General features: G+C 43.1%; 3 protein-coding genes and 1 non-coding gene across 6 annotated transcripts in view; 3 read left to right on the forward strand and 1 right to left on the reverse strand.

Annotated features, from left to right (window-relative positions):
* Positions 1-7,564: 7,564 nt before the first annotated feature.
* On the reverse strand, positions 7,565-16,422 carry LOC136491704 (uncharacterized). Its single transcript, XM_066487962.1, has 2 exons — positions 16,090-16,422; positions 7,565-7,735 (listed from the first exon to the last, which is right to left on the reverse strand). The coding sequence occupies exons 1-2, from the start codon at positions 16,420-16,422 to the stop codon at positions 7,565-7,567; spliced, it is 504 nt and encodes a 167-aa protein (XP_066344059.1).
* LOC136495096 (small nucleolar RNA R71) lies at positions 10,301-10,407 on the forward strand. Its single transcript, XR_010768878.1, has one exon. It is a non-coding gene; the product is annotated as a small nucleolar RNA R71 (small nucleolar RNA).
* A 430-nt stretch (positions 16,423-16,852) lies between the features above and the next one.
* On the forward strand, positions 16,853-36,902 carry LOC136494275 (probable L-type lectin-domain containing receptor kinase S.5). Of its 2 annotated transcripts, XR_010768548.1 has the most exons (3): positions 16,853-18,153; positions 35,490-36,682; positions 36,770-36,902. XR_010768548.1 is itself a non-coding variant. In XM_066490444.1 (2 exons), exons 1-2 carry the CDS (start codon positions 16,887-16,889, stop codon positions 36,344-36,346), a joined length of 2,124 nt encoding a protein of 707 aa, XP_066346541.1. In that variant the 5' UTR covers positions 16,853-16,886; the 3' UTR covers positions 36,347-36,745. The 2 variants fall into 2 exon arrangements, 1 of the variants encoding a protein (XP_066346541.1); XM_066490444.1 differs by lacking the exon at positions 36,770-36,902 and having other exon boundaries at positions 35,490-36,745.
* Positions 36,903-64,699: 27,797 nt separating this feature from the next.
* LOC136493053 (nucleotide pyrophosphatase/phosphodiesterase-like) overlaps positions 64,700-72,089 on the forward strand; it is a 9,122-nt gene continuing 1,732 nt past the window's right edge. Inside the window, exons 1-7 of one of the 2 annotated variants that reach the window (XM_066489083.1) lie at positions 64,700-64,875; positions 70,824-70,915; positions 71,034-71,100; positions 71,183-71,302; positions 71,400-71,492; positions 71,600-71,729; positions 72,013-72,089. The exon at positions 72,013-72,089 is cut by the window's right edge and continues 5 nt beyond it. In XM_066489083.1, the coding sequence (XP_066345180.1) occupies positions 64,708-64,875; positions 70,824-70,915; positions 71,034-71,100; positions 71,183-71,302; positions 71,400-71,492; positions 71,600-71,729; positions 72,013-72,089 (747 nt within the window). In that variant the 5' untranslated portion in view covers positions 64,700-64,707. The remainder of the gene's footprint in view (positions 64,876-70,823; positions 70,916-71,033; positions 71,101-71,182; positions 71,303-71,399; positions 71,493-71,599; positions 71,730-72,012) is intronic. The other variant, XM_066489084.1, reaches the window with a different exon arrangement.

Below are 72,089 nucleotides of genomic sequence, written 5' to 3' on the forward strand. Positions count from 1 at the left end.
ACCAATAGTACCCATGAGACTATGGATGCTGCTGCTGGAGGTGCATTCCTATCACTCACACTCCCAACTACAACAGCTCTCATGGAGAAGATGACCTCCAACTAAGGCTAGAATGAAGAATGAGTTCAGACCCACAAGAGAGGTGGAGGTATGCATCAACTCAAAGAGGTAGACATGCTGTCTGCCAAGATGGACCTGCTAATGAAGAAGCTCAAAGACCAAGATAATGAGAAGAAAGAAGTCATGCACATTCATGATTCCCGCATGACATGTGAAGAGTGTGGAAACACAACAACAACTACTATCTTCCTCAACAAAATCAAGGATGGAATCAGCAACAGAGACTGAACTACCAAAGTAACTACCAAGGTAACCCTCAAGGTAACAATTATAATAACTTCAATCAACCAACCTTGAGAGAATTAATTGCTAGCCAATCTAGACTCATGGAAGGATTATCTAAGAAGGTAGCTACCAATGATAAAATTCAAGAAAATATAAGTAATGGAATGGATAGCTTTGCTTCTGCCATTAAGAACCAACATAGCTTTAATAAAATGATAGAATCACAAATAGCTCAGCTGGCGGCTGCTGTTCCTTCGTCCGATAAAGGTAAGATTTCGAGGCAACCAGAAGATCTAGAAACTACAAATCTTGTCGATATTCATAATGCAGCTTACTACTACACGGAGCCATCGATGGGAAGGTGGATAGATTAGTCACTATCTAACAAGAAAGGTGATCCTGGGAGACCTATCATCCCCATCACCATTGGACCTCACATCTTCTAGGAAGCTATCTTTGACTTTGGAGCGAGTGTCAACATCATGCCTAAGGTAATTTGTGAGAAGATTTTAGGAGATCCTTTATTGTACACAAATATGCATTTGTAGCTTGCAGATCAGTCACTCTACTACCCCAAGGGAGTTCTTGAAGATGCTATCATATGAGTGGGACTATCATATGTTCCCATAGACTTTGTGGTTTTGAAAACAGGTGGAGATGAAAGGGCACTCATCATCTTGCGCCGACCTTTCCTAAGCACCACAAAGGCCATCATCTATGTGGACAATCCAAAGATTTGCTTCATAATCAAGGACAAGAAAGAGAAGTTTTCTTTTAAGAATCGTATCCTGCAATCTCCTAGACATCCACAGATGCCGTACCCGTTCGAAGACACAACAATGACTAAGAAGAAGAACAACAAAACAAGAAGGAAGAACAAGGTTAGGCAGCCACAAGATGAATCAGTCAACATGATCAAATTAGAGTACAACCACCTCCTTGCTTCACCATTCCTTGCCAAGAAGAATGATCCTGGTGTACCGACGATCGAGTGTACCATTGGACAAAGAATCTTCTACAAGACCTTCTGCGACATTGGATTAGGTGTCAACATAATGTTCAAGGTAACATATGAATATTTATTTGGTAACGAACCCTTGTACCCTACATATATGCAGTTGTGGATGGCAGACCAATCAATTCGATTCCCAAAAGGAATAGCAAAGGACGTTATGGTATGAATACACGACCACTTTGCCCCTGCCAACTTCATGGTTTTGGACGTGGGAGAAGAAGAAGATGATACACCCATCATCCTAGGAAGACCATTCCTCAACACCACCAATACAATCATCTGCGTTGGATCTGGACAAGTCCACTTCTAATTCCCTAGAGAAAATGTACGTTGTTATTTCAATAGTTATACTACTTATGAGCAGCCGAAGAAGAACCACTCTAGGAGGAGATGTCGATCATCCCAACATCAAGGGAACCAACCCGTGTGGAATGAATGGGAGGAAGATGAACAACCTGAAGAATTTGTGAAAAAAGGAACCTACACTGCCTAAGTCAAGCCCATCGGCCAAGTAGGTGTGGAAGGAGAAGGTGACATCATCAGAATCACAAGAGATGCAACCATCAGCGTCTCCATCACCGAGATTAGATGATGCACCTGAAGAATAAATAAGACTCGAGTAAAGTCCTATCCGGAGGACTTAAAAATCTAAACCCTCGCCGTGAGGTAATATTGGTAGTTATCCATATTTATTTTCAGTATTGCATGAATTGTTCTTACTTTAGCATATGTACTTTTCTACATTAGCATTGCATTAGTTAAAAATATATGCATACATCTAGTTATATTTCATATAAAGAAAAATAAAAAGTTTTATTACTACAGATCATCATCGCATAAGAAAAGAAAATAAAAATATTATTGCATCCTTAAGCCCCATGTGAATAATTTTTATGGTGTAACAAGCCCAAGGAATATTCATCGTGGTGGCATAAAAATAAAATATATATACTATGCCTACATATTTTCTTTCTGGCATATAAAAAATATAGAAAATCTAAAAATATTAGAAAGACATCCTGTTAAAATTCTGCCACTAGAAAATCTATCTAAACCCACAAGAACAAATCTCTGAATGGCTAACCGCTAACCCCTTATCTTAATTGAGCCACAAGTTTGTTCTTGTTGGAGTATTTGGCAGGATGATTCACATGATCAAGAGCAAGTTTACTCGGTTGTCTTCATCTCACTCTACTCATGGATGAGAAGGACATACACCGACAAACCCGCTCTAAGAAAGATCAATCAACATCTAACAATCGACCACGACAACATCTAGCTTGGGGGAGGAGCATCCCCTGTGTATCTAGCTAAGTATTTCCTTCCTTTAGTTTTACTATTAGCAAGTTTTCTTTATATTAGCTAAAGAAATAAAAAGATGCATAACAAAATAAAAATTTATCTTAGCCAGTTATATATATTATAAGGTGTGATCTTAAAACTTGAAAACAAAATAAAAAGTGTGTTTAGTTTTCTTTCTAGTTTGATTTTTCTTTAAAAAAAGAAAAGAGCTAAATAAATAAAAGGACTCTGAAGATAATCTCTTACAATGGAAATGAAGAATAGTTGCTCTTTTCAAGTACCTAGTTTTCAACCTTGAATTCTCCCGAGTTTTGGATAAGACTATTTTGATATAAGAATTTACTCTGAACTTGAATCTCATGGGTAGCATATGCTTGATCTAAGTCTAGGTAATTGACAGATATGATATGAGAAGGTTTGAGCTGTTGTTTATCTTGTTCCAAGTGATACTAGAGTTCCAGACATTTATCTTTTGAAAAATATAAAAATGCTTCATGATGAGTTCCTTGTATGACAAAGCTTGAATTCCTACCAGAGCCATAAATGACATTTAGATTAGGAAAACTTCCACTCATATATGCTGCTTGCTTTTACATTTAGTTTAGTCAAGCTTTGTTGACCCTTATGAGATGTTTGTCATGCTCTTAGAATCAAGATTACGTACACACCACCCACATATGCACTACTCCTACTCTGGGGGTAGGCACAAAAACATGCCATTCCATTTAGATCCACCCAAAAAAATATTTTACTCCTATACTAAGAGTAAACACCAAAAATATACCCTATAAGATATCCCCCAAATAAATGCTCCAAAGTTCTTGTTGCTATCTCTCAAAAAGATTTTGTTGTAGAAAAAGAAGCATGTGGCTATGGAAAAGTTATTAAAAAAAGAAAGAGTATTGAAAAAATTAGTGTCCAAGATATCTAAAACAATGGGTACTCAGATGTCCGCCTGAAAAAAAGAGAAGAAAGAAAGAGAAGAATAAGATAGCCCATGTTTACTTGCAAGGTTATGTTTCCAAATTCCAGAAAAGAGATAAGTTTTTAAGGAGCAAAGTAGAATTAGGTTAGCCACCATATATATACCATACATTCACACACATGCACATATTGATTTGATTGTATGACTCAACACTCTTTGGATCCGAGGTTTGACTTTACAATATATGTAGTGTAAGTATGCTCTTTTATGTTTTTCCACTCCTATGAGCTCCATATAAGCTTTAGTTGTAGGAAGAGAAAGGCATAACATCACAATTGCCTTTGGTAAGGATCCACAAATACCACATATATTGAGAGACTTGAGAGTGTTATACAAAGGAAGCTCTAAGTTTTATTTTTTAAAAATATATAAAAAAAACTCTAGAATAATGGTGGAACAAAGAACTTGAGACATAGTGCTTGACTTGATCATTCTGTCTTTTGATTGCTCAAGACCTAAGTGAAGGCTAAGAAGCCCCATGGTTGAATGTAATATGGGTGAGTTTGAAAGTCAGATCGGTTTATTCTAATCTGGAGGATAATTCTTGTTTGAACGCATGTGTACTTTTGAGGAGTGAAAGCATTGAAGCAACTCCTGATCCTTTTTTTTGCTAAGTTTAATTTTGCTAAGGGACTAGCAAAGGTTAAGCTTGGGGGAGCTTGTTGATGGTAGTAAACAACCGTTATAAACCATCAAAGAAACATGAATAAGGGCATAAATATGATCACCAACAAAGGTCTAGGGGTTTATACTAATGAATTCCACGAGTTATGGTGAATCTGTATTTTCTATAGGGTTTAACCAGGGTTTAACCAGAAAATTATCAAGGTGGACCTACATGACAGATTTAATTGCACTTATCCATCGTGAAATGGACACTAGAAGGTTCTAGAGGACACCACACCGAGGTAGAGACGCAGAGGCTGCCAGGTGGGGCCGACCGACCCCACCTATAAGCCGCCTGGCCCCTAGGCCCACCTATTAGTCTTCGCATTGCAATGTTGGTTCTCCACCGCCTCCTAGGTTGCATCTACGCCATTCCTTAAGTCAGTTTGATCCAAGGGCTCACGTTTGATGCTCTGGGCTATATATACCAGCCCCTGCCACCCCCCTTGAGGCATCAAGTCATTTGAGAAGATAGAATCCCTAATCATCCTTAGAGCTCCATCAATTTTAGGGCATAGTTAGTTAGGCTAGGTCTAGAGGAAGGCAAGCAGGCTTCGCTTGGATTCCCGATCGTGTCAAGAGTATGGTTTGGTATAATCCTTGTACACCCTCTCTTTTGTATCTCCATTATTTTTATATGCTTGCTACAATTGTTATGACAATTTTAGTATTTATCTTATTCAAGTTCTTTGTTATAATGTTCATCATCTTCTTTGATTAAATACTTAGTATAGCTAGTTTATCATTATGTTTATGCATTAGTTCGCAAAGCGCTCGCTCCAAAGTACATGGGGTGAGTGGTCGACATTGTGTAAGCGTGGTGCTTATACGTTGTTTTCCTATGGATACACCCTATATTCTGGGCCATGTGGTAGATCGCGGATGTGACACTCCCGTTGAGTCCTTTGTAGTCCACTCCCTAATATAGGTAGCACGTAGGATGTGGTTACAAAGGAAGGGCAAGCTCTATTCTTAATCTATCTTAGTAATATCCCTTATGTGTAGATATAAAGATGATCTTAGCTATGATTACTAGGTGTAATTGCACTAATCAATGTATGCTTTGACTTGTAATTAAGAATGACTTAGGAATTATTCCTCCAATATTCTACCTGACCATGCTAATGCCATAGAAAGGAGTACTCTAAGTGATTTATCATCATCATTGATCAATACTTATCATATATCTTATCCTATGACTTACCCCTGTTATGAGTTGAATATTGGCTATGGTTTACTTCTCCATCAATGGTATAAGTTATCAATACTTGTCCATGCTAGACCTTCCCTATGGTAAAATATAAATAACGATACCTAGAATATTCTCGGGTGAAGTGCTACAATGGTATAATTATCTGTGCGCTTGCAGATTCCTTTTCATTCATATATGTTTATATTCTTTCTAGTCACATAAAATGATAAAGGAACTACTTAGTATCATTCTAGTAGTGATGCTAGGCAGTACCAACAAGCATCTCTGGCTCCATCACTAGGGATGACAACCTAGTAAAGTAATGTTAGGAGATATAGGTAATTAATAGGTGGCTACTAAAACAAGTGACAAGTTAATAAATACCAACAAGCACACACTAATATATATAGAAGATAAAGACAAATTTTTATTTTTGTTTTCTTAGTTTTGCTTTTTTTTAATAATACAAATTTGAAAATTAAATAAACTAAAGAAAATAATAAAATACCAGAAAGAAAACTTACCTGAAGTAATGGGGGCTCCTCCCCCAAGCTGGGTATTGCTACGGTCTCTTAGAAAGGTGGGTCAATGTGGATACCCTGGAACAAGTATCACCAATTGTCGATGTCCTACTCCTGGTGCTGCTGGATGGCGGCAAAGCATTGTCCTGCTTCTTCTTGCCACTGGGAATGTTGGTGTAGGGTGTTCTAGATCTCATGCTAGCTCTCCTCAATGGTTGTGAGCCTGGTGTCGAAGCAAGCATGTTTCATCTGCTGCTCATGGTAACCCATGGGCGGCAGATGGTGGCCCATGTCATGATCATGATAGCCCATGGGGTGGTCATGGAAGCCACGAGCAAAGAAGGACATATGTCCTCCCTGGTAGCCACTGGAGACCTCCTCATATGGTTGTTGCTAATAGTAGTTGAAGTTGTCATTCTGCCATTGCGCACTTGAGCCCTGATGCTAGGAACTCTTCGAATGATGCGGAGAAGGCTGCTCCCACCTAGCATGTTCAGGTTGGTGCATATGGGAAGATCTCGGCTTGTCCTAGCCTGCATGCACAGGATGGTGCACCTAGGAAGGTCCTGCTTGATCAAATCCCGTGTAGCTGGTGAAGGCAGGACATCTAGAATGGGGTCGTCTCCACGGTACCGAGACTGTGGGTTGTGAGTGATCCTCACTGAGGCACTCCTACGAGATGCTTCCTCCTTTCTCTGCAAATCAAAGATAAACGAATCCACTGCATATAGACCGAGGTTCTGATCTGGTAACAGGATCTCGGTTGTATAATCCACATACATCATGACAAGTTTTCCATCCTTACCCTTTTTTAACATATGGGCATGGTTAAAATAGTCATAATCAATAAGCCAGCGGGGAATGTCAATGTAATTAATAGAAGCATTTTCTAGCAAACCCAAATTTTTAGCTATGCGGGTGACCAAAGAAGTGCACCCAACATCTCCCTTAAGACCAGGTATTTCTGACCATTGTGTCATCATGAATTTTATGGGTGAGACCTTTTTTTCTTTTGATCATGGCATAAAGCAGTTTTAGTTCATCATTCCTAACTATGCGGAAATCACTTCTAGGAAAAAGAGAAAATCCTAGCCATTTGTGCATGAATCGGAAAGTAGGATGGTGAATTTCATTGGTGCGAGGGCGGTAGCAAACAATTTCTTTTGAAATCTCCCTCCAGAACTTATTCCTATCAAAGTCTTGTATAGCGGAGTCTACATAAATTATGCACTGAGAGTGAAATCCAAAAAGTTCACTAAATTTTTCTAGGGAATAGAAAATTCTTTCCTAAAAAGTCTAAATGAGGCTTCCAAATCGGTGTGTTGCAGAGTGCACAAAAATTCAGTAGTCAAAAGCTTACACCTCGGCTCATCAATTTCCCAAGCATCCTCCCATCCTACAGTCTTAAAAATAGGTTCGAATTCAACGGTCATACCTGTGGCTTGTAGTAGGGTTGGATCATAGGCAAGAGTGAGGACGAAATCCCGGGTCTTCAGCTTCTTGTAGATGTTCATCTCACTATCTCCGCGGAGCTTGAGCTACTTCTCTTGTAGAAGAATGTTCCTCTCCATGGGGGCTGATCGGGACAGCGCTCCAACAGCAGGAGACGGAGGATCGACCTCCTGTCGGTGCTTGCTCGGGAAGACGAGCTTCTCATCGAACAAAACGATGTCGCATGCTTGATCTTGCCTACTAACTTGCTCATCTTCCTGCAAAAATAAACACAAGACAACACAACTCATGTAATGGATTAGGAAAATAAAAAGTTAGCGGTTAGCCGTCCAGGATTCAGTCGTTCAGGGATCAATCGTCCGAGGGTTAGTCATCTGAGATTGCTTAATGAATTTCAAATCAAGATTTTGGCAAATCTTCCACCCTAATTCTTTTTTATTTTCTCTCTTGATTTGTACAGCACTACCACTCTTATACTCTCTTAATCTTTGCTCAAATTTTAGCAGCACCTCTCTCTCTTTTTCTCAAGATTTTAGCACTACTTTCACACACAAACTTCCTCACACTCCAACAGTACTTCTACCAAGGAAATTTCAACTATGAAATTTTGAACTGAAATTTTGAACTTGGAAGGTTGTTTTGTGTTGTGCCTGAGGCCGAGAGCAACCAGGAAGGAGTGGCATTTATAGCCAAGGCAGCAGCAGGCCGGGCGGCCTAGTGGTGGGGCTGGCTGGCCCCACAGGGTGGCCAAATGGCCTCTCCATTTTTTTGATCCTTCTTTGCTTCGTGGTTAAGTAAGGTGACTGCTCCTTTTGGTGGAAATGCGCTCTGGATGGTGTAGAGTGAAGGTGGTGGAGATATGGAGGTGATGGTGGTTGAGTGGGTCCCATGTGTCTCCCGTATTTTTACCATATACATATGTTTATACAATGCAAAAATACTTCATGATATTATGAAATATAACAAGATGAATGAATGGTATTTTTAGATTTTTACTCGTCCACGGTAAATATTTCTTACAAGTTTTTATGCTCCGTAAAAATTATTTATATGGGGCTTGAATTTTTTTCTATATGCCATGATGAGAATTTTTTTATTTCAATTTTGTAATGCAAGAATTGAAAAGTAAATATGTCGAAGTAAAAATATAATGCAAAAAGTAAATATGGATAACTACCGAGTTACCTCCCGTGAGGGTTCGGAATTTTAAGTCCACCGAAACAGACTTCTCTGTTTGGGTTCATTCTTCAGGTGTATCCTTTGGTCCCGAAGATGGAGACCTTGATACTTGCTTCTCATGCCACTCCAAATTGGAGCGTTGTTCCAGTCTTGGCTTGAAAGCGAACTGCTCTTCCTTACCATTAATATGGAATTTAATTTCTCCGGCTTCGACATCATTGTGTGCATTTGTAGTGCTCAGGAAAGGTCTCCCAAGAATGAGGGGTGTCTTCATGTCCTCCTGCATGTCAAGTACTACAAAATCTACTAGAACAAAGAAATTTTTTATTTTTACTAGAATATTCTTGGTGATTCCTGTAGGGTAGCAAATCGATTGGTCAGCTAGTTGCAAGCACATTGATGTTGGTGTGAGTGTTGAATAGTCAAGCTTGTTGAAAACCTTCTTAGGCATGACACTGATGCTTGCCTCAAGATCGCATAGAGCATTCTCAAAGTTTTGGTTTTTGATTGAATAATCGATAATGGGACATCCTGAATCCTTCTTCTTGATAGGTGATGTGTTTAGGATGGCCGCACTACACTCCTCCATCAACTTGATTACTTTAGTGGTGGGCAATGGTATTTTGTTGTTGAGGATGTCTCGGAGATACTTCACATAGATAGGTTCCTATATGGCATCTAGCAATGGAATATTGATGTATAACTTTTGAATTACCTCTACGAACTTACCAAACTACTCATCCATTTTAGCTTTCCGATTTTTGCATGGAAACGGTAGGAAGGTAGTGTCATGGAAATCTTGTTGTAACTCTCACTCTTGTGGCCCAACTTCTTCAACTTCAACGGTTCTCTTCTCCTCTTCCTGCACTACCACTAGTGTCTTACCTGTCCTTGTCAGATGTGGCGGATCACGAGTGGACTTACCACCTCTTGTGGTTATGGCGCTGACCTTCTCAAGGTTAGTGGCAAAAGGCAGAGCAGCGGCCAACTGAGCTAATTGAGATTCTATCTTTTTATTATAGCTAAGTTGGTCTTTTATGGCAGAAGAAAAACTATCCATTTTAGTATTTATGTTTTCTAGGACCTTATCAACAAAAGCAAGCTTCTTAGAAATATTCTCATTAATCCTAGCTTGTTCTAAGATCAAGTCTCTCAAGGATGGCTGTTTAGAATTAGAAGAATTATAGTAATTACCTAGGTACTTACCTTGGTAATTTAACCATTGTTGTTGATTCCATCCTTGTCTCTGTTGTTGTGGAGCAGAATTGTTGATGACAATATTCGCATCCTCCTGATATTAAGGGAATTCAACCCACAAATATTCTCCATAGGCGTTTTGAGCATTGAATGCATCTTGAATGGTCTGACGATGTCTATTGTAATTGGCTCGCTGTTCAAGCTAATTCAACAAGACGTCCATCTTGGTTGATAGTGCACACACCTTTTCTGCTACTTCTTTGTTCTTATTGCATAATTGAATGTTGCATGATGACCAACCTTGATTAGAGGCTATCTTTTCCATAAGAGTTTTAGCTTTTCCAAGAGTGAGTGACATAAATGATCCTCTAGCAGTAGCATCCAGTTGTTCATGGGCTTTCTGAGTTAATCCATGGTAAAAGCTTTGCATGAGCAACCAATCCTCCATCCCATGATGAGGACAATCTGAAATGTATTCTTGGAAATGTTCCCATGCCTCTAGAATTATCTCTTCTTTCTGCTGTTGGAAATTGGAAATATTTCCTCTTAAGGTATTGGTCTTGCCTACAGGGAAGAACTTTTCTAGGAAGGCCTTAGAACATCTTGCCCGTGTATTGATATTATCTTTATTGGTGTAGAACCACTGGTTCACCCTTCCCACTAGTGAGAATGGAAATAAGCGAAGTAGTATGATGTCTTGAGCAACGTCCTTGATGACGACCGTGCTACTCATCTCTAGAAAATTCTAAAGATGAGCACTAGCATCTTCATGTGCCTTTCCACTGAATGGGGTAGCTTGCACCATGTTGATGAGGCTTGGCTTGAGCTCAAACTCGAGGTTGGTAGTTTTGAGTGTTGGTCTAGTATGAATGTTCTCGGTGCTTGGAGCAGAGAACTCATGAAGGGTCTTATCAGCCATAGCTTTAGAAACTGGTGTTGAGTTTCCTCTTGATTTGATTGATTCTGATGGATGGAAATTATAGGTAAATCACAACCAATCCTGCAATACCCTGTATAGGATATGAACAAAGACAAACAAGGGTAAGCCTGCTAAAGCAGAGGTGTTATGATTTTATCAATAAGTATTTATTTGGTCAATTCTCTTTGCCATGTGCCCCTCCCTGGCAACAACGCTAGAAATATTTGTTGATATTTCTTAGCATCACTCTTTTACTAAGTTGTCATCCCTAGTATGATGCTAGAAATGCGTTGTTGGTACTTATTAAGAACACTTGTAAATATAAATAAATATATATATATATATATATATATATATATATATATATATATATATATATATATATATATATATATAAAGTATCCGCAAGCGCATAGATAATAAACCATTGTAGCATTTCACCTAGGAGTATACCAGGTATCGTTATTTATATTTTATCCACTGGGAGGAGCGCTATGGGGTTGTGTTGGCATAGAGATATTGACAAATATATATAATTATGATAAAACCACTCTCATGCTATGGCTGGGGTAAGTCAAATGATAAATGAATAATAAGTGTAAGGTAATAATTGTATTCTAGAGATAGAAATGGAGACTCATAAAAGTAGTATGGCTAGGTAGGAGATTTGTTAAGAGAGAAAGATTCCTAAGTCATTCTATATTTACTAAGTCTTTTGTACACCCAAGTATACACACTCTCATCTATAGCATAACTAACTTTGGATCTATGCATAAGGAACATTACTAAGGAAGATCAAGAATAGAGCTTGTCTCCCTTCGCAACCGCGTCCTACTTGCTCTACAAATGGGGAGTGGACTACAAAGGACTCAATGGGAGTGTCACATCTGTGATCTACCACATGACCCAAAGTGTAGAATGTATCTACAGTTAAACAATATCTAAGCATAATGCTTACATAGTGTCGACCACTTAACTCACTCATGTACTGAGCTAAGAGCTTTGCGAACATATGCATAAATTCATCATCAATCATAACTGTATCAAGCATATAACTAGAGCAAACTAGGAACATAATAAATAGCAACATAATATTGAAGTAGCACCAAGTCATAAATATAGAGATACAATAGCTATACCAGTCTCCAGACGGTAGATCCGAAATCCTGAGTAATAGCCCACACTCTACTTGAACCTTGCTAGCTAGCCTATACTAGAACTTGAAGAATTGGAGCTGTATTCTCTTCTCTCTGGAAACCCTAATTTCTGGTCTGATCTTGACTTATGATAGCGTGCTCTGGAGGGGGTGTCAGGGGCTGGTTATATAGGCCAGAACGTCAATTCTGAGCCCTTGGATCAAACCGACTTAAAATAACAGCGTAGATGCAATCTTGGAGGCGGTGCAGGAACCGATGTCAAAGCAGAGGATGACATGTGGGCCTAGGGGCCGGGCGGCCTACAGGTGGGGCCAGCCTCCTGCCCTTTGCTTCGTTGGTGTGGCTTTCGGTGTCCTCTGGAACCTTCTTGAGTAGTTTCGATGGCGGATAAGCCTGATTTAATTTGTTGTTTTGATCCTGCTTGCCTAGTTCACTGGAATAACCCTGCTGAAAACATAGATTCACCAAAACACGTCGAAATTGTCAGTTTAAACCCCTAAGTCTATGTTGGTGATCCTTTTCATGCATTTATTAATGTTATGTTGACGGTTTATGATGGATGATAACTACCGTCAACACTCATCTTGTGTTGGTTGTGCGGCACCCGGTTGCAGGTTAGGCGTGTGATGCCTATTAGCGCGTGAACCTCTAAGTGAGTGAATCGCCACAATAGGGACTAGCTTGCCGGCAAGCAAGTGAACCTCGAATGAAAAAATTGATTGTGTTATCATTGTCTCCTTGGTATTCTTTGGTATTCATTGATTGATCACTTGCCACAGTAGTATATCACCTCTACCTCTCTTGCATTACTTTGTGTATTTACCTTGTGCAGTGCTTGTGGTAGTTGTATCTAATATAGCTCTTTAGTTGTAGTTCTCTTGCTAGCTTGATACAACACAAGTGTAGTGCTAGCGCAAAATTCACTTTGCCATCTTATCTACTAATCACTTGTCTTAGTGTTGTTGTAGAATTTTTAATAGGCTATTCACCCCCCCTCTAGCCATTAGGACCTTAGATGCTCCACGAGCTATGCCATTTGAGATCCCACACTCACAATGACCTATCCCTCGCATGAGCAAAGTTACCATAGTGGTATTCAAGTTTATGACCTTTCGTGTTATTGTGCCTTAGCCAGATTAGTGAAATAAGTCAAATTGTACCCTCATTGCTTTTAGTGATTAATTATCCCGGTGTAGCATCCTACAGGCATGAGAATGAGTTCCCTTCTCATACTCGACTTCTATAATTACTAGGTAACTAAGCAATTAAGCATTTCCATTCCCATTGCTTAGGTGAGAGGCTTCTACTAGATTAATGAGTGACTCTAAGTGTAGAGTGAACAAGATTAATAACCCAAACTTTATGTAATGCATAACTCATAATGAAACTAGATAAGTATCCAAAATAGGGTTTATAGTAGTGGGGTGCCTCTTTGATCTTGCCGACGACTCCGAGATTGTAGACGACAACTCACACGCATTCCTTACGCTACTCGGGTCCTGAAAGAGAATAATGGTCGAGGTTGAAGGTAATCGAGGGAGGCTTAGGAACAAGACTCGGCTTGGGACTTAGGGTAGAGGCTTCTACCTATGGCTCTCCTATTGCCTTACTTATAACTATGCTTAGTCTAGTATAGTTAACCTCTTGGTAAGTTCACTAGGTAACTTCATCCTTACTGTTAACTTGACGGACATTCCGACCTAGGTGGTGGACACTCCGTCCGGTTAGGGTTTTGAGGTGACTTGGCTCGGGTTGCACTCTGCTTGGGTTGATGGATACTCTGTTTGAAGTGACAGACACTCCGGTAGGAACTAGGTGGTCTCGGGTTGCTGGGTTACTGTCCTCTATAAATCATCGGACACTCCACCGTAATTGACGGATGCTCTAGTGTAGGCTTGGTGTTCTCGGGTTCACTGGCTATAAGTCATTATAATTCAATGGACACTCTGCGGGATATCGCGGACACTCCGGTAGTCCATGTCAACAGGAGATAAGGTTCCGGTGGCTAGTTTTCCTAGGTTGTCGGGCACTCCGTTGATTCGACGGACACTCCGTCAAGCTGTCGACAGAACCTAAGCTCTTAGGTGATCTTGGGTTCCAAACTTAGATGTGCCCAGCTGTGATCTATGCATGTGCAAGATATTTCTAGGATGGCTTAGGTGACTCACTAGGATCAAGGTAGCTAGGTTTTAAGCTCATTTGACTAAATGTGGCTATAGACTAGGATCATACTTAGAGATACAAGAACTTGAGGATGAACCATGAGATGAAGATAATAACCTTAGCTCTGAGATTTGAGAGCATCCATAGCGAAAAGATTGAAGATCCAAACCTTCCCTACTCTTGCTTCTTATCCACGAATTGGCTTGGCTCCATATGAACTCTCTCTTGCCACATACCAAAAAGACGGTTCAAAGGATCCATGAACTCATTGGATGATTGAACTAGGTAAGAACTTCTTGAGCTTACTTACTCATGTTGTAACTACCACTAGCAAGGAGTCTTCCATCTTGCATCAACATCCATGGATTAGATCATTGGTGTAACATCCCGGCCTAGGGCTTAACAGGATTAATAGGATACTCATACCAATAAGTTGCAACTTCTTTTTCAGAAGCCCATCTGCAAATAACTCCGAGGTTAAGCGTGCTTGGCCTGGAGCGATGGGTGACCGACCGGGAAGTTCTTCCCGGGTGCGCACGAGTGAGGACAAAGTACGCAGAAAAGACCTGTGTTGGTCTGTGAGGGCAGTCTATATCATAGAGAAGTTGCCAGATGTAAGCGGGCCCGGCCTCGGAGAGGCGGGACGTTATAGAATGGTATCAGAGCCGACTCTCGTGGTTTCACGGGCGCGTGTGTCGCAGTTGCGCAGGCATGGTGCGCATGGCTGGTGTGGATTCGACGTGGTCACACAGCCTGGCACATGCGCTAGCTCTGGACACATGGACGTGGCCAAGAGAGGACGCTCCTGGCTTGGGATTGATCGACGAGGACGTCGATCTCTTAAGGGGGTGAGGATGTAACATCCCGGCCTAGGGCTTAACAGGATTAATAGGATACTCATACCAATAAGTTGCAACTTCTTTTCCGAAAGCCCATCTACAAATAACTCCGAGGTTAAGCGTGCTTGGCCTGGAGCGATGGGTGACCGACCGGGAAGTTCTTCCCGGGTGCGCACGAGTGAGGACAAAGTGCGCAGAAAAGACCTGTGTTGGTCTGTGAGGGCAGTCTATATCCTAGAGAAGCTGCCAGATGTAAGTGGGCCCGGCCTCGGAGAGACGGGACGTTACAATTGGGTGAAGAATCCAAGAAAAGAGGATGGTTCTTCTTGAGCTCACCACGAAGAGGTTGAGGGTTGAAGGGTGTCCATGGGCTGCTGCTGGTGCTTCCCTTCTTCCTCTCTATCTTCTTCAATCCTTCCTCCAATCTCTCCCCTCTCTAGCCTCTAGGGTTCTTGCTTGTTCTTGAGTGAGTTAGAGAGAGAGAGTGAATGTTGCAAATAAGAGGATGAGTGAGAGAGAGTGGCTTCAACTGAGAAATATCTCTTCCCACTCGTGCTGACATGTGGGTCCCACCCATTTATGTGGCAAACAAATCATTTCCCACTTACTGCTGCAGCACTGTGATCTGTCCGACAGTCTCTGTCTTTGCTGAATTGACTAAGTCATTGGATGGTTGATTGTTGGTGACCATTGCATTGTTCTTGAGTAGCTTCTTGGGACTGAGTTGGTGTTGATGATGTCAATAGGATGAACTCTAATCCAATCAAGTTTCCTTCCACTGCTCTGGGTGTGAGCCTGACCATGGTTATCTGAGGTTCGCATAGGGTGCTTGATGTCTTATCTCGCATATTTCATTAGAAATCTTCGGAGTGACTTGTAGGTGATTTTCCTTTGATAGTCAAAATGACTGCCCAGTGTGTAATGGGTTTCGGGGCGTTACAAAATCTAAATCTCACTACGACACACCATGACGTGCCCATAAATGCTCCACCAAATCATCACGAAGTTGCTCATGAATTGTTCGGTCTTCAATCTTATTATGTATACACAAGAAGTCACTCAAAACCATCTACAAGTGGCCATAGTTTCACATACAAGATTATTTAGACAGCTTGCAGGTTAGGTACATATGAAATTTTATTCAGGCAACTTCGTACCTTGTGCTCAGGCGGCAGGGAGAAGGCGTTCGTTGGTGCCCGGCTGCCGGTGGGAGCTGCGGCCGTGCGTCGGTGGGAGCTGGGTCTGGCGGTGGGAGCTGGGTCGCCGCCGGTGAAAGCTGGAGCCGGCGCAGATCGGGACAGCGGAGGGGCTAGCGCCGGAGGGGCTGCCGTTCGCGCCGGAGGGAGCAGGGGCGCGGAGGGAGGCTCCCGGCGTGGAGGAAGACAACCGGCGTGGCCTTCTTCATGAAGACGACCGGGGAGGCGGCCCTCCAGATCCGGCGGAGGAGGGCACGGGCTGAGTCGGAGGAAGGGCGGCGCCGGTGAGGTCATGGGGCAGCGCCGGTGGATGGGCACAGCGGCGACCCTGCTTTGGCGGCGTGGGGGAAAGAGTGGAGCGAGCTCGCGCGGGTAGGGGAAACGACCGACCAGATTTTTAGACAGATGTAGGTAGTAGGAGCGGAAATTTGTTGGGCCAACAAATTTAGATAGCCTGATAGGTAGTCTGCTGGAGTGCCTTTTTTTTTACTTCTACTACCCAAATATAGGATAGGTAGTCTGTTTAGATAGCCCGCTGGAGATGCTCTTAGGAAGATTGATTGCACACGATAGAGGAAATTAGTAGAACTCATTCTAAGGTGCAAATAGATTGGACTAGTTTGTTATTATATATAAGTAGTAGTAGGTAGTAGAGGTTTTTGCCGGCCTGTAGAATACGCTGCCCGCAGTGCTGCATAAAGCCATAAGCCACCACCGTGCACCCTCGCAGAAGCTTGCCATAGAAAAGTTGTCCAAGCATGTCATGTTTACGCATCCTTCTCCTGGTACCGCTGTTCCTCTGCTCGGGAATCTCCGGCTCATTGGCGTCATCAGCTGGATGCAGCTGCGGTGACAGCTCGACCCACGATTTCTCCTCCTTCAGCAGTGGCTCTGCTGATGAGTTGGTGCTCCTCAAGGACGCCGGGATCAGTAATGGCGTCCTCCATCTCACTGCAGACGACTCGAGGAATGGCAAGAGGTCCGGTGCCGCGCTCCTGCCAGCTCCGGTCATGCTCTGGTGCCAAGACCCCGAGGACGTGAAGCAAAACGCGTCCTTTAAAGCCTCCTTCACCATGGGCATCATGGAAAGGAGAGGAGATGGCGGCCTCGCGTTCGTCTTAGTTCCCTCCCTCAACAGCCCCCCACTTGACATCCTGGGCCTCAGCAACAACCCTTCTTCCAAGGCTACCTCTTCCTCCACTAGCAGCGGCTTCGTCACCTTCACGTTCGACACGGTGAAGCAGTCCTATGATCCTGACGGCAACCGCTCCATCATCAGCATCAACGCTGGTGTCTCCGTCTCCGACGACGTTGTTGCGCGTTCGTCTCTGAATATCACCGTCCCAACTAATCTGCAGGCCGCTACAAAAAACTTCACCGTGTGGATCGAGTATAACAATGGTGCCGGACGACATGACCGTGCCGTATCGATATATATGAATGTCCAAGGGCAGGCGAAACCGGACAAAGCCGCCATTGATGTGGCCCTCAACCTTAGTGACCACCTCCCGCAGAGAGCCTTTGTTGGTTTATTGGCTTGGACAGACGTGAGCTCCGAGCTCCAATCCGTCCTGAGCTGGAACCTGCAAGTTACTCTCCCTGGCGACGGCCCAAGCATGGATTGGAAGGTGATACTACCGGCAGTTTTGGGTGGGATTGCCTTCACTGGAATCATGAATCTTTTCGTTGCCGTCTTCTACTTCAACTCCAAGTACAATAAGCTCAAGATGGAGCTGGTCCTGTCGGAGACTCTGCGGCGGCTGCCCGGCATGCCGAGGGAGTTCAAGCACGCCACGATGAGGAAGGCCACCGACAACTTCCACGAGGCGAGGAAGCTGGGCAAAGGCGGGTTCGGAGCTGTGTACAAGGGCACACTGCGATCTGCAGGGAAGGACGGCATGGCGGCATGCGTGGACGTCGCGGTAAAGAAGTTCACCCGGAACGAGAACCGGTGCTACGACGACTTCCTCGCCGAGGTCGACATCATCAACCGACTCCGTCATCGGAACATCGTCCCGCTAGTTGGTATGTTCTTCATTCAACGATGAGATAGTTTCAAATTTCTTGTCATGCATGTGTGCTATGTGTCAGTCATTCAATCAAAGTCCTTCATCTGGTGACATGCATGCATGAAGGAAAAAAGACTCACCATTGATGAGTACACCTAATAGTAGGTAGATAGAGTCTGCAGACACTATTGTCTTACATGCATAGAGACAGAAGTCACTTTTCACATTATCTTCAGTTATAAACTGCGAGAGAAAACCGAGCAATTTTTACGTATAGAGGAGAATTGGAGGTTTTACTGGTTCCTAACGAGGTCGCTGTCATCGCCAACCTGTTCTCCCTCTAAATAGAACGAGACAGGTTTTCGTCGCAGCAAATTAAACGGGACGAATAGTCATGCATGTATGCTGTGTGTCAGTCATTCAGTCAAAGTCCTTCATCTGGTGACATGGATGCATGAAGGAAAAAAGACTCACCAGTGATGGCTACAGGTAGATAGAGTCTGCAGACACTATTGTCTTACATGCATAGAGACAGAAGTCACTTTTCACATTATCTTCAGTTATAAACTGCGAGAGAAAACCGAGCAATTTTTACGTATGGAGGAGAATTGGAGGTTTTACTGGTTCCTAACGAGGTCGCTGTCATCGCCAACCTGTTCTCCCTCTAAATAGAATGAGACAGGTTTTCGTCGCAGCAAATTAAACGGGACGAATAGTCGCATGAGTGGGACAGAAATATTAGGCCTACCAGTGCTGACTTCTAATTCCTTGGTATCGAGGATACATAAAATTATCTAAAGTTTAAAATGTTGTGACATGCATGCATGGACCATGGAGAAATCACATTGCACTAGGAAATTATCTAATTGGGTAGCCCATGGAATTGCCTGTGATTAGCGTAAAGATTAATCTAATTAAGTATATGCATGCACTGTGTTATCATGATTTTTATCGTAAATATATATTGCTTGATTATCGCTCTGTTACTGTTATGCATTCTACTTAAATGGACATTCATATCTAGGTCTACACAATAATGAAAGTCCCATTTGTTTGGGCTCTACTGTTGTTACTTTGCTCTATTTTATATACATATCACACTCCATATGCTTCTGTTCCTACTTCCTCAACATCCCATCTACTATGGTTGCATTTTCCAATCCAATCTCCTTCCTAGTGTTACAACCTTGAGCAAGATGTTTCAAGCCTTGTACAACTTTGATCGTGTGAGTTGTTTGATATAAATAAAATCAATCACTTTGTGAAGTAGCGACATTTAGAATGGATTGTTTTTTAAGGTTCCAACTGCTTGCCAAGTTCTATTGACACTTGTATTGACTGACTTATTGCCAAACTCAAGTCGTTGTCTCGGTCATATGGAATATAAATACAACTTTAGAACACAAGTTTTACTTTGCTACTTGAAGCTGAACTTGTGGACTTCTTTGTTAGCGTCACAATTCACATTAAAAGGTTTGACGACTATCTAGGATGACCAAGCCTAACATAGAAAAAAATATGACAAGAAATAGTACCAAGGTACATGCATGTACGATATACTTTGATTGATTTTTTTTTTGAACCTGGGTGTGCTGAATTCACATTTGCTGACAAATCGTCAGCCACAATTACAAGAATGTTCTCCGGGACGTCGTCGCACGTAATGTGCTCCTCACCCTCAACACAACACAAACCCAGAATGGCCAGCTCATGAGCGGCTCGATTACAATTGCGCGAATTAAAAACACACTGAAAGCTTAACAAGTTTGAATCCACTAGTGACTTCACCTCTTCTAACAGCCCTGCTGAAGCGGAGTGAGAAAATTGGTCTGTCACAATTGCTTGTTGCACCATGGACGCATCTGTCTCCAGGATAAGTCGGCGAACACCAGCATTATAGCCACTTGCAGGCCGTGGAGACATGCGATCAATTCAGCTTGAAAGGCACTCAACAGATGGTTCACCCGTCCCGATCCAGCAAGAACAACGTCGCCGTCGCTATCTCTGACGATGAAGCCTCAGCTCCCGCTCATGTTCCTTGATTGGAAGGCTGCGTCACAGTTTAATTTCAGGACTCCTGGCGGCTTGGACCAGTACTCCCTTCTCCTCTCATTGGTCCGGGGAATATGACGCAGTAGCTGATGGAATTCATTTGTGTAAATTTTGATGGCCTTAACCAGCGCCTCCGGACTCCTCCTCCTTCCCTCCTCTCTGATTTGGTTCCGCTCAGCCCAGATGAACCAGATGGCAGTAATCGCCAAAAGCCGAATGTCTTCCTTTTGATTCAGGATGATCTCAATGGCTTCCTTGGCGTCTGTAGCTCCCGCCAATTTTTCCTGTACCCGATCAAGCCAGAGACCACTCCATATCTGCCTGGTAGCTTGCACTTTGAGAATAGATGAGCACCGTCTTCGATGAAGCGCTCACACACCGGGCATTTGGTATCCAACTTCATACCTCTCCTCGCAAGATTGGACCGAAGAGGATGACTATTGTGAGTGAATCTCCATAGAAAATGTTTAACCTTGTTTGGGCATCGCAGCTTCCAAATTCTATCCCACACTGGGTCTAGGTTGCCACTGCTCCCTCCCTGATCACCACCTCTTGTTGAGCTGCGCAGAAACTTAGCGCGACAGATTTTATACGCACTTCTAACACTGAAAAGGCCATGCTCATCAAAGTGCCAGGCGAGCAAATTATCACGCTCCTCATGGATCGGCAGTGCTAATATAAGATTTGCATCCTCCTCCCAAAAGATTTCATTAACCAATTCAACATCCCAGCCCCCCGTTTTAGGATTCATCAACTCATCTACATCAGTTAGAATGCAACCTCTTCTAGGAGTAATTGGCCTCCAGGAGTCACCCCTTGGTAGCCATGGGTCACTCCAAATTTTCAGATTTCGACCATTACCAACCCTCCAAATGATACCCTTTTTCATCAATTCAATTCCTCGCAGGACACTTCTCCAAGTGTAAGACATCCCTCCTTTTGGCCCAGCCTGCAGCACAGATGTATTGGGGAAATACTTAGCCTTGAGAATTCTTGCATATAACGAATCAGGATTTTGCCACAGTCTCCAGCCCTGTTTAGCCAACATTGCCCAATTAAATGCATAAATATCTCTGAAACTCAACCCGCCCTCGTTCTTGGATTTCATCATCTGATCCTTGCTGAGCCAGTGTATCTTGCGCTTACCCTCCTGTTGGTTGCACCAGAAGCGGCAAACCATACTGCTAATCTCATCACAAAGAGACTTAGTTATATCAAAACATCCCATCGCAAAGGTGGGAATGGCCTGTGCCACAGCCTTGATCAAAATCTCCTTTCCTACCAAAGATAAAAAATTCTCCTTCCATCCCTGGATGCGATTCCAGATTCTATCCTTCAAGTAGGCAAACGTGTTTCCTCTTGATCGACCAACATGCACGGGAAGGCCTAAATATTTCTCACTCATGGTCTCCCTATTCACTTGCAACGTGGTACAAACCTCCAGTTTTTGTGGCGGCTTTGTGTTCTTGCTGAAAAGCACTGCTGACTTTGCCTTGTTAATCATCTGCCCCGAACACCTTTCATACAAATCCATGATTTCCTGTAGATGATGAGCATCCCCTTCATTTGCACGAATTAAATTTAGAGAGTCATCGGCAAATAGAAGGTGGGATACACTAGGTGCTGCATGACAAATTTTCACTCCAGCAATCTGTCCAACTTGCTCAGCCTGCTGTAATAATGCCGAAAAGCCTTCTGCGCATAATAAAAACAAGTAGGGTGACAACGGGTCCCCTGCCTTAAACCTCTCTCCGGTTTGAATTTTTCAGTGAGGTCCCCATTAACCTTAATACAATATGAGACTGATGTAACACACTCCATTATCAGTCGGATCCACTCTTCTGCAAACCCCAATCTCCTCATCATTGCTTCCAAAAAATTCCATTCAACACGGTCATAAGCCTTACTCATGTCAAGCTTCAAAGCAGCATAGCCCAATTCCCCTTCTCTTTTGTTTAACAGATGGTGCGTCAATTCATAAGCAATCAGCATATTGTCCGATATCAATCTTCCAGGGACAAAAGCACTCTGTGAGGGGGTGATTATCTCATCTAGCACCCCCTTAGCCTTCCCGACAAAACCTTCGAAACCACCTTGTAGACCACATTACAGAGGCTGATGGGCCGTAGATCAGTAACTCTCTATGGTTTCTCAATCTTTGGGATCAAGGCGATCACAGTATCATTCCACCCATCGGGGATTTCTCCCCCATTTAGCACTTGTAACACCTCTGAAATCATCTTCCCTCCCACGATATCCCAGCAATTTTTGAAAAAGACTGAAGGCATACCATCCGGGCCTGGTGCCTTCTAGTCACCGATTGAATCAAGTGCATTTTTATCTCCTCTTCGGTAAACTCCTTCATCAAAAAATCATTCATTTCAGCGGAGATACGGGGCTGTACAGCAGCAAGGAGCTGCTGCATCGGCCCCTCCTCTACCACGCAGCCAGACCTGAAAAGTTGTTTGAAGTGGTTAACGATAAAATTCTTTTTTTCTCCTTCCTCCTCCACCCAACACCCATCCTCCTTCAATAGCCGACCAATTCTATTTCTTCTCATCTTCTCCGAACAAACCTTATGGAAATAGCTGGTATTTCTATCACCAAAATGGAGCCAGTTAACATGTGCCCTTTGTTTCCAATATGTATCAATTTGCTCCTCCAGGAGATCAACTTTGAAACTCCACACAGCCTCACAGCCGACCGAAGTGTCATTTAGGGGGGCTCTGCGCCACCTTTTCGGCTCCTTCTTCACCTTCTTCAAGCGTTTCTCCAAATCCCCCAACACATTAACACTCCACTCCTTCAAGCCCGCCACTACACCTTTTAGATGATCACTAAAACTATCTCCAGCGCCACTAGAATTCCACCTAGCTTCAAAAACATTTTTGCACTCCTCCTCCTGTAACCATCCGGCCTCAAATTTGAAGGAGCTCCCTGGGTCCTCTGACCCCCCACGGCGGCGTACTCTCCGTAACAATGATCACTGGTCTATGATCTGAATGGTACAGGTCTCCATTTCTCACGTGAACCAAAGGAAACGGTGTAGCCACTCAAAATTAGCAACAGCTCTATCCAACCGTTCTCTTATGTGAGTGTTCCCCTTTGTTTGTTTATTCCTCCAGGTGAAGACATGCCCTCAAACCCCAGATCATGGAGATCACCCAACTCCAGTGCTCGTTTAAAGCGAACCATCCATGATTGTGCCCGTTGAATACCCCCCTCTTTCTCATAGTGGAACAAAATTTCGTTGACACTACTGCACTCGGACCTTTCACAGCCACGTCGTAACCCTCATCGCAGCCGTATTTCGGCCTCGGCGGTAAGCTGTCAACAGTGATGGTCATAGCCTTTACCGTCGGCATCTGGGACCGACTGCGGTGTACACTAACACCGACGTATTGACTTATGATCTGTCCGTGATTAGGTTCTTACTTCCGTTGCATTAGAGCACGACCCGGCTATGGATGTACACTAACACCGCCGCATTGGCAAACGATCCACCTATGTCGAGGCTATCAAAACCATCATGTAGGCACATCAACCGCCTGTGTAGTGGTCATCAGCATCGTCGCCTTGTACTTCGACCCGACTGTCAGCGGTGTGGGTTCACTGTCGTTTCGACGGCTGAGACACCTGTGTAGAGGTTAACACCACCATCGCTTCAACGTATGATCGGCTAGTACAAAGGTCATGATCACCGTCGTCTTACACCACGATCCGCCTTTGATGATCCTTTAGTCGGTGTCGGGTTACTAAAGGATTTGGAGGTGATATACTTTTGATCCCTGCCGTATCATACGTATAGTGACGGTGGTGATAACAAAACAATGAACGACGCTTACATCCAACAGCGATAGAAATTCATCTGGTTTCACAATAGATACTAATTCAGCTGGGCCCTTAATAGCTTCATGAACATAAAGCATACAGATATATAATTATTACATCCATAAATTATGTTCACAAACAAGAGTACTTTTTACAATAACAATGGACGCTACCATAACATATTTCTCAACTGATATCCTAACAAAAGCGGTACATAGAGCATACCAAAGGTACTGATGTATACAGACTTACATAACGAAACGACGTAGCTGTGCTCCTTCTATGTGGAACTCCTGCTTGCAAGGTAAAATGAATATAATTAGTACATCCTTCGGATTGGTAGCCAATGCACCATGGAACCCCTCTTATTCATCTCTGATCCACAACCTAAACAAAGCAGCAGAAGTAATAATATTGAACATACCATTCCTTTAGTTAACAAGCCAAAATTAGCCTATACATACATAGAATGAAAATAACTCCCTACCTGAACAAAGACTGTCATGACTACAAAATATAGGAAATGCACCTTTACTGCTCTGCTAATGACACCATGAACAAGGAAACTTAAGAAAGATAGTAAGGCATGTTAATATGAAATCACCCTCTTGATCTACAAAAGTGGATGACACGGGCATGGATGACATGAATATTTCTACGGTCCATGTCATATGCAATCAATGTTCTATCCTTCCCAACAAGGAAAATAAAATTTCATTCTGGGTGAACTATAATCACTCTGTACTCCTGATCACAAAGCTCAGAACCAACTTTAATATTCATGTGTCCAAATAATTCCTCCGTGTCCACAACATGCTTCAAACTCCAGTTATCAGTACCATAGTCTTTAAGTATCCACACTAAAAGCCAAGACCTATTGCAAAAATCAGCACAACATACACACAGGTGATCCTGAGCTTGATTGATGGACATTTCAGCACCACCTGGTTTACGAATTGTCCTCCATGTCTTTACCTCTATATCCACAGCAACTATCGCAGAGTACTCAACCATGTGCATAAAACCATTAAGAAAAACACTACTCGATTTTGAACGTAGAACAATACTACCCTCGCCCCATTCAGATTCCTTAAAGATTCATGCTTCAGTTTTAGATGAGTAGATCTCCACACCTGTGCATGCACCCTCCACCTCAACAAATTCAATCACATGGAAGTGCGAGGACGTTGGGTCGAAAACATAAGCGAGCCTGACTAATAGAATGGATGCTACATGGTAGTACATGCCATTTATGGGTCACTAGATTGCAGACTACATAGCGCTGTAATCTATCAGGCTTGGCACACCAGCAAAGGACGAGACCGTTGCAACAATCTGAGACTAGGACTTTTTGAAGGGGGAAAGGCAAGAAGCCGATGACAGTATGTGAAAGCTTCATACGGTGATAGAAGTCGGAGATGACGCGATTCTAGGAGCGACAGACACACTTGCAGCAGCACAAGCACCGAGCAGGGAGGTGCGGAAGATGTCGGCAAGCACATCATCTGAGAGGCTGTCCACTATGTTCCTCATGTTGGGGTCCACCTTCATCTAGAAGGAAACCACCAACCGAAGAGATGAGGTTGCCTTGCCATGGAATTGCATCAATAAACATTAGTAAGGTGATGAGTTTTGAGGAGAAGGACGGCGATACAAGTAAGGCTTATTATACTTGCCTTTGGATCTGGCAGTGGTGAGCACGAGTTGCAACGCTGGTGACAGCAACAACTTGTTCGCCGGTGGATCTGTGCGGGCAATCTGGCGATGTGCACCAGTGCAGAGCAAGAGCTGAGCCGTGCTGATGAATAGGAGCGGCGATGATGAACAACAGCAACGAGGAAAAGAAAATCTATGTGTGTGGGGGAGGGAGGGCGGCAGTGGGGTGGAGGGTGCAGGGGTGGGGGTTCGGGGGGATGTTGGAGTAGGTGTTGCTTGCTCTCTACGTAACTTTTACGGCACGTGGGAATCGAACTTTCATCAGTTCCGCGCGGGAGGGTTCAAATGTGGGATTGGAAATTTTGCAACTAAACGGCGGTGAATGCACAGTACCATCACTGGCAGCTAGGTCCTATTACCACCTGGAGACCTCCGTATGATACGGTAATGAACATTAAGGCACACAATCTTAACATTTAGCATTGAAACAAAGTGAAACTACGCACTTAGAAAACTAAGAAAAGCACAATTCCAGTACTCAGATTAAAAGGAAGCCAACTTGAGTTCGATGGTGAATAATAAGGCACAATGATTTACATTGAAAGAAAGCCAAAACACGCACTTAGAAAACATAAGGAAAGCACAATGCCAGTACTCTCAGATTGAAAGGAATCCAACTTGAGTTCCATACATTTCTACCAAATAAGTAGGTGGACACTACCAAGCTAACAAGCATGCCGAAAGCTAAAATACAGATACTAATTAGGCCGACACTATGCAAAAATTAAAAGGCCTTCATATGTACATCATTGGTTGCATAATTAATCATTCTCTATGCAGATCCTATTCGACCTCTATGGGATCGTTGTGAATCTCCATAAGATTCGGTAGATCATTCTCGACCTCTATGGGATCGTTGTCAATCTCCATGTCATCCCGAGCCTTGACCACTACAACCCTGTCCACATCTATTGGTACACTTTCATTTAGCTCATCGACTTTGTTCACAAAGCACTGATTCAGTGAACCAATACTAAGGACAATAATGCCCACAAGCTGCACTCCACATATATACAAGGCCACAAACTCTAGAATGAGAAGATGCATTTTCATCTGCAGATCCAACAAAATTACTGTAGCTAGGTTGGAGGTGAAGGAGCAGAGCACACGAGAGAGCAATACAAAGGAATATAGAATTTGGTGAAGGAGCAGATCCAGTGCAGTTACCTTAGATCCAGATGGAGTAGAGAAGCAGGGACGGCATGCTAAAGATTTGTGCGCTGGCGAGGTTGGAGGTGAAGGAGCAGTGAGCACGCGAGAGGCTGCCTTTTGTTCGATGCTAGCAGGGTGAAGCAGAGCAAAGGAGCAAAGTTGGGAATGGATGGGATGAAGGTGTGGTAGGACCGTAGGAGAGTGTATATACAGTTCAATAAATTTGTTGCCCCTATACCAGGGCCCAGTGTCTAGGGAAGTAGGATGCCTCCAACACATCAATTGATACTTGGATCTACTATCATTTACAGTTCAATAAATTGAACACCTGGTTAATCACCTTGCATTTAGTTCCACAATAGTTGTACAAAAGTGATAGATTTTAGTCCGACACATCAATTGATACTTGGATCTACTATTATTTATAGTTAAATAAATTGAACACCTGGTTAATCACCTTGCATTTAGTTCAACAATAGTTGTACAAAAGTGACAGATTCCAGTCCGATACATAAATTGATACTTGAATCTACTGCGGTGAACTAAGCAACTTGTCAATGAACAAACCAAGAACTAAGGTAAGTACAAAATAGGTGAAACTAGAATAGGAAGCACATTTTTTTCTCAAAGGTATGAAATCTTCAATCATCTTTGTTGGAACCCTGGCCATTCTTCAATCTATGGCATAATCTCTTCCTCCTCCAACAAATGTTCTTCATTTGTTGTAACATTAGCCTCCACCTTCAACATGTGGGATCGTGCCACTTAAAGAACCCTCAATCTAAGTTGGGCTACGAAAAAACCCTCAATCTAAGTTGGGCTACTTAAAGAACCAAATTACCACAAGTATAGCAGGATTTCACCATTTGCATTGCGAAAATAGAATGAACAAGAAAGAAATCAAGTTACATTATTTGCCCTGCAGCATCTGTGGTACCGAAGTCCTAGGTTTCCATCACTCCATGAAATCCACCGAGGCGTCTTCAAGCCGAAGCGACACAAAAGTGGTGACTGGTATGTGTAGGGGTGGTTCTCGACATGGCACAGGATGGGCGGCCCCCTCCCATTGTAGCCTCCTCCGCTGGAAGCCGGTGTTCTTCTCACAACGATGCCCTAGGATGGTGCCGACCACTGGGAAGAGTTGGAGCTAGATGGAGCCATGGAGCAGTTAGGGTTCAAAGTGCTACACACTCTGAGTGAAGAGGTCGGCTTAGGTCTTTGTCTATGCTTTGCCTCCCACCAAGGCGCCAAAACATCTTTCAAAACCCTTGCACTCCCGCCAAGATGAAATGCTATGTCACCGGCAGTTCAGGGTACTATCCGCTTGTAAAAGAAGGCCTATTTTGGATCCTCTGTGCTTACATAGAGGTGTACACGTGGACCACAATCAAGACCAACTGATTGAATTAATAATTCAACTAAAGTAATAGTTCAACGATTATACAGTACGCATACATACTAATCTAGAGGTTTCATCAGTACATATAAACTTTATTAACATAAAAGTTTCATAAATTCTAAGACTTAATGTCGGATGGGTTGATAGTTGCTAAGGTTGACAAATTAGTTGATGCGGTCCCAAAAGCCAGAGGTAGTGAACCGTAGCGAAGATGACAGCATCTCCGTCCACGGACACATTGTATCTATAAAGTATGTCTACTTCCTGTCCAATCCTACAAAGCACAAAAATCTCTTCACAAACAGGGTCGTGAATGATTCTTATCAAATTTTATGGTCCGAGAAGGTGATGAACAGTGGCTTCAATAATCAACAATCGGTCTAGGTGAATGCTCCATCCCCAAGTAGCAAACAACATTAGCTGGGGTCCTGCTGCCACCCCTAGCCACCAAAACACAAGGTTGCTCGCATTGAAATAGCTTCTTTCGAAGTAAGACATCTGTTGCAATGAAAAAAATTCTAATATGAACAAAACTGATACCGAACCCAAAACCAATTGAAACCAAATGCAAACAGTGGGGTGACCAAATCCATCTAACCTTCACGGGGCGTTGTCCATGACGACAATGCAAGGTGCTCGAGGTAGGGCAAGTACAGGCGACGGGTCAAAATGAAGATAAAGCAATGGGTGGGGAGAATGAAGATGCAGCAACAATGGGTGGGAGAACTAATTCGTATTGGATGTTTTTAGTTGGTCGAACCGCCGCCAAGGAGCCGACAGGACCCGAGGGGAGTTGGGAATGGGCCGGGCGCTTCTAGGTTTGTTGCCAAATGGATGGTCCAGATTGATCGGCAGCAAGAACGGACAGCACGGGATAAGTTAAACAGTGTACGTATTAAGCCGACCATTGCCAAACTAATCCAACGCTATAATATGACGATTGTTAGCGGTTAAACTGCTTTTAGATTCTCCCGGAAACAATCGCAATCGTACGTTATAGTTTTTCCCTTTTCATTCACAAATATACTGAAAAATTAAAAACATTCGTCGAGAGATCAAATCCGTGCACTGGCATTTGGAAGTAGTATTGGAAAGAACTTGGTTTGCATTGCATATAAAAAAAGGTGGCATTAAAGAGATCAAATCTGCGCGAATAGAATTTTTTTCATTGATTGATTATATATATCTAACATATAGATACAATTTGGACAAGTATATGATTGTACTCGTCCGGAAGCATAATAACTAACCTAAACTATTAAAACTACTTATACTAACTATAAACTACTTAATCCTCGCTCGCTTGGGAGGAGGCGAGGCGAAGTCGGAGTCGTCGTCATCATCTTCGGCATCGGCGTCGGCATCGTCCTCATCCTCATCCTCCTCCTCTGGGTCCTCCTTATCAGAGCTCCACGGAGGACTATAATTAGACATCCCGTCATTAGAGGAGACATTCTCCTCGGAGGAGTGGAGGGAAGGCAATTCATCCTTGCTGGACAACGGACTGCTTGAAAACTTGATGGGGCTGTCCGACATTTTCTTCGTAGATTGGAAGAGAAGGGAATGATGGATGAAGAAGAGGATTCGTATCAGAGGGCACCGGGCTAGAAGTATATGTAGAGCAGTGGGTACATGGCTCTTAGGCTTCAGGCAGCAGAAGTAATGGCGATTGGACGGTTTTGGAAGTTGAGGCAATTCAACACTCAAGCTGAATTTACCGCCAGTTGACCAAACACTACTTTAGGGCCTGCGGGCAAAATGTGTATCCCAGTCAGCCCGGCTTTTCATGTGACGGAGAAAATTCAACCCCAATACCACTGCCACATCTATCATTAACACATCGGTGGTATAAGTCTGAACTGCCGGTTTTAGTCCTAGGAGGCCTCGCTATCGTTCCAACCCATAGTGCAAGTATCACATCGTCGCTTCAATCGCTACAGCAGTAAAAGTGGCGACAATGATAAATCTAATGTGAAATCACCCGCACACAACCAGGGCTGCCCATTTTGTTGTTGTGTGGCTAGATCTTCCAACAATAGCCACGTTTTGTACTTCATCCCCTCATGCGGTTCCCCATAAATTCCTGTAAACCACCAAGGATCACCCTGTGTCTCCGAGATCTCCATATCACTATGGTTTTTAGATTTACTCTTCAAAACCATACTGAGCCCATCTCCATATCACTATGGTTTTTAGATTTACTCTTCAAAACCATACTGAGCCCCCCCCCCCCCCCCCCCCCCCCCCCTCCACAACACTGCTATTCCCCCGCCTTTTCCTTCACAATCCACCACCTCCATATTTTCCAAACCCAACTTCATTCGTAAGAAACACATCCTCTTCTCATCGGATTTTGTTTCTAACAAGAACAACACGTTCGCCCTTTCCAACTTCTGACAATTCATCCACCAATGCGATTCATAGCAAGGCATAGATCGGAATTGTATTGCAGATGAGAGCTGTTTAAATTAAGGACATGTGCAATAATTGTTTTTTACACAAAAACAAGCAGGATTAGATTTTCCCAGAATTTGTATAAGGGGCTGTTTAGATCCCTTCATTTTAAAGGAATTGGATTCTACTTAATGGATTAGGCTATTTGGCTTGGAATTTGAGATTCCATAACTTTTTAAAGTTCACATATAAGCCTATCTCAATTTCATAGGATGGGAGATGAAAATCGTTTCTATAGATCGACATGCTATGTTTCTACGCTGTAACTTATAGTACGCTCTTCAACTCGCTTTTCTATAACCGTAACTTATAGTACGCTCTTCAACTCGCTTTTCTATAGTAGAAATGCAACATATAAGCATCTCCCTTGCATAGCTAATAATTGTATACAAATATATTTCATATACAACCATATTAGCTTAATTAATATGTGTCGAAATTAGAATTTATTAGAATGAATTTAGTTCCAAGGATCCAAATGGGCCATAGTGTTTGTTTTAGACAATCATTTTTTGACAATTTCATCCTCTTCCAGCATATACATAGTTTTAGTTTAATTTGTTATGCATGTTTACGTCCTTAAATTTTTGTCTTAATAATATAATAAAAGAAGCTGAGATAAACAACCAGCTTTGAAATCGGATAAAGCGTAGTCTATACATGGCAAATCTGCCTACTCACCGTCCCTTGCTGACAATATATAACCACCTGTATACACTACTACTAAAAGCCTTTTCGGAGGCAGTCAAAACGTATTTTCAGAGATGAGTAGCATGCTCGTTTCTTTTTGTGGAGATCGCCAAACAAAATCATGAAAGGAATCTAAAGAGTGGTGGGTACATAAATGAGCTGAGTAGTTCGCAGATCGTCTTGTATGCATCAGTCTGAAGGACTGAAGCTTGCCACCAACTCTTCCACCTCGTTCAGAATTGTCGCAATTTCCTAGCGATGTGTACCCCTGTTCTTTCAAAGAGAAACCATCACCTAGCAATCTGTCTCGGCTACAATATGGTCTTGAGTGTCTACCGGAATAAGACGGACCCCTTCTTTAAGGGCCTCTGCTTCAGCTAATAAGGCTGAACCAACTGAGCTCAAATGTCGCGTAGAGGCCACTCGCAATTGGCCTGAGCTACCGCGCACCACTGCTCCAACTGCGCCCTCACATGAGTCCTGCACAAAGGCCCCATCTATGTTAACTTTCAGAAAAACTTATCCGGCTTCCTCTATTTCTCATCTTGCTAAGTTGATTGTCTCCTGTCTTCTAGAGTTTGAGAGCCAGTTGATAGGTGGAAGCGTGCCTTCAGTGCCCACTCCACCGCCAGCCTTGATTCGATCGGTGATTTTCTATGTCGCCGATCATTCCTGGCGTTCCAGAGCGACCACATACCACACAAGATCACTTCCCGGTTTCTATCTTTACAACAAGAAGTATCCAACAAGTCCCTAGTCCAGGTTCTTGGGTTTAGTTTGGGGACTTTGATGCCCGTGAGAGATTTAAGCTTCGCCCAAAAAGTGATAGCATACGTACACTGTGTCAACGACTCCTCATCATTGACACATAAACCGCACACATCTAATATGTCGATGATGGAGATTTGCTCTACAAGGTATAAAGTCATGGGATACTCTCCACGAGAAAACCTTTACCTTGGGTGGCACTTTGCATCTCCATGCTCACTGCCAATGAGGATCATTCAGAGCCCCGGCCGAGTGAGAGGCAGCGCCTACTCCATGATCCTGCTCTTGCACTTCCTGTTCCACCAAAAGGTGATAGGCTGAACGGACTGAGTAAATGCGGTGACGCTCTCCCGAGAGAGCCCAGAAATCCTCCTGCCTTCTTCCTAGTGGAATTCTTCTGACTGCTTGTGCATCCATATGTAGCAAGTTTCTCTTAAGAGCCGCATCATTCCAAGCCCGACCATCAGCATATAGGAATTCGCTAACCTGTACTGCCGACGCACCTGGCTTAGAGCAAATGGGCCAACCACCGACTGCTCCTGGAATCCAGCGATCATGCTATATATTTGTGGACTCGCCGTTGTCGATGCAGCGCACCAGTCCGCACTGCAAGGCTTTCTTGCCCAACAAATAGCACGCCAAGTAGAAGATGAGTTCTCCTTCTTTGTGGCCGACAGGAAATCTCCATTGGGGTAGTACTTCCCCTTAATTACCCGCGCACATAAAGACTTAGGGCATGGACAACCCATAGACAGGTGTTCGTCTCTAAACGCCTCGAATCTATCATACAGACAGGTATAAAGACAGGTCATATATACAACTCACAGACATGGGGTCGGTCTCTAAACTGTTTAATGCTTTGCATGTAGTTAGGATCACCTATAAATAAATTTTTGTATACCATTATGTGCCTATTTGATAGAAAATGTATCAAGGATAAATAAGAGCAACATGATTACAATATTTTTAAAAACCATCAATATAATAATTATATTTCATATAGATGCAACGTCTTTTATCTAATTTCCTTTGTTTCCATAGCGTTGCCATATGTGCTCGATTAGATCCTTCTTGAGTTTCCTATGTGTTGGCCGAGCTTTGATAGTGGAATTTCTATGAAGTACCTCTGCGAAGGTAGGATTAGGGTTGTGACTTGTACGCACTTCAGGTGGGAGCACTGTCATCGCACTTGGATTCTCATTCAAATCCAAGACTTCTCTAATTGAATCCTTCTCAACTTCCACTATCATATTGTGAAGGATAACACAAGCTTACATTATGTTGATAACGTCCCCTTGCTTCCATAACCTTGCTGGTCGACGAACAATATCAAAGCGTGATTGCAGCACACCAAATGCGCACTCGACACCAAATTCAGAGTTACTGAATATGTAGAAACCTGAGCAGAGACACGAACAAAGAAAAGAGCTCTATTCAGAAGCAACAACAGTTCGAAGTCGAAGGAGCAATTGCATGGGCAAAACCTAGCAGCCCATGGCCATTCAGAGTTCTCTATACAAGACATTGAATTCATAGTTGGCATAATTCAGGAAAGCAGTCCACAACGATTTTGCATAATTCAGGAAAGCAGTCCATAATTACAAGTGTTGTGATTACCATGATTGTCCCAGGTGCTGACCGCCCAAATGCAAGCGAAATCGAATCACTGCTAGTTGCATCCTATCAAGCTAGAGATGGTGAAGTGAGGAATGAAAACCCACCTCCGGCAGATGCATCTATGGAGTAGGCCATCGTTGCCACACCCTTGTCGTTCCATGCTGAGGCCAAGTCATTGCTCTTCCTTGCCGACGACAACGCAGACATCTCGGGCGACACCGGCGACGAGGATGCTGGTGGCCGGTGCTGAAGAAGAACCGATGGGGATGGGGGACGAGATCGAGGACACCGGGGACATATGCTGGAGATGGATTTTGCCGCGCAGTACATCCTGTGCGCGCCCAATGCAGAGACCATGAGCGCCCGCGTGGGATCCGAGCACGCCGTCGACTCGAGGGGGCGAGGTCGTACAGCGTAGCTGACCCCGTCGATTGGGCCTCGGAGCACGGGCCTTCATCGTCGCTTCGCGAGACGACGGGGAGACCGTCTCTTAGCAGAACGGAGGGGATTTTTGTAAACTTGCCAAGATAGAGACGGGGAAAGGACGACCGCTGTACGTGCCCTTAGGATTGGACATTAGCTGCCACCCTTGCTTTACCAACATAGACGGTACCAAATGCCTATCTCGTATAAATCACTTTAAAAAACAAAAAAAAAAGTCCCCCAGTGAGCACACTGCCACCAAGGCCATTCAGCTCGCTATCACTGTAGCCATCGTCACTCCTGAAATTCACCGTCGTAGCCGTCGTTGATGCTGAAGCTCTCGTGATGCCCCATCGCAACTGCCGTTGACGCTGCTGCTCCCAAGACATGCTGCCGCAGCCGCCGTTGACTGCCGTGGCTCCTGAGATGTGTCGTCACAGCTACGATCGATGCTGTAGCATTTGGATATTAGATCTGGGCAAATGGATCCGCATCTAATGTGCCTCCTCCGGGCATAGGCGGCGCCCCGTGTGATGCCTCCGGTCATAATGCTGCAAGTGGCTACCTCCAAGCCGCCTCTAGATCCACGCGTCTGTTTCTCATCCATGAACGAGCGGCTCTAGGCCGCGTGGCCATGCCTCTTCCCCCTCTACATCGGTGATGCTAGGGTTGCGGGTGACGGAGGGAGAAGATAGGGAAGGGAAGGGGTAGTGAGAGGAGGCGGCGTTGGGAGATGGAGAGAACGGAGAGATGATGAGAGGAGGCTGCGTTGGGAGGGAGATAAATGAATGGGCTAGGGTTCCTATCGTGTATATATACTGAGATGGGTCAAATTGGCTGGGCCTCTATCGCATCTGGAAATGATCCTTATTTTCAGAGGTGGTAATTTTTTTGAGTGTCTCTGAAAATAGATTGACTGTCTCCAAAAATAGCCGTGTATTTTAGGAGGCATGGACATGTTTTTGTCCACCTCTGTGTATCAAATGGGTTGTTTCCTAAAACTATTTTTACAGTAGTGATAAAATAAGAGTACATATAGAGTTGATTAATGGCACCAAATTGTAGAGTCTAAGCTGCTGGTCAAATTAACTTTCATGGAATTGGAAAGAGCAGTAGATTGCCATTTTCATTTTGTGCAAATGAAACATTAGCTCATTCAAGTTTCACACTCCTACAAATATATATTCTGGACTCATGCATGCTAGAAATTAATTAAGAGTTTGACCATGTATTTTAAAGTGTTTTTCCAGGTTGGTGCTACGAGAAGGGGGAGCTCCTGCTTATCTACGAGTACATGCCTAACGGCAGCCTTGACCATCACTTGTTTCCCAAGGAACAAGCAGGACGCATCCTCGGATGGACTACCCGCTACGGCATCATTGTGGATGTAGCTGCGGGGCTCCACTACGTCCACCACGAGCATGAGCACATGGTGCTCCACCGTGACATCAAAGCCAGCAACATCATGCTGGACTCCACCTTCCATGGCCGCCTCGGCGATTTCGGCCTCGCGCGCATCGTGAGTCTCGACAAGAACTCCTACACTGACCTCGGGGTCGCCGGTACATGGGGTTTCATCGCGCCGGAGTACTCGGTGAGCCGAAAGTCAACCCGCAAGACAGACATCTATGCGTTCGGAGTGCTGACCCTTGAGATGGTCACCGGGAGGCGAGCTCTCAGCGCCTTCCAAGACACGTTTCAGCTGCTCACTGACTGGGTCTGGAGGCTTCACCGGGAAGGAAGACTGCTAGAAGCAGTCGACAAAAATGTCATCTCCACGGAAGGGTATGATGCGGATGGCGTCACCCGGTTGCTGCTCTTAGGGTTAGCATGCACCAACCCCAACCCGTTGGATCGTCCTAGCATGACCGAGGTGATGCTGGTCGTCGCCAAGTCGGTGCCAGCGCCCAACGTGCCACTTGAAAAGCCAACGTTTCTGTGGCCACCGGAAGAAGGGATCCTTCACAGCAGCTTCGATGACATCACAGAGATGAGTGATCTGCATGAGAGTCATTTGGAGGAGACATCAAGCAGTGATGCGCTGGCTGCAAGCGCCATCATCAGGCGCAAGGCACGGGCTCAGTCGGTTGAGTTGTACTGCCTGTGAATCTGTGATTGTGCCAAAGAGTCTTCCACTACGCGAGAACTGATAATCACTACTGGGTAGGAAGCAACTGCCATTGTCGGCAGAGGTTAATTGGCAGAGATAAGGATATCCTATCACTGCCGGTTTGGCGACCCGACAGTGATAATAGACACAACACTGTTAGGTCAAAGAATCACCTGGCAGTGATATGGTCGGCTATCATTGCCGGGTTGGCTTATCAACCGCCAGGGATATATTGAGCATGCACTCATCTGATACTGTATATTACATACAATCTATGATCTCTAAGGAACTCCAGAATAATGTTTTGAAACTTCGTTTTACCTCAAGGATCACGTATATCTCTATCTCTAGTCTCCATTTTATTATTCTATTTGTTGATATATGTTTAGTGACATACAGTCTTTGATGTGTCTAATGCAGTGTATTAACGACCATGCGCCTAGCCGTCTGCCATTCCATTAACAAAATGGACTCTTTTTGCTCTTGAGAGAGTAAACGAGACCTCTTAATATTCTTATTGTTTACTAGCGTATATAGAAATTCTTATTGAGTTGTATGCAGCAACTAGTTTAATACAAATCTTAGATTGACAGGGAAAGCTCGACAATTTACTTATACTTTAATACTACTCCCCGTATACAGGCTCCCTCTGGACTCTAACATGTTAATAGGAGTTTGCTATAACTTTCAAATTATTTTATTTAATTTCCTTGCCTGGATGCAAGCTCGAGACCTCTGAACATGATGCCATAGGATTCAAACTAATGAGCTGCATTCAATGACCATTTCAATCTAAAAATTTAAACTGGTAGGAAAATATGGGCAATTCATTTATACTTCAACAATACTTAAGTCCCTGTTTAGCGAACCTCTTGTTCTTAATTGGATCCTAGCCCAATAAAATTTAACCCTCACCGGCCTCACCCCTCGGTCTCTCTCCCCTACTACCTCACTCATCTACAACATTCCCACCAGGACCACCGACTCCCATCTCTATCCTCAATGCCTTGTCAATTCGAACTCAACACAGCGCGCCCTCACCGCACCCAACTTTCACTCCACTAATACATAAATGATTTCGCGAGGCACTGGCCTCAGATTAACGGAGGCAGGCACAATAGAGTGCCACCTCTGTTAATCGATACCAGGGCCCACGGCCAAGTGCCTGCCTAGGTTAATTGTTAACGGAGGTAGCCACCGTAAGGCAACCACCTCCATTAGTTCCCCTAATGGTGACGGACGCCTTATGGCAACCGCCACCATTAATGTATTAACCGAGGCGGCCGCCTTTACATGACCGCCTCCATTAATGGTCTATTAACGGAGGCGGACAGCTTCACCTCGGTTAATAGATTAACGGAGGCGATTCTGCTAAAGTGCCTGCATTCGTTAATCTGTGCCTATAAATGCAGCCCCAAACCAACTTCATCTTCTTCCTCCATGAGCCCACCCTCTCAATTTGATGGGGTTTAAGCTCTATACCTCCAAAAATTTACCATTTTTTGGGGGAGGAGTTTTGCTCTTGGATTCCTTGAAGGAGGACACTGTAGGAGGTTGCTATGCACTCCCACATCCATATTCTGCTCTCTTTTTCAAATTTTGGGTTATCTAGATCAAGAACTATATCTATGGTTGAGCGAGAAAACAAATCTATGCTTGAAATTTTTTGTAATACTGCTATACTTATGTCTTGTTTGCTACATGTGCAAGGTTAACTGTCATGGAAAGGTCAAAATGTAACGGATATCGAGGCTATCACTGTCATGGGGTTGTCGAAGTAGTAGCTTCGAGGCCCTCAGGAGCGCACCGAGCAACTCCTCTTCAGGATCATGTTGAGTGACACATAGTATTCCAATTTTTATTCCAACATCGAACCAGCAGATGGAACTCAATTGATACAATTATGTACAAATTAACTAGACTTCCTAGTACAAGTTTTACTTCTCGCTCCATCTAGTGGACGCAGTCTTTACTACACTATGGTTCACTCTCATAGTCGCTCCATCAAGGAATCCAGAGTTAACTTGTAGCACGCTTGGAGTCACACCCATTCCAAGTGCTACTATGCAGCGGCGGTCGAGCTAGTGCTCAACACAGTCTACAACGTACCTGCAAAACAACTTAACGACTGCACCGTGAGTACATTGTGTACTCGCAGGGCTTAATTCCAACATATAGTATTTGTTGGATGCATAGGGTGATTATTGGACATTTGTATGATTGCAGAAAGCAATGATGTTCATTAGGAATATGACATGCTATTCTCAACATTAGTAGTAAAGATATTCATCATTATAAGGAAGTGCTCATAGTCCATTGTTCATGCTACCATGGGTATAGAAAGAAAGAATAACCAAATGGTTCCGTCCCGAAGGACTCCAGGCTTTCAAGACTCTACAGAGGTGTACAACTGTACCCACACGGAAGTCGGGACTAACCACCATACCCGTGCTCGGGTAAGGGTTGCCTCACGCCTTCCAATATTTCACTAATCCGGCCTGAGTGTCACATGAAAGGTTCGGCTGGGTTCCCGGTCAATGTCCTGGACATTCCCGACGAACGCCACCCCCTTTCTAGTTTCACGGATAAATAGGTCACAACTAATTACATGACTTGTCGACCCCATCCATGACATGTGGTCTGTATAGGTGGTTACTCAGACTTACGTATCACAATACACGGTCCTTACTGCTCCACGAGCTATGTCGCCTGAGATCCCACACTCATGATGACCTACCCCTCGCATGAGCAAGATATCCAAGTTAGCATCAAGGTACCACATTAGGGATATTAGTTCTTAGGCAGATTAGTTAGGTAAGTCAAGTTGTACCCTCATTGGTTTTAGTAGTTAATTATCCAGGTGTAACATCCTACACGCGCGGGTATGAGTTCCCTTCTCATGCTCAACTTCTACCATTGCCCAAGCATCTAAGCAATAAGCATTAAGCATTCCCATTCCCATTGTTTAGATGAGAGGCTTCTATAGATTATTAGACTACTCTAGGTGTAGTATAAGAGTGATCATTATCCAAGACTACATGGAATGCATGACTCTTAATGCAACTTGATAATTATCCAAAGTAGGGTTTATAATAGTAGGGTGCCTGCCTGATAGTGCTGCCGATCCTGATGACTCGCACATGATCCTCATGAAATGAGACATCCGAGCCAGAAAGGAGAGATTCCAAGGATTGGGGACGATCGCACGATAGATAAGGAAACTAGGAATTCTACTCAGGACTTAGAGAGAGGCATCTACTATGACCCTATGGCTGCTTTACTAGCTACGGGGTGTGCACTAATGGGGGTGACCCTTTGAGTGAACTTACTAACTGACTTCACCCTCTCTGTGATAGTTGGACACTCTATCCTACTAACGGACACTCCGTTGTGTTGGGTGCTGAGGTGGGTTATCTCTGGTTTGGCTCTGTACTGATTGGCGGATGCTCCATGGGAATCACAGAGACTCCGATGGGAACTGGGTGCTCTCGGGTCCTCAGATTATTAGTTCAGTATAATTCATCAGACACTCCACCGTGGTGACGGACGCTCCGATATTCTCACTCAATGATATACTTTGACTGTTGGTGACTATACTTCAGGTGACTTGGCTAGGCTCAAGGTAGCTAGGCATGGCTTAGGTTAACTAGTGTAACTAGTGACTCCTTGACCAAGAGAAATCCTAGAGATAAAGAGAGATTGAGGGATGGCATACTTGATCCTTACTCTTGGGATACTTTTTCATCAAGCCATCCTCATGATCCATCCATGCAAGAGAGAACACTTAGATTAGGGTTGGAGGATTGATCTCAAGATAAAGAGAAGAGAGAGCTCTTGAGCTAACCATGAGATGAGAGGTTGTTGAAGCTCAAGTGCTTGGTCTAGGGCTGATCTTGTTGCCTTCTAGCATCTTGATTCACTCTCCATCTTCATCTTCTTCTTCTCTTTCTCACTCTAGTTTATCCTTTCCCTCTCCTTGCTCCTCCTTCTAGAGAGAGAGTGTGTGATAGAAATGAGGAGAGGATGAGTGAGGCCAGGGATCTAGGGTTGGAAAATATCTCCCACTCGTGCTGACTTGTGGGCCATGCCCCATAATGAATAACAACTTGTTGACGGTCGTTAACACCAATTATAAACCATCAACATATCCTGCATATGTACTTAATTCATTCACCAAACATAGGTATAGGGGTTTAAACTAATGAATTCCATGAACTTTGGTAAATATTTGTATGCAGGAGGATTTATCCAGAAAACAGCTCCTGAGACCACTGTCATACACTCCAAACATGTAAACCGACGACAACAACCGATTCAACCCCCGAAAACTACGAAAGACAACTCTAGAAGGTTCCAGAAGACACCACGCTGAAGCTTGGGCCAAATGGCCACAAAAGTGGGCCGGCTTGCACAGCCCATAGGATGGTCGGTCTGCCACAGAGCCTGCTCGCCCTCCGCCACTTCATACTCCTTCCTACAATCTACACCATTGATTTTAAGGCAGTTTTAGGTCGGTTTATCCAACGGTGGTTGAGGGAGTTGACACGGATCGATGATGTGGAGATTCCTTGCACCCTACTCCACCTCAATTCCTTGCGCCCTACTCCACCTCGATTCCTTGCCCCCAACTCTACCTTGGCCTATATATAGCAGCCTCTACCCTCCTCCCTAGAGCCATCTTGAAAACCCTAATTCATATCTCTCATTCAGATCAAGACATACCAGGAGGATTAGATCTAGAGCTCTCCAATGTAGTAGATTAGTAGCTTGGGAGTGAGGGTCGAGTTGGGCTCATGCTCAAGTTCCAGATCTAGTATTGGAGGCTCGGCAAAGCCTTGTATCTTCACTTCTACATCTTGTAAGACTTATTATCAATTTATCATATTCTTATCTACATGGCTATGTTTACTTTGAATATATATCTTGCTTAGTTAAAGCTTATCAATACTTTTATGTGTGGGTTCATAGAGCGCTTAGCTTGCTAGTTTACTAGTTAGGCTAAGTAGCCGAGTCTCGAGTAAGCATGGTGCATATACGATGCTCTGCCTGTGAGTGCACCTTGTTCTCTGGTTGGGTGGTAGCAGTGGGAGATGACAGACCCGTCTATCCTTTGTAGTCCACTCTGAATTGAGCAGGTTCTTAAATTGTAGGACTGTAGTCGCTTTAGTAGAGTTATCTATTGTGGGTGCTCTACCATCTAAGCGGCGTCCCGAAGTGCACAAGAGTAGAGTTAGTCTTAGCTATAGTCGGGTATATATATACTTTGATCCTCTAATAAGAATATCATAGGAATCTACCTCACCTGTTGTTCTCCTGAGTTGACTAGTTTACATTATCTTTATAGATCTATCCCCTGAGTGCCATTATGCTTAATTCTTATCTATATATATTTACCCTCTACTTAAGCTATGCTGGTATGTTGATAGATATTCCTCTATTACTCAATAAGTCTTACTCCATTGTTTCCCTATGGTAAAATATAAATAACGATACCTAGAATACTCCTGGTAAAATGCTATAATGGTATTCTGTGCGCTTGCAGAATCCTTCATATTCTTTTGGCGTTAATAAATACCAACAAGTATTTTTGGCGCCGTTGCCGGGGAATCAATTGGTGTAAAGATTTAGATCATTAGATACCGCTAGCTTTAGTAGGATTACCCATGTTCTGTTGAATTGTGGAATAAGATAGGGCAGTAGACACCATTTTGACCTTCTGGCAAGCTTCCACAAGAAAAGAAGAAACATTGAAGGACCCTAGGGTGCCTGAACATTCAAGATCCATCAACATTGGAACCTTGCCATCTCACAGGTTTGCATAAACATATATATATAACCATGTGTAGATTGGAGAAAAGGTCAACATCAAAAGAATTCAAATCACATCTCAAGTGATGAATACAGACGCTGCACTACTCACAAATTCCATCATATGGGTCATGGTAAGTATGATCAAGAAAGGTGAGATAGTCATACTCATGGACTTTAAACTTGATGAGTAGTTATCTTTTTAATTTATTGCATTCCACTGCACGTTTACTTTAAATAATTCATGTTATTGCATTCCACTCCATTTAGTTTGAACTCTCTCATATCAAATTCATAGCATATTTAGTTACCTGCATATATCCAGATGCATCCTTCATCTTAAAAAATCACTCACCATGATCATGCTCTTTCATCTCTATTTGAATAAATCTCTATAATACTCTCATGTTATCTTTGTCTGCTACAGTATGCTTTAGTTTTGGACTGCTGATCTCACTTCCAAAGGTTTTTAAATTAAGCGTGGTGCTTAGGTTAAAATGCCTTTCTTAATCAAAATTAGACATAGAGTTTAGTTTGGTTATTGAACTAAAACTTGCTGTAGCAGATACTGGTTATTTTGTTGGACTAACCCCTGCAGAAAACTCTCAAACTCAAATTGGGGAAGTCCTGAGATAAATTCACACCGGAGATGAAGCAAGGCATATGAATTCCAAAAACTTTGCACAAAGAAGACCCAGCTCATTCTTCATGGAAGGAAGAACTGTGAGTATCAAGGTTTATTCACTTATCTTTCGTTGCAAGTTATCTTAGCCTTGAACCATGCTAGAATGCAGCCAACACATAAAATTTGTTAATAAATAAAATCTATGCTAAAGCAATCCTAAAACCATCCTTCAATTAGCATAGAGGAAAACTACAAAAGTTATGGACAACAACATGTAATGCAAATTTGTTGTCTTCCCTCGGGAATGTGTCCACTAATATTTTGCAGGAAAGAATGAATATAATTTATGCCTATCCATGGTTTGGTATGAACATGCGAACCCAAACCAAACCACCACTTCAGATATGGAACAAAGAAAAAAACAAGTGCCACAAAAAGGATCTACAATAGAAGCACTCACTCATAGGAAGTGGACGGACAAATCAATGGGCTACAGTGATATCAAAGGCAACCTAGCATTGAGCCTTTCTAGGACTCAACCTAGGAGGCTAATGAGAAGCAAGGTGCAACCCACCTCATATTAGCCAGAATACGCCTGCTTCCATCATCTTCAAAAAGACCAGCTCGCACATCGTCAACAAGGATAAGACAATGAGATGCCACTACATCATGGCATACATTCTCGTGCCAACAGACATCATCAATCAATGGTTCACTGCAGATTGTGTCTCATAAGTCCAAGAATGACCATGGTCACACAAAAGACATCTCCATGTCATCAAAGATGAAGCTTTCACGCAAACACCAATGAAGTTCATTCTTTGATCTTCAAGACGGCTAGTGTATCGCTAACAAACAAAGAAGAAGAACTTTTCGCCACGCCGTTAGACAATCAAGGAAGAACTTGAGTTGCATCTCCAATGAACACCAATTCATCAACCAATAATCAATAGAAATCAAGAAAGGTTGATGGAAGAAGAACATCAAATTGTTCGTATCCTCATCTCTAGGATCGAGGCTGAATACAAGGAAAGGTCCTGCTTAACGGATTACGAGCTCTCGCCAACAGGTAAATCAGATAAGCCTCCTTCAGGTATGCTTGTCACTAATTATTTCAATAAAAAGAAGGAAAACATAAGGTATATCCAACCAAGTATTATGCAACATAGAATCACATTCATAGGAGAAGTTTATCATCCAAACTTGATTCTGCATTTCGCAAAATTTGAGTATGGGGGATAGAGTTCTTCAAAACTTGTCATGTCATGTTGCTAGTTTGTCTTGGTCATCCCTACCTTTATGATGAGCTCAACTTGCTAAATCACTAATAAGTAAAGATTTAAATAATCATGCTCCTTTGGGTGACCATATATAATCTTGTTTCTACTTGAATGAATCTCTTTAGTCTTTTAAGCTTCCTTGTTCTGTTACAAGTATGCTTCGGAATATTATTCAGACATTATTATTGAATCAAAACATACTTGTATAGAATTTGGTTGTATATATGGACTAAACCTTGTAGAAAACTATTTAAATTTTGTTAGGAATGGTAGGAGATCATTCGTAGAAATAGATCAAGGTTTGAGGTATTCTTCAAAATGATTTTACACATCTTTGCCTTAACCTTGTTGAAAATTTGAAGTAGTGGTGAACAATCAAGGTACATTATTTAAAACATGGGATAAAGATTATATGCTAATTAAAATGTTAAAACTAACTCTATTATAGCATAGAGGATGACCTTCAGCACTATGACAACACTATCCTTGCTTTGAAACATTTGTATATTCCTTTGGTATGTGTTGTCTACTAATCTTTTGTAGAGAAGAAACAATAAAAGGAGCAGAAGGTCCAACACAATGCCAAGATCCACAAAATAAAAAGAACAAAAAGATGGCATGACAAAAGGATGAGAAAAGAAGGAGTGTGACATAGAAGACAAGATGCTCATGAATAACTGAAGCAAGGAAAGCTTCAAGCAGGAAGAGAAGACCACCATAAGTCATCTACCCTCCACCACATGGTGTCATACACCACACTACTGAAGGTAGCATCTTAAGGTAAGTGGTCATTATTTAAAAAGCTTCCCTTTGATCTTGCTATTTACATAAATAAAGAAAAAAAATTTGAGTTACAACTTTGCTTGATCCAACCTGATTAACTCAACATGTTTTGTTCCTTAAGTTTGTTCATAGTACCACTTTCTTGATCTTATAGTCTTAACCAAATGAGCTAAAATTTTGCATATCTTATCTTTGGAAGATGATAGTCATAATCATGTAAAGTTTGATATATTTTGTAAAGATAGATAGTCCTTCCATAGGTTAAGCAACTCCACTCTTTTTGACAAATGTATTCAAATGCCACATTAATACTCATCCTTCTAATCTTATCACCCATGTTATAAGAATGAATGCACATAACATCAACCGTAATATGATTCGATGTGCCTAAGGTTAGAGAAGAATAAATAAGTTTTGGTTTTGTTGGTGTTTTCCACCAACAGAACCCATGCACTTGATCTCTACCCTGTCTTTATGAGCAGAACACACTTTGAGCAAGTGTGGGCGAGTCGATCCCCCAAATTCTACAAGTGAAAGTTATGAACCGACAAAAACGATGCACATAAGATGTCGCCAGTTTCTACTACTGATGGTTGATTTCGAAACGCTAAACAAGGAGGAGGAACAAGTCAAGAAAGGTTGCCCCCTACTCTACCTCAGCCTATATATAGCAGCCCCTACCCCCCTCCCTAGAGCCATCTTGAAAACCCTAATTCATATCTCTCATTCAGATTAAGACATACCAGGAGGATTAGATCTAGAGCTCTCCAATGTAGGAGATTAGTAGCTCAGGAGTGAGGGTCGAGTTGGGCTCATGCTCAAGTTCTGGATCTAGTCATGGAGGCTCGGCAAAGCCTTGTATCTTCACTTCTACATCTTGTAAGACTTATTATCAATTTATCATATTCTTATCTACATGGCTATGTTTACTTTGAATATATATCTTGCTTAGTTAAAGCTTATCAACACTTTTGTGTGCGGGTTCATAAAGCGCTTAGCTTGCTAGTTTACCGATTAGGCTAAGTAGTTGAGTCTTGTGTAAGCATGGTGCTTATATGATGCTCTGCCTATGAGTGCACCATGTTCTCTGGTTGGGTGATAGCAGTGGGAGGTGACAGACCTGTCTATCCTTTGTAGTCCACTCTGAATTGAGCAGGTTCTTAAATTGAAGGACCGTAGTCCTGTTAGTAGAGTTATCTATTGTGGGTGCTCTACCATCTAAGCGGCGTCTCAAAGTGCATAAGAGTAGAGTTAGTCTTAGCTATATTCGGGTATATATGCTTTGATCATCTAATAAGAATATCAAAGGAATCTACCTCACCTGTTGTTCTCCTGAGTTGACTAGTTTACATTATCTTTATGGATCTATCCCCTGAGTGTCATTATGCTTAATTCTTATCTATATATATTTACCCTCTACTTAAGCTATGCTGGTATGTTGATAGATATTCCTCTATTACTCAATAAGTCTTACTCCATTGTTTCCCTGTGGTAAAATATAAATAACGATACCTGGAATACTCTTGGTAAAATGCTACAATGGTATTTTGTGCTCTTGCAGAATCCTTCATATTCTTTTTGTGTTAATAAATACCAACACAAGTCACTTCCCACTCCATCTGCTATCTCTAACATCTTCATCGGATGATCCGATATGAGTGACGGATCATCCGATAGTCTCTGGATTTGCTTAACCAAGCTTAGAGACCTGATCTCGTAGCTCTTGAATCTAATTTAAAGCTTAGGGTGACCTACTTGAGATCGTTAGGGAATTCCATTTAACAGGAGCTTGGGTGACCAAAATAATAGTTTATGTTGTATGGTAACTTGGGTCATTGCAACTGCCTCCCTTTTGAATTCAAGCTCATCCCAGAGCTTGTCAAGGGGTTACTCGAAAGCTTCCATGAAATCTTTTCTCCAAAATTCCTTTCCTCCACTTTTGGTAGGTTCCAACCTTTGGGGCTTCCATTGTTTTACTCAATCTAATGGATGATCTGATCGTTGTTAAGGATTATCTGGTGAATCGCTAAATCTAACTCCAATTGTCGGGCTCAGTGGCTTGCGGACACTCTGCCGTTCTCTTAGGCGATCCGATAGGTTTTGGCTATATATATGGGCCGACAGTCCCTAGACAAGTCCTTTTTCTTTTCTCCATCCGCCGGTCCCCCTCATATGCGCGCCCACATCACTGCCCACTCCGCGACGACAACCTTTGGATGTTTTTTGTCGATTCCTTCGGTCACGTGTAAACCCAAGTGCCTTTCCAAGATGTGGGGTACCGAGTGAGTTCCTTCCCTTTTTGCCTTTCCCTCTTTCATCATAATTGAAAACTAAGGTTTGTCCAATCTAGGCAATGGCTAGGGTTTTTCCAAATACTTCTTAGGGATCTTGTAGAGCATCCTTAGGAGTACTTCTATACATGTTTGTAAACGTTGACATTGGTTAAATCTTTAGATTTGTCGAATGAGCATTGATAGGCCACTATGTCATCGGAATCTTATCGGATGGTCCATGACTTTGTCGGGTGCTTCCGCCATTTTGGAGGGACTTAGTAGGTTTTCTCTGTTTGATTCATTCTGCAAGTTGGAATGATGGATGGTCCATGAACTTCACAGTGCTCTGTAGATCAGTCTATAGTTGGTGAATGTTCTGTGTGAAAAACTGTATGCTATCGGATGGTTCTGATGTTCTGACGGAAGGCTCTGATAGTGTCTAAGTTCCCTCTATTACATTCGTTTCTGTTCTCGGTTATGCTGATGAACTATCCATGTGCTCGACGGACACTCTGTCAATATCTGTCTAGTACTAACTTAGTTTACTTTGAACTATCCTATTGTTTCAACACTATAGGTGCCTTTCATATGTGGTTGTGAGTTTGTATACTTGCCATAGGTGAACATTGTCCATGTTTGCACTGCTCCAATTTCTTTGATTCTATTCTCCTTTATGCAATATCCTTGCTTGTTTCTTCTTATCCAAGTCTTTACTAACTCTCGCTATTTCCTTTTGTTGTTGGCGCCTGGTTCTTCATCTTCATGGTGGTGGTCGAGAAAAAAAGAGGCTAAGGGACAATGTTAGCAGTAGCCGATGTTATGTTCCTGACGGTGATTATCGTGTGGACAGTGACTATGACATTGAGGAGGAGATGGGGAGCAAGAAAATAGTTCCACACATGAGGAGGTTCAAGAATGTCTCAAATGCTTCGGTCAGCCATCAGCCATCTCCACGCAAATGTCGTCGTGAACCGTCACCTTCGTCGCCATCTTCGAGCTCAACTCCACAACCTTCATCTTCTTCTATAGGTGATGGTGGTGATGATGACAACGATGGGATGAGGAAGAGGAGGAGGGCAATGAGCAGGAGGTAGAGTCCGTTGATGAGGGGTTGGAGGACAACTCAAGAGTGGTTGTGTACCCCATCGATGTGACGAGTGTGCCTAGAAATCAGAAGAGTTGGAGGGAGGATCATTTTAGGGATTTCCATGAAGCTTGTGACTTGAAGCAGTTCAGTCAGTCGTGGACTTCTCCATATCCATTTTTCCACACTCAGGATCAATACGATCTCTTCTAGGGTAGATTTGAGCAAGCCTCAATGTGTACCAACCAGAAGTGGATCAGGTGGGATAGCATGAGCAAGAAAGCCATTCTTGAAGGGCTGCTATCCAAAATTGAAAATGTTGGGTTGAAGAAAATCATGAGATTCCACCATAATTGGAATGAAGCCATGGTCCGATAGTTAAATGCCACTCTTGAAGTGAACCACAAGAAAGAGACTATCAAGTGGATGACTAGGAGAGACAAGTACCGAGCTTCCTTCGCTCAGTTTATAGATGTGGTCTAGCTTGACTATGATGCTTGCAAGTAGGAAGAGCTAATGGATAGTCTTCCCAAGGCCAACAAGAAGACTGAAGTGGCCCAGTTCTATACAAATCCAAACTTTGAATACGGCAAGTCCAAGTATCTAGCAATGGAACCAATGGTGCTGAACAAATTGCTTTGTTGTATCTTGCTGCCCAAGATAGGTAACACCAACACTATCTGGGAGAAGTACTATGTGACCATCAGGAGCATTCTAGATGGTACCAAGGTGAATTGGATCAACTTCCTTGTTGTGGAGCTAATGTGTTGCAAGCATGAGGTTTGAGGTTCCCTGGGTTACTAGCCTGACATCATGGCTTTGGTAAAGCGTTTGGTAGTCCTAGAAGGCATTGAGGGAGTTAGGCACAAATCCTATGGTCCTCACTTCGATGACTCGGATTCTTCTACTGAGACATGCCTCAGCCTTAGGCTCCTTCAGCCAAGGTGGGTGAGCCTTCTGCTTGAGGTGGTGCTTGTGGTCGTAGGAGGAATGCAGATGGCGCTGTTTTAGGTTGGGTGCCTCCAACCGGTTACTTCAAGCCGTTCTTTCAAGGGTATCCGTGCTCAGGTCCAAGCGACAGTAGTGTCAGTGGTGGGAAACATTGACCAAAGGTTTGAGCATGACCAGAGGTTCTTGTAGGAGAGTCTCATCAATCCGCTATAGAACTCTGTGAACACCTTGGCTATGAAGATAGATTTGCTTGCCACCAAAGAAGAGTTGTAGGGAGTCCATAGTGACGTGGTGGCCAATGCTCAGAACATCGACCAGATCTGACAGTCATAGGTTAGCCTTGCTACATACCTCCACTAGATCCTCCAGCTAATGGCTCTAGGTATTCCTTCATTGCTCGCTGCTCAAGTTATGTCTCTCATGTGTTTCATACTCTAAGTTCCTCATCACATTCTTCTAATTCAATCTTGGCTTTCTTGCAGATGTAGCTCTGGTGTCCTATCCAGCATCATACTCTCAAGGATATGCTATGTCAAGCTCAGCTCCAATAGGTATTAGTTCAAGTCCTTCTTCACCATCCTAGATCCTATGAGTTACTTAGTCCTAACTTAGAGAGCTTAATCCTAGCACTTGTTTCTTGTTGTTGTAGGTGTATCACAGATTGTGCCTACCACTGCCACCTTTCCTCAGGCACATCAGCAAGCACCTCCACTGCTGTGTTCCTCGCAGTAGCCACAGCAGCAGCAGCAGCCTCCACCGCCACAACCGTGAAGCTCATCGTGGTCTCCTAGTCATTCTGTTGTGATGGCTCAAAAACCTTACGTTGGTCATTTACTCATCGCCTAGCCACATCGGGCGTGATACTTGTGTTGATACTTCTGCTACTTTATCGATTGTGTGGTCATTCATCAAGGTGACCAAGTCGCTACAATGGTCATGGTCGAACGATCAAGAACTTGATGAACCTTTATGTCATGTTGGTGAACCATGTCTATGGACCTCTTATGCTAGCTATGATGTTGGTCGATAACTTGCTTATGTGCATACTCGTCTGCTTGTCCTGTGATTGGGAGATAAGGCTAAGATACAGGGGAGATTCTATCGAAACTTCCAAATGAGAAAAGGGATAAGGGCTGCTTTCAGAGACGAAAGATTGGGATTGCTACCGGGTCTCGGTTATTCTACCGTTGCAATGTACTACGCATAGGGTGATTACAAAAGTCAACTCCTTTCTTAGGTGATCCTATAAACCTATCCCATGTCAGCATTCTCAAGGTTACCACATTTTATTGTTTTTCTTCCAAAAACTTCCTAGGTGCTTAGCATTTCATTGGGCATAGGAGAAGGGCTAGAGTACCTAATTAGAGAAGGGTTACTTTCAACCTTTAGGGTTGGGTTCTAAGAAATAGAAGTCCAGATTTTAATTCCATTTTTTCGAGTACCATGCACTAGTCAATGGAACTCAATTGATACAATTATGTACAAATTAACCAGACTTCCTAGTACAAGTTTTACATCCCGCTCCATCAAGTGGACGCGGTCTTTACTACACTAGGGTTCACTCTCATAGTTGCTCCATCAAGGAATCCGGAGTTAACTTGTAGAACGCTTGGAGTCACTCCCATTCCAAGTGCTACTATGCAGCGGCGGTCAAGCTAGTGCTCAACACAGTCTACGATGTACCTATAAAATAACTTAACGGCTGCACTGTGAGTACATTGCGTACTTGCAGGGCTTAATTCTAACATATAGTATTTGGTGGATGCATAGGATGATTATCGAGCATTTGTATGAGTGTGGAAAGCAATGATGTTCATTAGGAATATGACATGCTATGCTCAACATTAGTAGTAAAGGTATTCATCATTATAACGAAGTGCTCATAGTCCATTATTCATGCTACCTTGGGTATAGAAAGAAAGAACAACCAAATGGTTCCATCCCGAAGGACTCCAGGCTTTCAAGACTCTGCAGAGGTGTACAACTGCACCCACAAGGAAGTCAGGACTAACCACCATACCCATGCCCAGGTAAGGGTTGCCTCATGCCTTCCAACCTTTCCCTAATCCGGCCCGAGTGTCACATGAAAGGTTCGGCTAGGTTCTCGAACATTCTCGACCAATGCGACCCCCTTGCCAGTTTCACACATAAATAGGTCGCAACTAGTTACTTGGCTTGTCGACCCATCCACGACATGTGGTCTATACGGGTGGTTACTTAGACTTACGTATCCCAATACATGGTCCTTGTTGCTCCATGAGCTACATCACCTGAGATCCCACACTCATGATGACCTACCCCTCGCATGAGCAAGATATCTAAGTTATTATCAAGATTACCACATTAGGGATATTAGTCCTTAGCCAGATTAGTTAGGTAAGTCAAGTTGTACCTTCATTGGTTTTAATAGTTAATTATCTAGGTGTGACATCCTATATGCATGAGTATGAGTTCCCTTCTCATGCTCGACTTCTACCGTTGCCTAAGCAACTAAGCAATAAGCATTAAGCATTCCAATTCCCATTCCCATTATTTAGATGAGAGGTTTCTACAGATTATTAGACTACTCTAGGTGTAGTATAAGAGTGATCATTATCCAAGACTACATGGAATGCATGACTCTTAATGCAACTTGATAATTATCCAAAGTAGGGTTTATAATAGTAGGGTGCCTACCTGATAGTGCTGCCGATCTTGATGACTCGCACATGATCCTCACAAAACGAGACATCCAAGCCTAAAAGAAGAGATTCCAAGGATTGGGGACTATCGCACGATAGATAAGAAAACTAGGAATTCTACTCAGGACTTAGAGAGAGGCATCTATTGTGACCCTATTGCTGCTTTACTAGCTACGGGGTGTGCACTAATGGTGGTGACCCTTTGAGCGAACTTACTAACTAACTTCACCCTATCTATGGTAGTCAGACACTCCGTCCTACTGACGGATGCTCCGCTGTGTTGGGTGCCAAGGTGGGTTATCTCTGGTTTGGCTCTGTACTGATTGGCGGACGCTCCATGGGAATCACAGAGACTCCTGGGTGCTCTCGGGTCCTCAGGTTATTGGTTCGGTATAATTCATCGGACACTCTACCATGGTGACGGTCGCTTAGATATTCTCACTCAGTGAGATACTTTTGTAAGGGACCGTGTCATCTAAGAGGGGGTGAATTAGGCAACTTAAAATTCTAACTCTAAACTATGGCCTCTTTTTCTATTCTTAGCAAAACCTATGCAAAAGATAAACTATCTAAATGTGTAACTACAGTTTTGCTAGTGTGTTGCTATCGCTACCGCAAAAGGAGTTATGCAAACAATGTAAATGCAGAAGCTAAAGAGTAAGGTAGAGATATGCAAACTCTCATCGATGACTTTGGTATTTTTACCAAGGTATCGAGAAGTGCACAAGCTTCCCCCTAGTCCTCGTTGGCGCCCCTCACAAGGAATCCCTCGCAAGGGCCAAGCTCCCGATTGGGTAACTCCGTGGATAGCCCTGGGCCTTCTCCACGCGCAAGTGGATCTCTGGTGTGCCTTTCGGCAAGCCTCTCCCGAACCACTCCCCGCCGTCTTCACTATCAAGCTTCTGGCCAAACTGCCACGGGCCTTCTTCCCTTAGGTATACGGTGGCGGCCACACCACAAACGTAGTTGGTGTGATCTCGCAAGACTACAAGCCCCTCCGATGTACAACAATGATGCGCGTAAGCACCGAGTCGTAAGAGGTGTGCAAACCTCACTAAACACTAGGCCTAAACCTAGAGCAAGCGCATAAGCGGCAGTCTAATCAACCTAAGCACTTTGCAAAAAACCTATGCTAATCACCTAATGAATCACTAAGCACTATGCAAGTGGAGATCACTAAAATGGTGTATCAACACCCTTGGTATGTTTCCTCAGCTCTCCTTTTCTCAAATGGCCATTTAGGGGTTCTATTTATAAGCCACATAGAGAAAGTAGCCGTTGGGGGCGAAACCTAGCTTTCTGCTACTGACCGGACGCTGCTGTCGTCCTGACCGGATGCGTTCGGTTGTCCCGACCGTTGAACGCGCGCATAGAGATCAGACGCAATATCGAGTCTGGTCATCATCGACCAGACACATCTGATCGCATTTGTGCCACTCTAGAACCTCTCTGGACATGATCGGACGCTGCACTTTGTGCGTCTGGTCATCCAGTGCCGCTGCGTCCGGTCCTCATAGAGTTGTTGACTTGATGATGAATAGTGAACTCTATGCATCCAGTCACTGCCTCGCTCAACGTCCGGTCACTGCTGCTGACACCTGTTGTTGCCGAGCAACTGATCGGACGCGTCCGGTCCTCATAGGGCCGCGTCCGGTTACCTCTGCCAAGCTCGTTTTTCGCGATCTTGCGTCCGGCTTGGTTCCCATCTTCATGCTTGGACTTTGTTTGATATCTTGGGTCTTCTCTTGTACTTATAGGGTCTTTCTTATGGTGTTGATTGTGGGATCATCATGTCGCCTTCATCCAAGTCACGTCTTGCACCCTATTGAACTACAAAATAATTACTTGCAAATTCATTAATCCAATTTGGTTGTGTTGGTCATCAAACACCAAAATCCAAAGTAAATGGGCCTAGGGTCTATTTTCCTTACAATCTCTCCATTTTTTGTGATTGATGACAACACAACCAAAGCAAGCAAATAATAAAATTTTTGGAATTTAAAAACTATTTACTTGCTAGGATGCAATGCAAAGGGCAAGGTTATATGATGCTAAAAGATACCACATGTAAACATCTTTGGAAACTTATCTTGCCCTTGCAAATGTCCCCATGTGGCATTATGGATTTAAGCCTCCCCCTAACTCCATAATCCATTATCCTCCTTTTCTCGGACCATTACCACTTGTAAATTATTATGATCGGGCTTGATTTTGGTCCTACAAATTCTCCCCCTTTGGAATCAAACACCGAAAAGGAAGACATTTGTAGCACAAGGGAGGGTCAAACTTTGTGATCCTTTGTATGTGGAGTGGAATAGGGGACAAAATTTTGACTCGCACATTACATAGACTAAGCTCCCCCTAAATATATGCATACATATGATGGAGAATGTAGTTTACGCATAATTGGCAAATTAATGCTCAAGGGAGTTTAATCTATATAATGCATGGAGAAAGCATATAAATACCAAAGTAAAATCAACATGATGATATCGGTTTAGAAATACCACATGTGGAAACCAATTTGATTTATACCACTTGCAATAGGTGGTGGATATTTCAAGTATGATGCTTAACTTCGGGGACTCCATTTTCCTTGCAATGAGACTACTACACACATGATAAGCTTGAAAAGATGTTAGTCTCAAAGCATCCACCTTGTAGAGTAACCTCCCCCTAATTTTGTCCACACAAGTATGGAATACTTGTAGGAGACATGCACATTGATTTTAGAATCAAAAATACTACTTGAAAGATGACATCACATGAATGTGAGAATCATTTTCGAAAGTGATATTCGGGAGAAATTATCTACAATGTGGACTTTGTCACATATTAGATGAACAATTGTAAGACAAGCTATGTGACGTGCTCCTAAACAATTTAAACCATGTAGGTTTACTCCAAGGGTTAAGAGTAAAACCGAGAAAGCCTACCATAAGATATACCTAGTGTATGCAAGACAAAAGAATAAACATGTAAATGAAAACCTAGGCATGAAAAGGAACTAGATGCTAATTGAAATTGCAAGAAATTAAATCTAGTTACCTAACATGGGGAGGGGAATTTGGGTCCATAGTGTTCATAGCCCACTTGGCAATTGACATGATCCAATGTGGTGCACCCCATGAAATGCACCCAAAACTATACCAAGTCTCCAAATTCCCCGAAGTCCATCGGACTTCTCACTTCCCTTTCGGGATCCAAACCTTCTTGGTGCTCTTCATGTTGGAAATGATCTCCTTTGGCACCCAAATGCGTTTGGCCCCATTGTTGGCTTGCTTGTTCACCTTGATGGCCACCACATTGTCATTTTTCTTCTTCTTCAAGAGATAAGGTGTGGAGGCCTTTTTGTCCACCTTGTTGGTGTAGGTGTTGGATAGCTTGCTTGTTTCCTTTTTGTTTTTCTCTTTCTTCTTAGCTCCTCCCCATTCTTCACCTTGCACTCATAGGACTTGTGGCCTTCCATGTGGCATACATAGCAAACCACAATTTATCCTTCATCAAGCTTCTTCACTCCCTTGACAGTGTTATCTTTATGAAGTTGGGCTTGCTCTGTCTTGCCTTTCACTTGAGTTAAGTTCTTGGTGAGGCGAGCCACTTCTTGCTTGAGTTGCTCATTCTCCATTGTGACCTCTTGTGCGCATGTTTCTACAACAATTTTCTCAACACAAACTTGGTTGCACAAGGGTGAGTCTAAACATAAATCATTACAAGAAGTAGAGGCATCCTTTTTAGGAATGTCAAAGATTGAACCTTTCTTTTTAGGTGCCTCGGTGGGGGTTATGCCAAAGGCTTCAAGATTTGCAACTTTATTAGTTAGCTCATCACAATATTTGCACATGGTTTCCATTTTAGCGACCAAACTTTTATAAGCATCTTGTGAGCTAGCTACCTTTTCCTTTAATTTTTCATTTTTCTATACAAGGTGCTCATCATTGATTGTGCAATTATTTATGCTTGCACTAGTCTCAAGTTGCTCAATTTTAGTAGATAGCTCCATATTATGATTGGCAAAAGTTTAATATTGTTCAAGCAAAGTAGCATAAGCTTGTTGTGAGCCATCTAGTTTTTCTTTTAATTTTTCAAGCTTCTTTTGTTGACTAGTGCAAACTTTAGCAAATTTAAGATTTTCTTGCACAATTTCATCATAAGAAGGTAGCTCATCATCACTATTACTATCATTGTCACTATCACTAGGGATGGGCTTTTTGTTACCTCATGCCATAAGGCACACACATGAAGTGCTTGATGATGAGTGCTTGTGCCTGCGCCTCTTGTGGCGGTCTTCTTAAGTGCCCCAACTCACCGCATCCATAGCATCCTTTCTTCCTTTGCTCATTTTTTTGATTGGTGAAAATGAAATCTTGAATTTGGATGGGCACACCCTTGACATTGAGCCTTTGGATCATCTTCTCCACCTTGTTGATAAGTTTGATTGATTCTTCATCAAGGTTGGAGGTGGAGGAGGAAGATTGATCATCATCACTTGATTTTTCATTATCATCATCCTCATCTTCTTCTTCTTCACTTGAGGAGCTTGAGCTTGAGCTTGTCTCAACTTGCTTGCCCTTCATCTTCTTTTTCTCACTTCATGCGAGAGCTTTGCCTTTGCTTGATGATGAGGCTTCTTCTTGACCCATCTTCCATGACATTTCAAATGCCACTATCTTGCCAATGACTATGGCCAGGGTCATGGTGCTCAAGTCCTCCATGTTGTGAAGGATGGTGATGATGCTTGCATATTTCTTTTGTGGTAGCACGGAGATGATCTTCCTCACAATGTCTGCATCATCTAGCTTTGTTAATCCTATTGAATGGAGCTCATTGATAATTAGATTCAAACGAGAATACATATCACGAACAAGCTCATCATCATTCATTTTAAAGGAATCATAATTTTATTTATCTAGACAATGTTTTTGCTCACGGACATTAGTTGTGCCGTCATGGAGCTCTTGGAGTTTTAACCAAATTTCATGTGCCGTATTTAAAGTGAACACTTGGTTAAACACATCCATGCTAAAAAGATTCAAACAAGCAATTTTTAGCTCTAGCATTGAAATGAATTTCTCTTTCTTCACTCTTTGTGGGTTTATTGGGATTCTTAATGGGTTTTATCCCATCACGAGTGACTCTCAAAACACTCAAATCTACCACCTCAAGGAGACAAGCCATTCTAGCTTTATAGTAGAGGAAGTTCGTGTTGTCAAAGTGCGAAGGCCTAGAGGTATCTATCCCAACCACTCTAAATAACGTCAGCTCAACGGTGGTGAAGCCACAGGTCCAAATTGAGCCAACCTTCTATGATACCACATGTAAGGGACCATGACGCCTAAGAGGAGAGTGAATTAGGCAACTTAAAACTCTAACTCTTAACTATGGCCTCTTTTTCTATTCATAGCAAAACCTATGCAAAAGATAAACTATCTAAATGTGCAACTACGGTTTTGCTAGTGTGTTGCTATGTCTACCGCAAAAGGAGTTATGCAAACAATGTAAATGCGGAAGCTAAAGAGTAAGTTAGAGATATGCAAACTCCCATCGATGACTCTGTTATTTTTATCGAGGTATCAAGAAGCGCGCAAGCTTCCCCCTAGTCCTTGTTGGAGCCCCTCACAAGGAATCCCTCGCAAGGGCCAAGCTCCCAGTCAGGTAACTCTGTGGATAGCCCCGAGCCTTCCCCATGCACAAGTGGTTTTCTGGTGTGCCTTTTGGCAAGCCTCTCCCGGATCGCTCCCCGCCGTCTTCACTATCAAGCTTCTGGCCAAACCACCGTGGGCCTTGTTCCCATGGGTATACGGTGGCGACCACACCACAAACACGGTTGGTGTGATCTCGCAAGACTACAAGCCCCTCCGATGTACAACAATAGTGCATGCAAGCACCGAGTGGTAAGAGGTGTGCAAACCTCACTAAACACTAGGCCTAAACCTAGAGCAAGCGCATAAGTGGTGGTCTAGTCAACCTAAGCACTTTGCAAAGCACCTACGCTAATCACCTAATGAATCACTAAGAACTATGCAAGTGGAGATCACTAAAATGGTGTATCAACACCCTTGGTATGTTTCCTCAGCTCTCCTTTTCTCAAATGGCCAGTTGGGGGTCTATTTATAAGCCACATAGAGAAAGTAGTCGTTGGGGGCGAAACCCAGCTTTCTGCTACTGACCGGACGTGCTCTCGTCCTAACCGGACGTGTCCAGTCGTCCCGACTATTGAGCATGCACGTAGAGATCGAACACAATGCTGAGTCTGGTCATCATCGACCGGGCGCGTCCGGTCGCATTTGCACCGCTCTAGAACCTCTCTGGACATGATCGGATGCTGCACTTTGTGCTTCCGGTCATCCAGTGCCGCTGTGTCTGGTCCTCACTGAGATGTTGCCGCAACGATGAATAGTGAAGTCCGTGCATCTGGTCACTGCCTCGCTCAATGTCCGGTCACTAATGCTGACACCTGCTGTTGTCGAGAAACTGATTGGACATGTCTGGTCCTCATAGTGACACGTCCGGTCACCTCTATTGAGCTCATTTCTTCGCAATCTTGCATCCAGCTTTGTTCCCATCTTCGTGCTTGGACATTATTTGATATCTTGGGTCTTCTCTTGTGCTTCTAGGGTCTTGCTTGTGGTGTTGATTGTGGGATCATCATGTCGCCTTCGTCCAAGTCATGTCTTGCACCCTATTGAACTACAAAACAATTACTTATAAATTCATTAGTCCAATTTGGTTGTGTTGGTCATCAAACACTAAAATCCAAAGTAAATGGGCCTAGGGTCCATTTTCCTTACAACTTTGACTGTTGGTGACTATACTTTAGGTTTGGCGGACACTCCGTCCTACTGACGGACACTCCGTCAATTGGGCGATAGAACCTATGCTCTTGGGTTATTAGGTGAGGGCTTGAGCATTCATATCTAGATCTCAGGTAAAGGCATCCATGCATGTGCTAGGTATTTCTATGATAACTTAGGTGACTTAGCTAGGCTCAAGGTAGCTAGGCATGGCTTAGGTTAACTAGTGTAACTAGTGACTCCTTGACCAAGAGAAATCCTAGAGATAAAGAGAGATTGAGGGATGGCATACTTGATCCTTACTCTTGGGGTACTTTTTCATCAAGCCATCCTCATGATCCATCCATGCAAGAGAGAACACTTTGATTAGGGTTGGAGGATTAATCACAAGATAAAGAGAGGAGAGAGCTCTTGAGCTAACCATGAGATGAGAAGTTGTTGAAGCTCAAGTGCTTGGTCTAGGGCTGATCTTGTTGACTTCTAGCATCTTGATTCTCTTCTCCATCTTCTTCTTCTTCTTCTTCTTCTTCTTCTCTTTCTCACTCTAGTTCATCCTTTCCCTCTCCTTGCTCTTCCTTCTAGAGAGAAAGTGTGTGAGATAAATGAGGAGAGGATGAGTGAGGCTGGGGATCTAGGGTTGGAAAATCTCTCCCACTCATGCTGAGTTGTGGGCCATGCCCTATAATGAATAACAACTCACTTCCCACTCCATCTGTTGTCTATATATCTTCATCGAATGATCCAATATGACTAACAGATTGTCTGATAGTCTCTGGATTTTCTTAACCAAGCTTAGAAACCTAATCTCATAGCTCTTGAATCCAATTTAAAGCTTAGGATGATCTACTTGAGATCGTTAGGGAATTCCATTTAACAGGAGCTTGGGCGACCAAAATGAGAGTTTATGGTGTATGGTAACTTGGGTCGTTACAATCACAACCCTTCATAGGTCCGTTGAAAAAGTTTGTTGACACTGCTCGAAAGCATATTTGGATTGTGAATCGGCAGGGAATCATATGTTCGTGTTCTCACAATAAGAACAAGCGTGCCCTAGAAGGCGGTAGGTGCAATCTCACATGATCAAGTGATGTTTTGTCGAGGAATACACAATCTGGAGGTTTCATAGTGAAGGAGATGTGAGTGGCGATGCGTCTAGAGGAAACTCATTTTCATCGACGGTGTGAATGCAAACATGGAGGAGGACCCTCATCATAATCAGCCGGGCATGACGTTGCTGGTGAGATTGTTGATTTCATCATGATGGATGATTTTGTCCAAGACATGGCCGACGGCGGGGGTGACAGTGATAATGAGGATCTTGGTGAGCCAGCCTTGGTGGACCACGAGAAGGCTAAGCTTTTTGAGGAATTAATTAACCGCCTCGACAATGACGACCTTCTGTTTGGGAGCCTAAGGTGGCTAGAGAATTTCAAAGAGATATGAAGCAGGCAGCAAAGGATCCGCTCTATAAGGACTATCCGAAGCAATGGATGGCACTACATTTTGATTTCTAGATGCTCGTTTTCACTGGTCCGACACTGGCTTCAATGAGCTTTTACGTATCCTTGGTTCCATACTTCCAATGGATAACAAAGTGTCTACCAATACCTAACGGGCAAGAAGCTAATTCAGCCAGTGATGCTGAATCTTTAAAGGATCCATGCTTTCCCTAAACACTTAATCATGTATCGGGGCACCCAGTATGCGAGCTTGGAGAGCAGTCCGTACTGCATCATGAGTCAATACAAGAGGAATGCAGGTGCCTCATGGATGCAAATGACAAGGGAGCCTTGGGTGGGCCAAAGAAGAAGGCCACCAAGAAGAGTAGTGTGAAGCATATCTCGTCTCATGAGGAGGAGGAAGGTTACACGTAGAGGAGAATTCCTGCCCTATCGATGTGGTACCTGCCATGATCTATCGCCTGTGTTGTATATTTGGGAACCCCGAGATGCCCAGTTGATGTTCTAGCATGCATCTGATGATTGCATGAAGGACGATGACAAGCTGCAATAGCCTGTCGATGCCCGGTAGTGGAAGCATTTGTACGCCATGTTCCTAGAGTTTGGCAATGAGCCGAGGAATGTTAGGTTCGTGCTGAGTACTGATTGGATGAATCCATTTGGTGACCTCAGCAACTCGCATAGCACTTGGCCGGTCATTGTTAGCATCTACAACCTACCTCTCTGGCTGTGTCAGGAGCATAGGTACCTTCTGCTGACCATCCTTATTTTTGGACCAAAGCAGCCGGCTTTGGTATAGATGTGTTCCTAGGGCCACTCATGGAGGACATAAAGAAACTATGGGAGGAAGGGGTCAACATAATGGATGCATACCTAAAGAAGTTTAGTAAAAAGCCATCATCTTTGTCACCATCACTAATTATCCTGGTCTATTTTCACTGGGAAGACTGGCTGCGTAGTTAGCCTTGACGGTACCTGCTACACTTACCTTAAGGGATCTAATAAGATGGTGTACATGAGGCACAGGCGATTCCTTACTAGAGGGCACAAGTACTGATTAAGTGTGATGAATAAGTACTTTGACAACAAGGATGAGCTGCAACCTACCGAACCGGTGCATGAAGAGAGGTACATGAAATGGGTGTTTGGCATGGTGAAGGACATGGAGGTCGAGTTCGGAAAGAAGAAGAAGAAAAAGAGAGGAATCCGACAAGGAAGAGAAAGTGAGATAAGATGGAGGAACCATCTACCATCGTTGTTCCTTTCAAGAAGAAGTTGAGTTTCTTCAATTACCTATCGTACTGGAAGGAGCTGGATATGCCCCATGCCATCGATTGCATGCACCTGGATGAGAATGTCTTCGATAGCACGATTGGCCTCCTACTAGACATCAAGGGAAAGACGAAGGATGCTTTAAGTCACGGATGGATCTTGTCAACCAGGGCATTAGATCGGACCTTCACCCAAAACCACCGCAGAACGGGGAATTCAACCTCCTGGGTGCTAGCTACAACTTGATGAAAGACGAGAAGAGGGTTGTGTGCCAGTGGCTTAGGGGGGGTCAAGGTGCCAATCGGTTTCTCTTCCAATATCAACAGCCTGGTCTTGATGAAAGACCTCACAATGGCCAGCTATAACTCACATGACTGCCATGTCATGATGACAGTGTTCGTTCCAATTGTGATTGGGGCTATCGATCCAGAGTACGTCAATATGGTAATCACACAAATGTCCTACTTCCTTAACCGCATCACCCAGAAGGTCATTGATTAAGCTGAGCTGCCTGCTATGAAAGCCTTCATTATGGAGACTATTTGCCATCTTGAGATGTGCTTCCCACCATCTTACATCGATATTATGCCACACCTGAAGATGCACATGGTGGATTAGATATAGGAACTAGGCCATGTGTACCTACACCAGATGTGGACGTACGAGCGGTTCATGTTGACCATCAACAGATACGTCCTTAACCGTGCTCATCCAGAGGGCTCAATAATCGGAGGCATACACAACCGAGGAGGCCTTCAATTGCTGCACCAAATACATCCAAGATGGAAGGGTGATTGGGCTACCCGTCACTCGACACAAAGGCAGAACCTCAAGAATGGGGTGCATAGGGAGGAAAATTTGTACCGATATATATAGAGTTCAAAATGGTGCAACAATCATCATAGCGTCCTTCATTAGTTAGTGGTCATTGAACCCTATGTTGAGAGCACCTAGAGGAGATCCGCGACACTAATGACGAGAGCTTGCAGGGAGGTATGGTTTAAATTATAACCTACGGTTTTTTTACTATCTTCTTTTCCTATATTTAATCATCGACCATTTTTTCTGCATCTCCGAATAAAGGTGCTCTTTGCTGTTCTCCTTGCAAATTCTAATGTCCTTCTCCTCTATTTACCTCACTTGATGTGTCAAGCATCTATGCTTCACAGACCATAATGATCAGTTTATTGGTTCAGTTGAGTGTTGTTGGTGCATGACATGAAGGTTTTTTGCATGTTATTTTGTCTGCAATCTCAAAAAATAAGGAACCAAAATTCACAAATTTACCACCATGTGTCGTGGTATAGCTCACAAGATAGGTGTTCAGATGAGGTCTGATCGAGTGAGGGGCATAGCTATGAAGGCATGCATCATGTGTGGTTTGTTGTTACAACTAGAGGATTATGAGAACATGAGAATGGCGAACCAAAGGGGCAGACTGAGGGGCTGGTTGCCTTTGCTTGATTATTAATGTTTGCTGCATAACTTTTGAAGCTTGAAGACGATGCAAATATAGGAAACAAGAAAGGTAATACATTATACTATCATTTAACATTGCTTGACTTTTGGAGTTTTTATTGGCCACTATCATAAAACAAGTTATTTGTGAATAAAGGCTTTGTTGTTGTATATTACAACCATGTTTTGAACATTGTGGAAGTGAGGGGGTACCCCCTCTATTTATAGTAATTAGAGGTGGGCTCATGGATCCAAGTGCTTGTAGTGATGTTCATTGGATCAAACTACCATTAAACCAACAGTGAAGATTGATGAAAGTGTGCTTCCTTGCATGTTGTCCAAGTAGTGAGCTGGTGGAGTGCCCTAGGGGGTTGTGCAACCCCCAACCCCCGATCATGTGGGTCCTCACCCTTTGGTGGGAGGCTTGGTCTATTCTTATAGGACACTTTTTCACTGTTTTGGTGGTACGAATATTCGTAGATGTGGGTCCTTCAATCCATGTATATGCAAATCCATCAATTAAGAAGAAACACATCCCACATATAATAGTCAAGATTGTTTGGGACAGTGCTTTCTCACTTCTTAGACGTATTGGCGTCCAAGTGGCCTACCAGGGGTCAGTCGACCCAACAGGGTCATCAGCAGGTGGCCCATCTGGCCCACCTCTTCCAGGATTTCACCTATACATGGGAAGACTCCACCCTATTCGCTTGATTGTATCAGCCACGCTTATCAGTCATAATACAATGTTTTTCTCTCACAACAAAACAGCATCAGCCAACTTATAAGCCACATAAACGATCAAGCAAACATGGTGATTCCGAGAAACAAATATGTTCATCTCATTGTACATATGAAACTTGTTATTTAAAACAAATATGTTCATAAAATGCTTATCTCATTGTATTCCGAGATATATTGACGATATTTTCATAATGTAAAGTCATGTCATACTGACAGCACAACCTGTCCTTTCCTCTGCATATGTCGTGCTCGGTGTTTCATAGTGGGCTTATTTTCAAAGGAATGTGGTTTTGCGCTGCACACATTTTCACTACCATTTCGTGGTGGGAGACGGCGGTGAAAATTATTGTCACCACTAGATGAGGACACAAACCGACGATGATAATCATTTTCATCATTGGTTCCAATAGCCGGCAATAAAAATTTATCACAAACGGTTTTTAACAAAGATGATGAAGATACTGTGACAAAAAAAAATTGTATAGTGGTGTTTGGAACTCCTGGGACTTACCTTAAGTACGGTTTGGTGTCAATATCCACGAAAACTCAATCATATAATTTATTGCCCCCTCCAACCTAAAATATAAGGGATCTAAGTTTGTCCTAAGTCAAACTATGCTACGTTTGAATAAATTAATCATAGTTTGATGAAATTTATAGAGAAGAATATTAACATCTATACCACGTCAAAGAGGAATATTATAATAATGTATGTCGAATTGTATTCCGTTAAACTGATTTGAAGCTTGGGACACATGGAGCATCAGCTAAACAGCGCGTGAGGACTGAGGACACCAAATTTCGGGGCATCCGAAGCATATAGCTTCCTTCTCTCCATTGATTTGTATGTACGCGGCGTCAATCAAAATGTAAACACAGGCATGTTACGTCCGGCGGGGCGGGAATCTCTCTGAGCCCTTGCGAAACTGGACACCGCTGTATCGCGCCGGCGTTCCGCCCGAGTCAACTCCCCCGTCTCGTTTGACTTCCCACCTCTCCGGCCAGTGCGCCCACACGTAGACGTAGCGTGCGCTCATAAAAAGGGCGCGGCCGCGAAGCTGCTCGGTGCTCTCCTTATAATTTCCAAACTCCAGTATCGATCTAATCTAAAGAGCATCTCTCCTCAAAAGAAAGATAGCATCGTCATGAGACCGGAAGGCGCAGCACGGCTGGCGTGCCTGCTCCTGCTCGCCGCCGCGGCCGCGGGGCATGGCGGCGTGCAGCCGCTGTCGCGCATCGCCATCCACCGCGCCCGCGTCGCACTGGACGCGTCCGCCGCGGTGCGGGCCTCGCCGGACCTGCTGGGAACCAAGGTATGTACATGCATATGCCTCTGCCATTAATTCAGATGCTTTAGTTTTTTTTTTTTTTTTTTTGGTTATACCTCTGCGACCTGCGTGATTGGAATTATGCATTATTCTTCCAAGTGCCGCCCGTCGCCTGCTCATCCTTGGATTCTTGCGCTGCTGAAAAAGTCCATTCTCTCTAGAGACTGCCAGACTGGCTTGCATTGCGTTAAAACGAAAGACCAAATTAACCAACAAATTAGAAGAAGAATCCTAGGGAAAGCATTTGGCAATGTATAGTTCCTCTTTTTGATCCCATCAATCAAAATCCAATAAAAAAGGAACCTAAATCCATTATTCACCGTAGACCTCTGAAGGGGATGAAACCAACTCCATTGCAGTAGGATTTCGTGAGCGCAACGCAATGGGGCCCTTCTTTTGCGTCCACTTGCAGCATACGCCATACTAGGCCATAACGGAGGGGAGAGCAGTAGCTGGCCAAATGGCCGCAGGTCATGGCCGGTTTCGTAATGACCCTTCCAAGGACAAGGAGTGAGCTGCTGAGAGGCATGCACATTTTCTCCGCGTCATCTCAGTAAATTATTTCAAGTCAAATACTGACTGCCACATTATTGGGTTTGACTGGGGCCTCCAATTAAGAACAGTATTTCCGCCTCTCCGAATATTCGCGCCCTCCAGCCATCAAACTTAGACTCCATGCATTCATATATGTACATGTAGAGTTGTATTTAATTCCTGGAAGGAGGTGTTCGTAAATAAAATAGAAGTCAGATCTGTACTCTTGCCTCTCCTTTGTTTTCAGAAGAACAACTTAAACAAATCTCTACCTAATAAGCACGCGTTTCTTCCAATCCGTTCCCCCCTATTTTTTTACTTCTCAAATTATCCTCGCTCCCATCGTATTTGTAGGTGATCAGGATCCGTGACCCGTGTCCTTTTTCAAGTGTCGCTTGGATATTTATGTTGTCAAATTTTCTTAAGCTTAATTAGACTTATAAAAAAATGTTAGTAACATTTGTATCCCAAAATAAGTTTATTTTAAAAATAGATTCAATGATCTATCTAATGATACTAATCATATATAATATTTTATTATATATATTTTGAAACTTAAGTACATTTGACTTCTTGGAAAGTGAGAACGACAACTAAAAAGGGACTGAGAGAGTAAGACCACATTTGACATTTGGTAGGGCTCATCTCTGGCTTTGACTCCAACTCCGAGGAGCCCTACCAAATGATTTAGTAGGAGGAACCATTCGAAACTGTTGTTCAGTGGAAAAAAGCTTGAGCTTTACCAAACATGGTCCAAGTTAGAATAACTCGCATCCACCGGTGAAAAAGAGTCCAATTCCAAAATATATTAAGTTCAGTAAGACACATAGACATGTTTGCTAGTAAATAAATAAATAGTAAATTACATCCACCATACAACTTGTGTGGTTGTATCACTTTGCTCTAACAAGTTGCAAAATAAATAAACGGGTGCATTTTAAACTATAAAATATATGCGTTTACGATCAAATGTACGTCACACAATGTATTTTGCCACAATGACAAGTGAAGTGACATGGATAGTTTTATGCATGTAATCCCCTGGCGTTTGTTCCCCTCTCAACTGTGAAAAACGATTCCATCTGGAAGTGCTCCAGCAGCTCTAGATCTAAGAAAAACAATTCTAGATTCACTTCTTTTAAGCTAAACTTCTCAACTCTAAAGAATCCAGATGCACAAAAAATTGATCAGATCTTGGGATCAGATTTATAGATTTCATGGAGTGCTCTGAAAACTCGCGAATTCCTAGAGTTATCCAAAATTACCCGCCATACTATTGATTACACAGAAATAATGGTTTGGTCTTTCTTTTCTCGGTTATTTCCCATCGCCGCGAGCCCATTTGCGCCGCGCATCGTACATCACTGACCTTGCACGACATGCGGCCCTCCCCTCTGACGACGTCGTGCTCGCCCAGATGTACCCACTCGCTACAGCCTCTGCTCCTCGCCGCGGCTTCCTTCCATGGTGTCGCTGTTGTCTATGTAGCTTCCTTCTCGGCGCTGCTGAGGCCACGCGATTCGTTCCCCGGCGCCGCTTCTGTCCACGTAGCTTCCTTCCCCAACACTGTTGTGGGTTAACGATTCCTTCCCGGCACCGCTGTTGTCCGCCTTGCGCACCCACACATTGCATCCGTTGTGTGCTTCTGGCTCGACTTCCTTCAAGAAGGAGGGGATGAGGAAGAGCTCCGACTTATGGGATGCAATTGGCTAGCTTTTGGGCTGGCCCGATCGATCCGCCGTGGAGCTCTTTCACATAATTTTTCTAGCGCTAGCCGGATCCCAAATCCACCATGGGAGCTGCTCCATAGTGGATCTGGTGCTCTAGATTTGGTTGTACAGATGTGAAGCTTTTCCAAATATACCCACAGTGTTCAGATGCCACGACAAGTAAACTTCCACAAACATGTTGAATTCTTTTATTCTAAATCTCTGACATGTCTGATCCGTCGATCTGCTTAGTTCTCATCCTTTTCACAATTGTTGTTAGGCCAGTCAAAGTGGTGAGTTTCATGGTGTGGATACCAAGACTGTCATATCAGTTTTTATGTTAGTAACTATGATAATAGGTTTCATGCAGATAAAACTCTCTTTGAAACTTTCTTTATCTCTCTCTTCGTAATTAACATGCTGAGTCATCAATTCTGCTGATATGTCACGATATTGTTGGTGACCTTGGTTGCAAAATAGGTGTAATAACATGGGAATTAATAATCAATAAAATGATTTCAGTGCCTTGTCCTCTTCACTCTTCTAAATATAGAACTCCAAAGAAATTTTCATAAATACTCCGTATTAGGAAATTATAATAAAGACCTAGATTGCAAGATTGGGGAATTCCAATACCTGCTTGGCTCTAGGGCTCTTGGCGCTGGCTGGCTAGCTTGGCTGTTTGTCGCTGGCACTGCTTTCCGGCGTCTGGCGGAGCTGTGCCTTTGTGTCTCATCCCTAGGACCTCGGTACCTCCTCCGGCAGCCACCGCCTACTGCTGCTATGCTTTTGCTTGATTTGGACCCCGCGCCAGCGGTTGCTGGATCTCTACTGGTGCTCACTGCTCAGCACAGAGTTCCCGATCGATGCACGCAAGACGCATGGGAGAAGCAGGTTGCCGGAGACGGCGAGAAAAGACAGAACAGGAGGGACGCAACGGATGGTATAGAATCAGATTCTCATATCACCTTTTGCTACATTTTAATTTAAATTCAAATACTATGCGGGTTTGAATATGAATACAAAAAGGATGTCTCGGATTCAAATTCTCATTCAGATATTTACTCAATTCAACTCAAACTCTCAAAGTGCATATTGTTAAATTCAACATACATAATAGAATTTTACTACTAAGCTCATCTATAACTAAAGTAAAATAAAATCAAAGTACACTTCTCGTAATCCCAAAGTGAACTAAATTATAATGGATAATATTTAATAAATGATTGGTCAATTGAATAATTCAAATAAGAGTGGTAGGCAACAAGTAGCCATTTTCCTCTACCATGTTTTTAAATTACAAAATTATTACACAGATAAAGAATAAAGTATGTGGGTATATAGCATAGACAAGATAGCTCATAAAAAATAATATAATTATCAATAAATATTAATAATTAATATATCGATTAATCAATCATTATTTATATAATATTTATCATGAAATTATAAAAGTGTATAACTTACATTAGATATGAATAAATTAAAGTATTAAAATAATTTACGACAACAAATATATTAGGTTTAAACTGAATTTTAATCTTTATGTATCATAAATAACACTAATTTAATATTCAAATTTATTTATAGATATACTTTTAAATAGTTTTAATATATCATTAGTAATATTATAATTAAATAACTAGTCACTAGTTATGGAAAGGAAGTTTTAAAGAAATTCATTATACCTTGTTCTTTGGATAAATGTTGAATATTTTATATTTTTTATCGAACATGGACACAGATCTAGAATTGGAAAGAGAAAAATATTGAAAAATGAACTTGGATACATACGTTTAGTATCCTTGTTAGAAACATATATGAACACAGATATCCATTTTACAAGTTTTAACGGGTATGAATGTCAGATAATTCAGATATCCATTTTTATTCTCCATCCCTAAGGAGAAGGCCGGTTCGGGGAAAAATATCTGCACCGTTGGATGATATTCCTCTTGTGCATACGTTCCGTAGCTTATTCTCTCGCCCGGTGATTTAGCTAATCACGCCTCCAATGCGTGAACGGTATCCAAATCATGCTGCACATGAGCTTCCCTGCACTAGGAATGCAGATATCTTTTTTGTTCCACGGTTCGGTGGGCTGAGCGATTAGAAAATTGTATCGTGCCTAAGGTCACATTGACTTCTGCAAAAAAAATTCAACAGATATTAGATTATTCTTTTGGTCGCGTCTAGGACCGTGGCCCTAACCTCCATATCACTCCACTTCTCTCTCCTAAAATATTATGAGATTTGGAGTTGTTCTAAGTCAAATTATCTTATATTAGATCAAATTTAGCATATGAAATACGAGACCAAAGTACTAGCATTCCATAAGAGTCCAGCTATCTGTCATTCGCGTGTTTCGCCCACAACCCTACACCCGAATTTTTTTTGCACTGTTCTTCTTCCTCCTCCAACTGCCCACCATCGTTCCTGCTCGTCCTCACCCCCACCGCCGACCACCACCTCGCCGCAGGTGCTAGAGTTCGCCGGCCCGAGCGCGCTGGAGCTCCAGGGAACCCTAGCACCCGTGGCAGCCGCCTTCTTCCCCTCCCCCCTCACCGGAGCTCCGCCATGGCCATCCTCGCCGGCGACGCCGCGACGCCCCTGCCCCTCCCTAGCCCAGCCGCTGCCTGGCCCCCTAAACCGCCCGCCTGGCTTGCCTAACTCCTCCGGCTGGCCTCTTCTATACCCGGCGGTGTTGAAGAAGAAAGAGGGGGAGAGGCTTGCTGGAACCCTAGCCACCGCCGCCGTCGTATTCGTCTCCAGTGGGCTCAGATCTAGGAGGAGGAGGAGGAGGAGGAGGCCGGCTCTGCCGGAACCCGCTACCGCCGCCACCTGAGAGGAGAGAGGAAGGAGCCGTGGGCACAAGCGTTGGGGAATTGGACGGCCTCCATCGCGTCCCTGCACGGATCGGACGCTCCCAAAATCACGTGTTCGGAGCTCCTAAAACAACCGAGTGTCGTTTAGCATTTCTGTTCCATAAATGTGAAAAGCCTAATGTGCCAACCCAGCACCATTCCCATCTAACCATCCGTCTTCCAGGTGCCAATCCACCCTCTAAGCTTCGGATTGAGAACCATATTGGACCCCGCCTGTGGACTCCATTTTGTTTGCATAGCTATGGTGGTCCATTCTTCAGTCCGCCCAACATGGTATGCCACCTACTGCCACGACATAATGTAGCTATCCGCGCAGGAGGTCCTCGAGTTGAGGACTCGAGGTCTCTGTTTGCCCCGATAGATTCGAGGAAGATCCACATCTGTCCATTGTTTACCGTTGATTCGCGAAATCGACTGTGAAGGCAGTTTTTTAGCCAAAGGTATGTAGTAGTGTGTTTGTAAGTTGTAACGGCGAATTTTTTATGTGATGAAAATAAAATAGATCTTAGGTCATTGATTCTTTGTTTAGGAAAAAAAAGTACTTTCTTCGTTCCAAATTATAAGATATTTTAACTTTTCTACATATGTAGTTTTTGCTAGGTACTTAGATATATACTATGTCTAGATACATAGAAAAGATACTATATCTAAAAAAGCTAGGACATTTTATAATTTGAAATGGAGAGAGTATTTCACATTTGAAAGCGCACTAAGGAGCGTTTGACAAATACCTTGTATCTTTGAAATACTACTCCTGTCAGCCCTTTACTGCAAGAAAAGAAATATGACAGCGTTTTGTTCACAGGGCGAAGGTACTGCCTGGGTGAACGTTGATTTTGTTATTCCCCATCCAAGTGATGATGATTGGATTGGCGTATTTTCTCCTTCAAACTTCAAGTATGCTTGTTTACATCATCTCAATTCAAGTTGAAAGTACACAGGGTATTGATTTTTATTGTGCGAGTTTTTGTATGGTGGCAATCATGATCTAATAGGTTTCTTCACTTTCTTGCAGCGCATCCACATGCCCTGGTTCTCACGGATCTGGCCCAGGTCCTGTGATATGTTCAGCACCAATAAAGGTCAGATGAAACAAATAAATGCGTAATCTTCACATTCTTCTGATAAATATCGGACTTAAATCTTCTTATATGCTGGTTTCAGTATCAGTTTACAAATTATTCATCAGATTATGGCAAGTCCGGGAAAGGGGCACTGAAGTTTCAGCTGATCAACCAGCGGCAAGACTTTTCATTTGCATTGTTCACTGGTGGACTCTCGAATGTCAGTTACTGCATAAGGCACTGCAGTGTCATGCTATCCCTTGTATATCATTCGATGGAAAGCAATGACCCTGACTTCATCTATTTCTCTTTTACAGCCGAAACTTATTGCAGTATCAAATGCTATTGCTTTTGCAAACCCAAAGGCTCCAGTTTATCCACGCCTAGCGCAAGGAAAATCCTGGAACGAGGTTGGTTGTTCTCTCCTGTCTCCTCTATGCCTGAAGCTGGCGAATCTAGCTTAGAAGGTCCAATTGCAACCATGCACGCTCTCAAATTTCTCTTGTGTGTTGGCTAGATGACTGTAACATGGACAAGTGGCTATGATATCAATGAGGCATATCCCTTTGTCGAATGGGGAATAAAATGGAGCCCCCCGGTACGCACTGCAGCTGGCACTGTCACTTTTGATCGTGATAGCATCTGCGGTATGGCTTATATGAACATTCTATCCAGTAGCACAGAAAAAAAATGGTTACTGAGAGAAAAATACAAAATTATATTCCTTAGATATTTGCTGGAGACATGAAATGCTAATTTTGGTAGCCTGCTGTCCCAATTTAGTTTGAGTCCATTCTACTGTATTTAGTAAGCCTCCAAGCTATTTACCTGATATCTATGGCAAGAAACTGCAGGATACAGAGAATCTTTTACTGGGGAACAATGCTAGTTTCAGTTTGTTACCTGAAGTGTCTAACTGTACTTGTGCAGGAGATCCTGCTCGTTCTGTAGGTTGGAGAGATCCTGGTTTCATACACACAGCTTTCCTAACAGACTTGTGGCCAAAT

This window comes from Miscanthus floridulus, chromosome 11, assembly GCF_019320115.1.
Source record: "Miscanthus floridulus cultivar M001 chromosome 11, ASM1932011v1, whole genome shotgun sequence".
In the NCBI taxonomy this organism is placed as follows: Eukaryota; Viridiplantae; Streptophyta; class Magnoliopsida; order Poales; family Poaceae; genus Miscanthus; species Miscanthus floridulus.

What these genes read in the sequence shown, in the direction of transcription:
- LOC136494275 (XM_066490444.1), top strand. Translation starts at nt 16,887, where the DNA reads ATGTCATGTTTACGCATCCTTCTCCTGGTACCGCTGTTCCTCTGCTCG. An exon ending in GAACATCGTCCCGCTAGTTG is followed by an intron (nt 18,154 to 35,489) that starts GTATGTTCTTCA and finishes GTGTTTTTCCAG; the next exon opens with GTTGGTGCTACGAGAAGGGG.
- LOC136491704 (XM_066487962.1), bottom strand. Translation starts at nt 16,422, where the DNA reads ATGACCTCACCGGCGCCGCCCTTCCTCCGACTCAGCCCGTGCCCTCCT. An exon ending in CCCTGCCGCCTGAGCACAAG is followed by an intron (nt 7,736 to 16,089) that starts GTACGAAGTTGC and finishes TTATTTTTGCAG; the next exon opens with GAAGATGAGCAAGTTAGTAG.